The sequence below is a fragment of the Parasteatoda tepidariorum genome, chromosome 8 (genome assembly GCF_982258835.1).
Source record: "Parasteatoda tepidariorum strain Cologne lab strain chromosome 8, Ptep-v5.0, whole genome shotgun sequence".
Taxonomy (NCBI): Eukaryota; Metazoa; Arthropoda; class Arachnida; order Araneae; family Theridiidae; genus Parasteatoda; species Parasteatoda tepidariorum.
In genome coordinates this window covers 74,692,916-74,765,004 of record NC_141762.1, presented here as the reverse complement: position 1 = coordinate 74,765,004, position 72,089 = coordinate 74,692,916, and the positions used below count along the sequence as shown (strand labels likewise).

The window sequence follows — 72,089 nt, the reverse complement described above, 5'->3', positions numbered from 1 at the left end:
AAACGAAGAATTTATATTTTTATGAAAAAACTGTTAATCTTTCAATTTGCGTCTGGAGTGTAAAAAAAGTTTATAATTATGACTGTGATATAGTGGTATAGTTATTGAGTGATATAGTTATAAAAGACTTCTAAATTTCACTTATTGTAATCACAATTCACAAATTATCTGAAAAATTCCGAAAATGGTAGAAATTGAAAATATTAAAATTTAAAAATATGTTTTAGGGAGGCAACCACTTCGTTATACAGAATTATACTTTGAATGTTGTTTTATATTTCAATTAACAAATTACTTTAATAGTGGTAGTGAATTCTTAAAAAAGCAATATGAGTTGTTTATTGGAGCGAGCCTGATGACAGAGCGGCCAGCGTGGCTAATTACGAAGCCAATGGTAGAGGGTTCGAATCTCGCTCCGGGTATGAATGTTTCTCTCATTGTGCTGTTCTCAAATGCGTCAGGTAATGATTTTGGTCTACCCCATGAACGGGTATCTCTCACAATAGGGCATAGAAAAGATTGCTTTCCTCAGTGACTGAGGCTAACAGGTACCCACCCGGTAACGTGAAATGAGCAACAATTCAGGCATCTTCTGAGGTAAAGCATTAGTAGTTTAGTATCTGAGTTAAATGAAAGCGTTGAATGGAACTAAAAAGTGATATGGCATACAATTATGGTCATCGAACAGTGCCATTTTAAATCTTTATCAAGAGGAAAATTTTTTTATAAAGAGAAATATTCTCTGTAGAGAGATTTCGTAATTAGGAGGTTCTACTTAGCTTCAAAATGCTATCTTCTGCTACATTTAATAGCATTGTTTTTTATTTATTTTATGCCTTGCTCTTCATGCGTCTAAGACTGAACGAGAAGTTTACAAAGCATTAAGAAAACAATCGACAAACAGCAAAAATGCTAAGGGGATTCAAGTAATTGCTTTTGCCTTAAGTAATTACCAACTTGTCCCAAAGAATGCTACACCAAAGATCATAGTGAAACAGATAACTAGTACACACTTTTTAATTCTTAGTTTACTTCAAGCGTGCTGCTACTTAACAGACGATTGGATTGTTTCTTTATTTCTTTTTCTTGAAAGTGATTCCATGACATTACCTTAGCTTTTATTTTTTAGAGTGTTGTCCGGAAAACTATCCACTTTTCCAAAGTAATTAAATTTATTGGATAGAAGTGTTCGGCCAAATAGAATCGGAAGAAATAATTTAACTAAGTAAACACTTTTTGAATTAAAGTGATAGTTTGTTAAATTTTTTGGAGAAAATTTTGTATATATATATATATATATGTAGGATATGCTATTTAAAAAATATTTTAATGAAAGAATGGCATATTAAAAGAAATAATCTTTTAAAGATCGAGATTTAAGTTTTAAATCATCCCATAACTATGCACGCATTTTATCGCCAAAGATATGCTTTAGCTCACTATCTTAAGTTTTAGCTATCGGGATAACCTAAAACTACCGTAATATGGTAAAGTTTGCCATGTTTTGGGTTATATGGGAAGACTAAAAAAGCGCAGTGATTTTTACAGAAATCTTTTGGCAATGACTTTCACTAAAATTAGCGATAGAATTTTATTTTATAATATGTGTTAAAATTTGGTAAATGTAGCAAAACTTGGTAATTCTATTAGGATATTTTAGAGCATGGCATGAAAATCAGTTGATTGGTTAAGTTTATTTTTCAGTTTTGTACTTTTTTGTTGAAAATATTGTATTTTTGTATTGTATTTTTTTTTGCAACAACAACAAAAAATTCAAAAACCAGATTTTCTGGTGAATCGTTAAATAATAAGAGGAAAAATTACCAATTAAATATTTTGAATTACTTATATTTTTGTATTAAAACCGGAAAAATATTTGTTTTTTTTTAACATAAATATCTTTATGACAGATTACAGTAATTTTACCAGAACTTGTATTCTCTGTGAAGATTAAATTGCCTTTTTGCTGTCAACCATAATATATCTTATTTAGCATATATAGCATTATATTAAAAGAATGGGCTTCCAAAAGTGTCAATAATAAGTATATAAATAAAAAAAATCATAGTAGTGTATCATAATTCTTTTTACAAATTAAAAAGAAGGAGGAAAATTATTGTATTTTGCAAAAAAAATGTTTTACATTTGCAGTGAACTTAAATATTTGTAAGAAAAAATTTGCATTGTGCAAAGAAGATTGATATGAATCAACCTCTTGTTTTATGGCTCAGTGCTCAAAATTCATTGAAACCCGAAATGATATTATTGCGTAACATACATAAATATATTCATGCAAACATATATTTTATGAATTCGTAATAAAAATATTTATTGTTAACATCATATTCTTGTTTGTAATATTATAACGAAAAGTTTCACTTTTCATTTTCAAATTTTAAAGTATTGTTAAATTTCTTTTAATATTTGTCCCAGATATCTATTTTCTGTGGGCTGAAATAAATGTCTGTTCTAGAGACTAACGAGTTTTTTCAAACAGTTTGAAAATATTTCATGTTATATTATGGTCAAACTATCTCTGATTCCAACTTTTAGTAACGAATAAAAATTTAATAAAACAAATTTATTTCTATTTTGTGGGGATTGAGAATGGTGTTTTTTCTTTATTCATTTAATGCATCTCAGAAGAGTTTTTATTCTTATTTACAAGTGCACTGGCTTTTTATGTTATGCAAGTTGTTAAACTAAAAGGGAAAATCAATAACAAGACTCAATTTATTATGGTGGAAGATAAGAACAGGAAATACGTGTTACTGTGTAAAAAGATGACCTAACGTTTTATGCGTTCGTAAAAAAAAATAAAATAGAATAACCGAAAGTACGCAACAAGAATTTTTATAGTCCAAATAACGTAAGATCAATTCCTGATGCCACCAACTACTCATATACCATTTATCTTTCATCCGGTGCCATAAAAGATCGATCTGAAAAAATAGAGGCATCTCTTAAGCTTAGTTACTTAGCTAGATGGTTGGATAAATCACAAATGACACTTACTAAACTGAAAGGGTGTGCTTTCGATTGGGACTCTTAGTAAGGATCAAAACATAAATTCCCATCAAACGTTTCTAACAATTTATGGGACAAGCAATAACTTTGGTATAAGACGTGTATTTCTATTTGTTACTTGTTAAGGACATGGTGATATATTTAATAGCTAGTTTCAAAAAATGCTTAAATATTACTTTGCCATTACATTCTCTTTGAAATAAAATGTTTGAATAAAAATGTAGGTAAATAATAAATTAATAACGTTTTTTTTTCCAGTTACTTGCTTTACTGTAAATATTAATATAATATAAAACAATAAAATATTTTGTTTTATTATTATTGAAATTCAATACCACACAGTACACTCTCAGAAATGAAATTCTCACTTTTGACGATTCTGCAATCCGTGAGCTATATTTCGTTAATTTTGAGAATGTGATTCGTGACGAAACCATATAAGAAAAATATTTCCTCAACTCAAAATCTCCTCGTATTGGATAGTGGGACATCGTTAACTATAATGACGAACTAGAATGACTATCGAAAATAAAGTGACGAAACAAGCGAAATGGCTTGAATGTTAGTCAAGGAGTTGCCCTCGTAACAGGAAGATCATGGGTTCAAATCCCACTTCGGCATGGGTGTAATTTATCTCTATATCTTGTCTATCCTTCTTGCGTTATTTGGGCGACATTGTCTGATCTTTCATATGGTTCTCGCGATAAAATGATTATTAGAAAAGTTAGATTAGTGGATAAGAAGTTTTTTTCCCTTTGAAAAAATAAATAAATAATTAAAAAAGTAAACAAAACATAGCTTTAATTTTGACGAAATTTTTTTACTTGTAGAAGTGATGACATTTTTAGTGGTTTTCGATTGCACCATATTGTAGACAAAACCAAAGCAAATACTTATTTATTTAAATATTTATAAATATTTGTTATTAACGTTTCAAAAAAGTTTATTTTTTTTTAACAAAATCTATGAAACAATGGTCTTGATGGTTAGTGATATAATAAAATTTCTTATTTGGAACTCCTAGTAAAATCACAATAGTCTGTACTCATTATGAGACAAATATTTACTTTATTTTGAGTTGTGTATCTGTAGTTGTTTTATATTTAATCGTCAATATTTTTTAATTTAAAAAAAGTCTGGCAAAAAGATATTTGTACCAGAATTTTAGTCCTAGTTCTGTAAAAACAGTTGACAAGACAGAGCACTGTTATTACATTCAATGACTGATCTATTAATTCTTAACATTTTTGCTTATTTATAAACCCATTGAATATGATTTGACGTGAACTCTATTAGCACTAGTGTGCTGTTTTTGTTCTTGGATGGTGAAGATTAGAAAAATTCTTTTTTAAATAATTACTGGTGTTGTTCCAAATTATATCACTGGGGACTTCTGAGTGATTTAGTTCTCACTTTATCTCGTTTTTGTTCAGTATTTTTTTGTGTGATATGCATATGAAATATTTAACTCGAACAAAACTTTTAAAGACATTTAACAGAGGAATAAGGTTGGGGAATATTGGAATTGAAAAACATTCAGAAAAATGACTGACCTGTCAGTGATGGAAGTGCATTAAGCTAATTGGATGTCACTTCGAGTTATTTTTTATGCATATGTAATTCACATCATATATATTCTCAGAAGCTATTAGATTAGTTTTGATTAGATTAGTTTTAGCCCCATCTTTAAAACTCAAATTTGAGACAATATATACTCATATTGTGCAAAATGCATAGTCTTAAAAGTGTTAGGGAGGATAATATGCATGAGAGAGATGTTCGTTAGTTGCCCATAATATTTGAACCAAGAACCTCTGCTTTCGTACTAGGATACTCTTATCAGCGGACATGTAAACTCCTGCTCTGGAAGAGTTAAGAAGCTTTATATAATAGCCTCCGAAATGAGACATGGATATGAAAATTTCCAACTTCAATGATACTAGGTTGCAGCTTGGAAAATTTGGTCCTTATTTCTTAGTCAGGAGTTCGGTAGTTTAAATTTCACTTTTTACTTTTTTCGCTATAGCTTAAAAACCTATAAGCGAATGGAATCTTTGTCATAATGAGTCAGTGCGGCGGTTATAATGTAATTACTTTGTAATGGCTTTTCTCTCTTACCTGGAACGTACAACTATGGTTAGAGCATTCTACTGCAAATTCGTAAGACCTTGGTTTGAATTCTGCAAGCAACCAAAGAAAATCTGTCTCACATACGTTTCTATTTCCATATCACTTTTAGCACTATGCATTTTGCTCAAAAATGAGTTTCTGCTGTTTTAATTTTGAGTACATGGGGTTTTATAATTATTTGTTCTGCCAGCAACCAAAGAAAATCTCTCTCACACACATTTCTATATCCATATCACTTTTGGCACTATGCATTTTGCTCAAAAATGAGTTTCTGCTGTTTTGGTTTTGAATACATGGGGTTTTCTAATTATTTGTTTCTTAGCTTATTTGACGCATTTTTGCTGAATTTTGAAAACTCTTTTTTATACTGTAAGTATAAATGAAACTTCTTATCAAACAATTAACGGCAAAAAACAATAGTTTCAGCTTATTATTTGTTTTTCCTTTTTAATACATGAAAGTAAACTTAAACGAAAGATTAATTATTAAAGACGTCCATGAAGTACTAAAGTAAAAATTTTACAAGAAACTACTTCACTTTTCTGGTGGAACTTCACGTCTCGTACAAATGTATTTAATTGTGTTATGTGCATTAGAAAGCAATAAAAATTGCATACATAAAATTTTTTTTAAACTTTCTTAGACCACAAGAATTTAAATTTTCTATTTTATACATACTTTATCAAAATTATGTCTAAATAATACAATCTATTTATTGATTTACATGTTTTTTAAATATTTCATAATTATTTCATTTTGTACGAAGATACTCACTGATACTTAATTATTTTTTAACTTCATTCATTTATTATTAATTTTCAATTGCTTTATGACATTTTATTCCTTAACTGGAGGTGGTTTTCTTTGCTTTTGATCTAAATTTTTCCTTTGGTATCTATATTTAGTTTTAATGTAAAAAAAAGCAAATATCTTCAAACTAAGGAGATCTGTATTGGAAAAAAATTATAAATGATTCAAATAGAAAGTTCACATTGAAGCAAATATTTAAAAAAAACTAACTATATAAAACTATAACTTAACTATGTAGAGTTAGTATGACCAATTTAAAATTCTTGCAGCATGATATTTAGAAAAATCTCAGACTTTTTTTTAGATAACATATATAAAACTCTTGAAATTACCTTATTAAACATACTGATTAGTTCTAGAAAAGTTTTTTAGTGGAAACTTTTAAAACTAAAATCGAAAACCTATAACAATAGTGGGAGTGATGAGTGTGTTTCTCTTTCAAATATTCCTTCGGGTAAAATAATCTTATATTGCGGAATAAGTTTTATTTGTTTGTTTCAAAAAAGGAAAAAAAGCAATTAAAATATATTTTAATCAATTGCTGTATTATATTTTTAAAATGTGTCTTTATAATAAGTATAGTAAAAATTAAAAGAAAAAGATTTTAACAGAATGGTTATGATAATTATAAAGTTTAGTTTATATTAATATAATTAAGGGACAAATACTGAAATAAGATCGATAATAATGTTTTTATCTTTAATTTTTTAGAAGGTATTTCTTTCCAGGTTATGTTAAATTATTATTTCATTTTCTTTTAAATTAGATATTACTTGTTTGTATGCAAAATTATCAATATTAGTTTAAATCATAAGAACCAGATGTTATTTTGAAACATGGCAATTTTTTCAAAAAATTGGCAGAAATAATTCGCTTAAATTTTTTTTAATGTCATGCATCTGTAACTTGCCTTATGTATATCACTACATTTCAAAAATACGTGTAAGTTCGATGCCCTAAATGCCTTTTCTAGCTTTTGCCCCAGAAATTTTATCAATTTCATAATTATCAATTGCTGAAATCATAAGAGAGACTTGCACATGACCAACTATTTTTTTCTACAATTATAGATAACAAAATATTCTTATAGTTAATTATTATAACAATATACTAAATCAAAATAAGAATAATATTATTACAAAGCAATAATATAACAATAATACTATACCGAAAAACTAAATCCATATTATATAAAGCTTTTATTGCTTAGATCAATTTTGGTCTATGGCATGGGCATAAAATACATATGGAAATTAACCTGATTTGATGATGTCAATAATTAGGCCTATTTGGGTACATTTAATTCAGAGATTTTAATGATTATTTTAGAGGGAGTAAAAAAATGTTAATAGGAGAAATGATAGTAAATATCACTGTAAAAATTGCAGTAAAATATATAACAATAAAAAGAAATTTTACGGTAAAATATATTATATGCATGAAACATCCAAAATGTCGGAACTTTATATCTCATTTTGATCTAGATTTTATATTGCGCGGGCTGCTGATGTTTTTAAAATGAATGATTTAATTCTTGCAAAAAGACCGATTTAATAAAGTGTTATAGGCAAGAGCAGAACCCAAATTGCAATGGATTTTGGAATCTTAAATTTCATAATAGATGATCTATTTCCCCCCCCCCAGTAGGCTGTTTGAAAATATATATAGTATTATACATATTTTATAGAAGGATGTGCTGTAACATAGAAGGATGTGCTGTTTCTTTTTATAGAAGGATGTGCTGTTTTCTTTTATTAAAAGTTAATTCGTCTATAGAATTGGTGAGTACATGCTGATATGATTAACTTTATTGCATGCCAATTTTTTGCATGCCCTTATATTGGCATTTCTGCAAAGTTCAAACAAATGTGTTTTATTATGATTGCACATTTTTAAAAAGATGAAAAAATTAAATGGTAATTTTAAGGCCTGATAACTCCCGCATCTACTCCTTCAGTATTTGTGTACAGTGAGAAATAAACTATAGCCGAAACTACCAGAATATGGTAATTTTGGCTAAAAATGGTATAAGTTTAGCCAAAGTTGGCATAATTTTTGTATAATTTTCTATGTTTCTGGCTTTCGAATAATTGTTGTATATTTAAATTGTTTAACTAAATTTTTGAGTGTATATATTTCAAATGAATAACAACTGCTTTTTGGGCATCGTCATTAGAAGCTTCAAGACGATTAATTGTGCAGTTGACCAAGATTTGGGGTTTGTTTACATGGAGTGTGCAGGAGAAACATGAAACTTGAATTAAGAAACGGGTCATAGCCAATTTAAAACCAAGTAATGATTAATAAAGTAATTTCAATCCTGTCGGATTGATCTGACAAGTTATTCACATAAACTTTCATAAAACGCATGTGTGTTATTAGTTGTATAATAAAGATATTTATTTTCTCATATGATTTACATAAATCTGTCAATTATATGGAATAATTTTATAATACTTTTTTAAATTTTTATTATTCTGTCAGTTCTGTGTGTATGTTTAATTTACAAATAAATTATATTTTGTGAAATTATGTAGATCTGCATCCTAAATTTATGATTCTTACTTTATATTGTATCATAAAAGTAACTTTACTGACTCTTATGCGGATAATTTCTTTTTATAACTATAGATTTTATAGTTAATGAATAGCAAGCATGGTCACAGCTACTTTACACAAGAAGTATAAAACTATAAATTTTATCGTTTATGGATAGGAAGCATGGTCACAGCTACTTTACACAAGAAGTATAAAACTATAAATTTTATCGTTTATGGATAGGAGGCATGGTCACAGCTACTTTACACAAGAAGTATAAAACTATAAATTTAATCGTTTATGGATAGCAAGCATGGTCACAGCTACTTTACACAAGAAGTATGAAACTATAAATTTTATCGTTGATGAATAGCAAGCATGGTCACAGCTACTTTACACAAGAAGTATAAAGCTATAAATTTAATCGTTTATGGATAGCAAGCATGGTCACAGCTACTTTACACAAGAAGTATAAAACTATAAATTAATCGTCAACTTCATTCACAAAAGTGTTTAAAAAGTTTGGTTTTAAGCAATTGTCGATAATAAGATAAAAATAAGAATAAAAAACGGCCTGTAAAAATGTGACATGAACATGAATCTGCGTCGTTAGAAATTTGGACGCATGCAGTAATATTTGAAACTTAATTCATAGCGTTTAAAACATAATTCATTTTGCTGTAACCTTTAATTGGTGAGAAATCTTTAATATCGCGATACTGTGTCTGAGCTTGTGCTCAAACATAGTTTAATTCAATACCTTGTTAAGATGTCCGACTGAAGGAAAATCGGTAATTTCGACAAAAGTCTTAAATTTTTACCATATATATTAACTTTAGTTCATTAGTTTTCCAAACTTCGTACGTTGATAGACAAAGCCGTACTGGAAATAAACTTAAAAAAATAAAAATAAAAGTTACTTTCCTTTGAACATTTGAACACTTATTTATTTGAATAAATTATAAATTTAAGACAGATAAAATTCATTTTCTGAAATTATAAAATTTTTACTGTCATTGTTTCGGAATTTTCGTGCCTCTAAATTTCATTTTCTGAAGGGCGATTATTTTGAGAAAATTTCTATACCCTAACACACACTACAAGTAAAGTTAAATATATAATTCGTTGAAAGCTTGATTTTATATTTTGTAAAATGTTAACAATATGTGAACCAAAATAAGAATATTTAGAATTTTTCGTTATAAATTCGTGAATGACACTATGCAGCTTATAGTTTTATATTGTTAAATTTAAAGCACAGGTAATCACATTGCCGATTTAGAAAAAAAATATATTGAAATTTATGCTTTACAATTTGCTGTAGGGCATTGCATGCTGATATTATGCATTTCATGAACAATTTGTAGTATTTAAACACAAATTTGAGAACTAAACACTTACTGCGAAAGAAATATTTTATACATTTTTAAACTTTACTTTATATTTAGAATTTTAAGTGCCTTTTTCACAACAAAATTCTGATTCATTTAATAAAAAATTGCGTCGAAATCAGTCGAATACGTATGCCACGAATTCCTACTTTATTATGGTTTGAGGTACCAATATAATGATAGAATAGTATACTAATATTTCTGATAATGTAATAAACATACTAATAGCCCAAAAAATCGCGTTATAAACTAATTCTCCATTTTTCTGTTTCTTTCTTGTGAAGCATAAAAACTGATTGAGGTATAAAAATGATTTATTTTTATTTTTCGCGAACGTTAGGCAAATAAATAATTTGGAACTAATATTTGGATTCAATTTAAATTCATGAGGAGAGTTTGAAAAGAAAATCAATTTATGGCTCAGTTTTAAATAATCAATCATGTGGCATGGGATTTTATTAGTAAAAACATCATTTCGAAAGTCTGAAAAAATCTCTTAAAGCAAATCATAAAATAACAAAACCTTCATATTACATCGACAAAATTTAAACTATTACTGACTTATCTAGCATAAAATTATGTTTTAGTTATTCGATAAATACAGATAAAAATGCTAAAAGTTTCTTAGTGCTCCAGAAGAATCAGAGCTTAAAAATGTTAAAGACGCAAACTGTGCGTAAGCAGAACTAATGATGTAAGAAATGGATGAAAACGTTCAGTTAGAAAATCAATTTATCAATGATGTCCACCTCATAAAACTAATCAATCTGTCTGCAAATAAAAGTACAGGCATGAATATATATATATATATATATGGATAACTTTTTTAACAGAGATCACTTAAGTTATTCACTATTAAATTAAATAACATTCAACATCATGTAATCTAATAAGCAAGGAAATGAAAAATTACAAAGAAGGTACAAGACGGAACACATTTCAATAAATCATTAATGTCAAATATGAATGTTGGTAAAGTTATCAAAAAAATAAGAAAACATGAGATATAATAGCAACTTAATTTCAAAAATATTAAGGTGGTATGTGATAAATTCTTGGATGCGGAGTTCACAAAGCAGAAATTACTCACTTATTTCTCGAAGTAATTCTCATAAATAATAAAACTGCGAAACAGGAATCAAACATTATTTATCTATGCCAAGAATAAATGATTATGTTATTGGAAAGATTAATATTCCCTTAGCCATTCACTTTTATTTTATTTACATATTCTCTTTTTAAGTATAGTGAAGTATGTGTCTACAATCAATCATAATTATTCGTCCAACTGATTAATAAGAACATTCTAAGATTGAAGATTTCATTTAGAAAAGACATCTAAAACTTACTGTGGGGTAATTTTGGTTTTACGTAAGTGATGCATATTTTAGTCATTAGAGACTTATTTTATTTTTGTTACTTGATTGATTCTTAATATGAATACTTTATAAGTCTCAGTATGTATTCATTAAATTAATTATTCATTGACATACACTCATTGTAAGTCTTTAACTTAAATTTGCTTTTTTATGTCACTTATTCTTAAACTTTTAACAAAGTATTAAAATTATTTTGCTTTTAGCTGTGTTTTCATCGATTTTAAGTTAACAAGACAATCAACTTTTAGAATTTTATACTTATTTTTTAGGTATTGGGAAGCTTTTTATAGTTCATTACTTAACTAATAAGTACTCATATTAGGTGATTGGCCAAATAAGAAGAAAAATTTTTAAGATATTACGCTAAGCAAAAATACTTTTGCAACATACTTATCCATCGCTCATACAACAGTGTAACGTGGGCTTAGGCCAGTTCCACAATCCTACTGCATACAGTTTTTGTTGCATTAAGATAATATTCAGACACATTTGTTTTATTTTATTCCCTTATTTTTTGAAAGTTATTATGTTTTAATTGACCAATGTCGTGCTGCCATATTTTAAAATAAACGCCAAGCATTTTATTTTACACATCCAGTTTTCATTTTCTTAACCGATTTTATAACCTTCATTGAACAGCCAACACAATCTCGGGTTTACGACTACTAATGTTCAACTTCGTAGCCTTGTAATTTTGAACCCAATCCAGAAGACAAGGGAACTCCTGCATCAAGTATTTGGACAAACTTTGTATCTGTGAATGTCTTTTTGATTCGTGCATCCGCACTTACATTACACCGAGAGGAAGACAACGAGAACCTCTCACTGTTAGCCTGATGGCAAAGGGACCCATGAGCCGTCTAAAACTGAGGATATTTTACGTCAGCACTGTGGTTGTTCAGACATTAATTATTCAGCAGTCTGGCATCGTTTTATAAAGCCAATTTTTAATCTTAATTGCAAACTCGAAAATTTCTTTGAGAGAAAAGATCATTTGTAGAAAATATCTCTATAATCTCTTTGTAAGAATTGATAAACATGTATCATTCCACTTCGCCTCACTTCAAATTGACGAGAAAGGGAACACCTATTATTATTAATTCTAGAGTCAAAATCTTTTAAAATAAAAAAAATATGTTTCCCATTTTGCTTTCGTATTTCATCATTATGCTCGGCATTTATTCCTTCAGATACTCTAGTTCTCATTGTAAGATCTTGTCTTGTCAAAATGTATGTAAAATGAGTCGTTTGAATCTTATATCGCATTGAGTGTTTGAGAATCGTTTGTTGTGAACCAGTTGAATCCTAATTACAACTTTTATAAATTTCAGAATTTTTTTTCGCTTGTAAAAATTTAATCTTTTCTGTAAAAATACAGCTTGCATAATTTAGATATAATAAGGACTGTATGCAATAATTTTATATAATAGTAGCCTTGCTTCGTCTAATCCGGCGTTGAACTTCACCTTCATCCATCAGCATGACTGCCTAATACAGGTTTGAGCTGCCGTCTTAGTCGTCTCCATCTGGCCTGATCAAACACTAGGTTCCTCCATTTACAGATTCCCATGGTTTTTGAAATCATTTCCCACAGAATTAATCCATCTGGCGTTTGGTCTTCCTCTTTTTCGGTTGCTTGTAAACTTTCCAAAAGTCAGCTTATTAACTGGGTCCCCTTCTTCCCTTCTATAGATGTGATCTAGCAATCTTATTCTATAGAATTTTATAAATGAAATTATGTTTGTTTTCATAATTTTTCAAACTTTCTGTATAATTCATAATTGAACTGAGTCCGCCGAACACTGTTTTCTTTAACAGCTGCGACGAAGTCTCAGAGTATTTTTTTTTGAAATAGTCATAGCTTATTTTTCTCAGTTTTATTTAAAAGCCATCATTCACTTCTATTAAGCAATACAGTTTTAATTAGAGTATTATATAAATTAATTTTAGTTTTAATGGAAATGAGCTTTGATTTCAGTTAGTTTCGCAATTCAAAATAACACCTATTAGCCATCATTAGCTTGTTATTTAATTGTGTTTTGATATCATTATTAAGTGTAATAATTGTCCCTGTGTATTAGAGAAACTTTGGATCAAGAGAGATTAAAACTCAGAATTTAGATAACTAAATTTCATAAACTTGCTTTTATCCTGATTAATAGTTCAACCCAATTTTTTAGCTTAAGCCTCAAGCCTGGTAAAGGCTTCTAAGACAGCATCTTTTGTACATCCTATTAAATCAATATTATTTGCATAAGCTAATATTTTAATAGAGTTTTGAATAGTTGTACCCCTAGTATTTATATTGGTATCTCTAATTGCTTTTTCCAATGTTATTTTAAATAGCACGTTTTAAATAGCATACCTCCATGTCTTAAGCTTCTTTGCGTAGGATAGTTCAGACATAAATTTTGCTCTGCATTTGATATCAATAAGAGTCCTTTTTAAGAGGCTAATTAGTTTATATAAGATCGACGTTGAATAGCCCACAAAATTCTGAGTTTACAATTATCAATATTCAACTAAATAGCTTGTGTGAACCTAATCCAGAAAACAAGGGAACTCCTGGATCAAGTATTGGGAGAAATGCTACTTGGAGGAGGACTTTTTTATGGAACTAACCCGCAATTGCGTTAAATGGAGAGGACAATCCCAAAACCCTCCCACGGTTTTCTGATACATGTGTACCTCGAGGATTTTTTACGTCATCTCTTCGTATCGACCAGATAATCGATGGAATTCGAACCTGAATCACTTCATTGAGAGGCGGGTGCTCTAACCCCTAAGCCACTACAGCTTTTACTGATATTTAGCAAAATCTATATGATTCGATTTGTTTAATTGTACTTATTTTAGGAGCAATATATCCTTTGAGCTGCAAAATACATTGAAAGTTATTATTAAAAAGAAAGAACAGTTTATTTAATAGTTGAATTGCTATTTATACTTGTATACGCATGATTGTCATACGCAAAAATATATGACAAAAGAAAAGGGGTTTATAAATGTTTTCGATGTTTCAGAATTCTTTAAATGTTTCAACATATATATTCTGCAAGATGCAAGATTCATGGAACATTAATTTATTTTTAATGGTGTTATTAAAAAAGTGCTTCATATTTTTTTATTTTATTCGAAGGAAATTTTTGTCTTTATCAATGACTTTTTCATTGGCATTTCAACTTATTTAGTTTTTTTGTGAATCTTATTTCTTATCAGTCGCATTAATTGGTTTTCAATTTTCAATACTAATGGCATAAAATAATATTTTTTACAAAATTGATTTTCAATTGTTTTTCTCGTAAGGACAGTAACATAAAGTAATAATCGTAAATCTCAGTTTTAGCATCTTAGCAATACTGTTTATTGGATAACTATAAAAAAATAATAAAAGAAAAAAATTGCTTTTTTAAATGTATGTCATATTTCTTATAGATAGTTTAATATAGTGAAATGAATTATTTCAACTATTAAATTAATTATGTTTTATAGAGTAGAGATTGTAGTTCTGGTATTATTATTATTTTTTTACAAATCATATTTTTTTTTTGAAATCTTAAAAATTTTAATTTGTTGAGACTTTACATTTTAAGAAACTTGAAAAGTAATACTTCCTACCAAAAAAGTAAATTACAACTTCCAATACTTTACTTTAAAAAGTAACTTTGACATAGAACTGGTTATTCGAATTATAAAACACTGAGAAACTTTTTCTGAGTTGTTTCAATTCTACTTGAAAACTTTTATAAAAATGAAACAAGCATTGAAAAATGTTTTATTTACTTCAGTCAGCATTCCTGAAATGAAAGTAGCTTATACTGCTACTAAACAAATGCACAGTGAACAAAACATCAGGATAAAAGATCTTTGAAAAATTCTATCAAAGAGTTGTAAAGCTATTTGAAACATTTTTTAGCGTTGGCAACTCTTAAAAAAAGATCAGAAACACTATGTTATATGGATTTAAAACACAGAGAGATATGTGGCGAAAAGTATCCGAACACAAGTAGTACTTTAACATTGTTATTTGAAGTTGTAACAACAACAATTCTAAAGTTTCATATATTTGAAACGAAATATAAAAAATGCTCAATGCTATAAGGAAGAGGGCTTTTACAATTTTTTTTGAAAATTCATACTATTCACTTTTAAAAATTATTTATAAATTAAACAGTGCATTGAAAGAATTAAAAATTTTTCATAGAAAAAACTTAAAACTTGTGTGAACAAATAGTAAAATTTTTATAAAACTTCCAAATTACAGTTCAAAAGCATATTTTAAGTGTGCAGATGAATAAAGTTAGTGTCACTACTAAAAATTTATGGAATGAAATTACAGTAATGTAAAAAATATGGTCAAAACTGCCAGAATATGGCAATATGTAACGTGTCTTTGGCGCTATGGGAACACTTTAAAGCTTGGAAATTTTTAACGAAACGCTCTGATAATGATTTTAATAAAATTAACAATAGAGTATGATTTTTATAATAAATGATAAAGTTAAGTAAATGTTTCGAGATTTATTAATTTATCATGACATCTTTTACGGTATAAAAATTATTTATTCGGATAAATTTACTTTTCTGTTTTGTATTTTTTACGAAAGGTTTGATAGTAAGAACAATAATTTTGATAACCAGGATACCCGGTAAATAATTTTCTGTATTAACAGAAAAAGTTTCAAAGAAATACCGTATAATTTGATTTTATTAACACCAGCATTATGCCCTTCTTTTTTTTACCAGCAATCCTATCAACATACAGTTCAGTAATTCAGACAAATTTTTTTCCTCCATATATGTAGATAGTTGTATATAGAGAGGTTAATGAAAACATAAATTGTTAAGCTGTAAAATACATGCATGTTTAAATTTGCTTACAATACAGTTCAGCCCAGGGATGGGCAAACTTTTTTTGTCGAGGGTAAAAAATCGAGAGAAAAAAGTTTGGTGGGTCGAGTAAAAAACTATATAGAAGTTATGATTTAAATATTTAATGAGATGAACGAAATTGAGATTTCATTTTTAGAAGTTTGTCTCTTAGTCTACTTCTCAAATGATTTTTTCTAAAGTTCATAGTTGAAAACACTTGTTCACATATATAAGATGAAGCAAACATGGCGCTGATTTTCTGGGCATGAGATATTAAATTTTGGAAACTAGCCTTTGGTAATGATTTGCAAAACTCAAACTTTGACATGTTTAAAAACAACAATAGTGTGCAATCTTTCCATACTCAATAATAATCTTAGAACTCACACCGGCAGAAAAATCCACTCGTTGGAGCTTAAAATGTGCTGTTCGCCACAGGTGAAACACAATCCACATATGCCAGATTCCATATGTTTGCTCCTCCAGAAAGACAAGCGCTCGTTGGAGCCAATCCACGGTTCTATAAAGAACTTCTGGTTTCAACATTTTATTAATTGAAGCTATCTGTGCTAACTATTTCCATCAATTCCACCAATAGAGAAAGTAAAAAAGTCATCAGTATTTTGTTATAAAGAAGGAACAAAAATAGCTTTAAACAAAGTAGACAAAATAGTGGATGTATAATGTATCTTGTTTATATTCGACACGGATCGGCAAGTTAAAATTCTATCCGCGGGCCGGATAAAACCTTCCGGCGGTCCACAGTTGGCCCGCGAGCCGTAGTTTGCCCATCCCAGGTTTAACCGAACTTAAAATAATTTAAATTAGTCTCAAAGCACTTTAGTGCTGATGCTTTCTAGTATTGAAGCACCACAATACAGTTAGTTAAATCTAATTGGTCTAGTTTTCTTACAAAATCTTCAAATTTCGCCTCATTGAGAAAAGTAAAAATTGAATAAATATAAAATCAATGCTTTAATTTAAACCAACTTATGAAAAATCATGTTTTTCTTTTTCACTTTATTTTTCGTTAATTCATGGGTTTATCAATATCAGAGTTTAGGAAGAGATAATAATCGGAAATTTTTGATGCATTTCCTGCCTTTTGGTTCATTATAATTTCTCACTCTTTCTATGTACAGTCGGCAAAAAAAAAAAGATATCACCCTGAATAACTTTTGTTCTAATGATCGGATTTTCACGATTTAAGTGTCAATCTTAATGGTTCCTGGGGGTGACCTCAAATATGCTAATTAATTAGTGCTAACTATTAATTAAGTTACGAAATCAGACACAAAAACGTACTTTCTCTGAATAAACATGCATTTTTTTTTACATATTTGGAATTCTGACCCTTAAAATAGGGGGGGTAGACAAAGTTTCGAAAAAAATGGGTTGCAAATTAGGTCGCAATAAGGATTTATATATCTGGCGATGGTTTAAAAATATGCCAAATTACCTCGCCATAGAAGGGGAAATAATTTATAACAACCATAAAGAAACTGAATGAATGACAAGATGGGAAAAGATAGTGCTTCTCGTTGCTAAGCAACCAAAAGAATTTTTCGCGTTGCTTTCTGGGCTTTTTTTTTTTTTTTTAAATCTCCTTTAAAAAGGAAATTTAAATAAATTAATAAATTATTTTTGATTCTCCAAGATTATAGAATCTTTGACTTTTTCTCCGTCATTATTTATTTTTTTAAAGCTGTTTTAATGTAATTTGTAGGACAGTTTTGAATTAAAACCAATTTTCATAAGTTATCATAAATTTATGAAGAGTTGTATGGTTAAATGCTTTTGCCCCTCACTTCGAGTTTTTTAGGAAAGGAAAAAAAAGTGATCAAGCAAAGGTGGACCTGAAAAAAGATAGCTATTCTGATGCATAATCGCAAAACTTTATAGAAATCACGGTATTTATTTTCGATAAAATTGTAAAACTTAATAAAGTTTATATGGCATTTTAAAAGCATTTTGAGATATATATATATATATATATATATATATATATATATATATATATATATATATATATATATATATATATATATATATATATATATATATATATATATATATATATATATATATATATATATATATATATCAATATTATAATAAATAAAAACAAAAAAAACACGAAGAAAATTACGAGTTGATGTTATTTACACACTCCTTTCGTTAGTTCTTTAAAAAACATGATTAAAAGAAAATTAGGTTTATAATACCCTTAATTAAACAAGAGTAACAATTGTTACAGTTTTTACAATACTTTTTCAACTCTGACACTCTTTTCATGAGATAACTTCTTTTGCCAACGATTTTGTCCCTTTTTTTTTGTTAATTGAAACCAGCTTACGCATTCTTGTAATTTTTACATTTTATCTTTGAAATTTCAATCTCGAAAGACATGCATGAAGTGACGCCTAGTCCAAAGAATCTAAGTTAAATAGTTGTAAGGCCGATTATTACGAAAACAATTAACTACTCTGGTTCAATGAAACAATTACAGTAAAACTTGTGTAAGTTGATCACTTCATGTGCATTGTTTTAGTGGCCAACGTAGACAAGTGGTCAACTTATAGAAGGGGTGGGACATTGTTTACTTTTTCGTTTCCTACATGTTGCTATACATTTAAATTTTTTTTTACTTGACTTAAAAATTTGATTTAGCAAATGGCCAAATGAATATCTCAAGAAATGTGTTTAAACCTAAACGAACTTCAATTTGTTACACAGAAATAATTTTAATATTTAACTAACTTTTTAAAAAAAAATTATTTTGTTAGTTATGCATGCGAAGTGTTTAATAAAAATAATTTCTTAAAATATCAGAACACGAAAACATTGAAAACTTTAACAAAACAAAATTATTTTAACACTTCAAAATTTATTCTGTTATTACTACACATATAAGCCTATTTGCTCACTATTGCAACTGGAAGAGCAACTTTTCAACTAACACACCTGTTTTCAATGAATGGTCAAAAGCTGAGTCCCTACAGTTTCCCCAGATGGTCAACTCACAAAAGGGTTTAGATTAGCTTTTTACACTATTTCACCAAACAAGTGAAATATTAACATACATTGCAAAATGACAGAAACTTTTCTGAATTTTTTTTTTCTGGTCAACTTATGAGGGTTTTAGAATAGAATTTCATAATACTCCTAGACAAAATTAACTTATTTCAGTGGTCAACATACAAGATAGACAGGTGGTCAAGTTACAAAGGTTTTGCTTCTTTATTATGTAGGAAAATTTCCGTTCTTGATAATTGAGGTCAACTTATTCAGATGTAAAACTTACAAGTGTGGTCAACTTGGCAGGTTTCACTGTATAAATAAATCATTAATATTCTTGTTTTTTTATTACGAAATATTAGGAATTTGTTTACATAATTTCTTCAAAACGTGTGTTAAAACTATGATTATAAGTTATTTAAGAAGAAGAAAGTCAAATGGAGTAAAAGAACAATCTTTGAGATGATGATTCTAAAAATAGCACGTTTTTCTAATCTTTTTACAATTTTTTATTTTAGTAGTTGTTTAACAAAACAAGGCATATCAAACATTTTCCTGATATAGCAATATTTTTTTGAACTGTGCAAAAGTTGAGAAATCATACAAATAACTTTTAAAGCAAATATTTTCAACTTTTTAAGACAAAAGGGTTAGCGCACAAGATTTTCTTTGAATGTTGAATTAAAATTGCATGCCCATAGTTTTTTTGTTCATTTAAAAAACAAAACAATCTGTTAAATTTTTCCCCTGTGCGCACATACGCATTTACTTTTCATTACTCGAATAAATAAGAAGCAATAAAAAAAATAAAATTAATAATTTATCTTCATTTTTCGTAAACAATAGCATTTTTAGTAAATAGTCAGCTGTTCTGCTTCGAATGATATTGTGTGTGATCAGTAGAATATTTTTAATTTCTTAACAAGATTTAATTCTCAGATAGCTGGCAATAATTCTAAGTTTTCTTTCAATAAGAACTTAGCAATAATTTAAAAAGTAATTTTATTTTAAAGAAAAACATAAATTAAAGTACTTAAACGATTGATTAATATATTATTGGACAAAAATATACATAATAGAATTTTAAAAAAATTGCATTAAAATTCAATAAAAAAGTTAGAAAAATAATTCTGCGAAACACGCACAGACAGGTAATTTACAAATTTATTTTAAGATTAAGGCGATATATAAGATGTAAAGAAGTTTTAAAAAACTCTACTCTAAACTCAGCTGCACGACAGCCCATGGAGGGCCAAGGCCTACTGTGCCCATCTCAGTTTTCTGGACCTAGGGCTCTGGGGTGCAGGAGCAGATGTTCCGTTCAGGTGGTCAGCCGAACGCGGAACCCCCAGTGTTTAGTTCCCAATCATGCTTGGTACTTATTTATCGACCCACTGAAGGGATGAAAGGCTGAGTCAGCCTTGCCCGGCCCGAGGAACGACAGCGCGAAGCGCTACCGCTCAGCCACAGGGCGAAGTTTTAAGATGATTAAAAATGTTGACTACGCATTCGTATTAATAATTATAAAATATATATTCAAGAAATTGATAAATATATTATTCCAAATCTATGCATACGTATGTATATTATTGAAATTGTACCAGTTATTGAAAAAGAAAATCAAAAATTAAAAAATAATCACATTAAGTAAGCACAATCTGGTGCATAATCATATTCTATCAGAAGCACGCCTTTATAAAACTAGACATTCGTTGAATAAAGTGTTTTTTATTCAAAATGCTTTATTTATAATTTCTTTACTGAATTACAAATAAATTATTAAATGACTAAAAAGAAACATCGTATTTTATAGTTTGAAAGAAATAAAAATAAAAGGATTAGCAAACGATTATTAGCGAAAAAAATATGAATGAAATTTTACACTACGCGCGAGAAGTCAAGTTCCTCGCAAGTTTATCACATTTTAATATTAATCGCCCCATTTAATCATTTTTTTATTGTCGCCAAATTACTTTTTCAAAAATAATTAATTTTAATTTTTTTCAGCTTCTAATAAATGAAAACAGTTGAAACTTTAGATTTTTGTATTGAAAAATATGTAGATTATTATGGTATAAAAAAATTCATACCTTATAATTCAAAATTTTTTCATCCTCAATTTAATTAAATAATAAAAAATAATTAATAATTACTAAAAATTATTTTTTTCATGAAATTATCTTTGGGTAAATGAGTTTTATGAGTGGGCGCAATTTTCTTCAAATTGCTTCATTAGTTTTGAAAATATGACTAAAAACGTAAAAAGTGAAATTAACATTAACGGGTACGAACTTTGGATCGCTCTCCTGACCAAACTATGGGGACCATATTTCCCAGATTGCGGCTACCCCCTATATTTTGAAGCTTAGAAATCCAAATATGTAAAAAAAAATACATGTTTATTCAGAGAAAGTACGTTTTTGTGTCTGATTTCGTAACTTAATTAATAGTTAGCACTAATTAATTAGCATATTTGAGGTCACCCCCGGGAACCATTAAGATCGACGCTTAGATCGTGAAAATCCGATCATTAGAACAAAAGTTATTCAGGGTGATATCTTTTTTTTTTTGCGGACTGTACAGTCAGCAAAAAAAAAAAGATATCACCCTGAATAACTTTTGTTCTAATGATCGGATTTTCACGATCTAAGTGTCAATCTTAATGGTTCCCGGGGGTGACCTCAAATATGCTAATTAATTAGTGCTAACTATTAATTAAGTTACGAAATCAGACACAAAAACGTACTTTCTCTGAATAAACATGTATTTTTTTTTACATATTTGGATTCCTGACCTTCAAAATAGGGGGGGTAGACAAAATATCGAAAAAAATGGGTTGTAAATTAGGTGGCAATAAGGATTTATATATCTGGCGATGGTTTAAAAATATGCCAAATTACCTCGCCATAGAAGGGGAAATAATTTATAACAACCATAAAGAAACTGAATGAATGACAAGATGGGAAAAGATAGTGCTTCTCGTTGCTAAGCAACCAAAAGAATTTTTCGCGTTGCTTTCTGGGCTTTTTTTTTTTTTTTTTTTTTTTTTTTTTTTTTTTTTTTTTAAATCTCCTTTAAAAAGGAAATTTAAATAAATTAATAAATTATTTTTGATTCTCCAAGATTACAGAATCTTTGAATTTTTATCTGACATTATTTATTTTTTTAAAGCTGTTTTAATGTAATTTGTATGACAGTTTTGAATTAAAACCAAATTTTCATAAGTTATCATAAATTTATGAAGAGTTGTAGGGTTAAATGCTTTTGCCCCTCACTTCGAGTTTCTTAGGAAAGGAAAAAAAAAAAGCGATCAAGCAAAGGTGGACCTGAAAAAAGATAGCTATTCTGATGCATAATTGCAAAATTTTATAGAAATCACGGTATTTATTTTCGATAAAATTGTAAAACTTAATAAATGTTATATGGCCAGCGATTTTGTCCCTTTTTTTTTGTTAGTTGAAACCAGCTTACGCATTCTTGTAATTTTTACATTTTATCTTTGAAATTTCAATCTCGAAAGACATGCATGAAGTGACGCATAGTCCAAAGAATCTAAGTTAAATAGTTGTAAGGCCGATTATTACGAAAACAATTAACTACTCTGGTTCAATGAAACAATTACAGTAAAACTTGTGTAAGTTGACCACTTCATGTGCATTGTTTTAGTGGCCAACGTAGACAAGTGGTCAACTTATAGAAGGGGTGGGACATTGCTTACTTTTTCGCTTCCTACATGTTGCTATACATTTAAATTTTTTTTTTACTTGACTTAAAAATTTGATTTAGCAAATGGCCAAATGAATATCTCAAGAAATGTGTTTAAACCTAAACGAACTTCAATTTGTTACACAAAAATAATTTAATATTTAACTAACTTTAAAAAAAAAATTATTTTGTTAGTTATGCATGTGAAGTGTTTAATAAAAATAATTTCTTAAAATATCAGAACACGAAAACATTGAAAATTTTAACAAAACAAAATTATTTTAACACTTTAAAATTTATTCTGTTATTACTACACATACAAGCCTATTTGCTCACTATTGCAACTGGAAGAGCAACTTTTCAACCAACACACCTGTTTTCAATGAATGAATGAAAGAAATGGTCAAAAGCTGACTCCCTACAGTTTCCCCAGATGGTCAACTCACAAAAAGGTTTAGATTAGCTTTTTACACTATTTCACCAAACAAGTGAAATATTAACATACATTGCAAAATGACAGAAAATTTTCTGAATTTTTTTTTCTGGTCAACTTATGAGGGCTTTAGAATAGAATTTCATAATACTCCTAGACAAAATTAACTTATTTCAGTGGTCAACATACAAGATAGACAGGTAACAAAACAAGGCATATCGAACATTTTCCTGATATAGCAATATTTTTTTGAACTGTGCAAAAGTTGAGAAATCATACAAACAACTTTTAAAGAAAATATTTTCAACTTTTTAAGACAAAAGGGTAACTTAAAAGGGTTAGCGCACAAGATTAACTTTGAATGTTGAATTAAAATTGCATGCCCATAGTTTTTTGTTCATTTAAAAAACAAAACAATCTGTTAAATTTTTCCCCTGTGCGCACATATGCATTTACTTTTCATTACTCGAATAAATAAGAAGCAATAAAAAAAATAAAATTAATAATTTATCTTCATTTTTCGTAAACAATAGTATTTTTAGTAAATAGTCAGCTGTTCTGCTTCGAATGATATTGTGTGTGATCAGTAGAATATTTTTAATTTCTTAACAAGATTTAATTCTCAGATAGCTGGCAATAATTCTAAGTTTTCTTTCAATAAGAACTTAGCAATAATTTAAAAAGTAATTTTATTTTAAAGGAAAACATAAATTAAAGTACTTAAATGATTAATTAGTATATTATTGGAAAAATATATACGTAATAGAATTTAAAAAAAATTGCATTAAAATTCAATAAAAAAGTTAGAAAAATAATTCTGCGAAACACGCACAGACAGGTAATTTACAAATTTATTTTAAGATTAAGGCGATATATAAGATGTAAAGAAGTTTTAAAAAACTCTACTCTAAACTCAGCTGCACGACAGCCCATGGAGGGCCAAGGCCTACTGTGCCCACCTCAGTTTTCTAGACCTAGGGCTCTGGGGTGCAGGAGCAGATGTTCCGGTCAGGTGGTCAGCCGAACGCGGAACCCCCAGTGTTTAGTTCCCAATCATGCTTGGTATTTATTTATCGACCCACTGAAGGCATGAAAGGCTGAGTCAGCCTTGCCCGGCCCGAGGAACGACATCGCGAAGCGCTACCGCTCAGCCACCGGGCGAAGTTTTAAGATGATTAAAAATGTTGACTACGCTTTCGTATTAATAATTATAAAATATATATTCAAGAAATTGATAAATATATTATTCCAAATCTATGCATACGTATGTATATTATTGAAATTGTATCAGTTATTGAAAAAGAAAATCAAAAATTAAAAAATAATCACATTAAGTAAGCACAATCTGGTGCATAATCATATTCTATCAGATGCACGCCTTTATAAAACTAGACATTCGTTGAATAAAGTGTTTTTTATTCAAAATGTTTTATTCATAATTTCTTTACTGAATTACAAATAAATTATTAAATGACTAAAAAGAAACATCGTATTTTATAGTTTGAAAGAAATAAAAATAAAAAGATTAGCAAACGATTATTTGCGAAAAAAATATGAATGAAATTTTACACTACGCGCGCGAAGTCAAGTTCCTCGCAAGTTTATCACATTTTAATATTAATCGCCCCATTTAATCATTTTTTTATTGTCGCCAAATTATTTTTTTAAAAATAATTAATTTTAATTTTTTTCAGATTCTAATAAATAAAAACAGTTGAAACTTTAGATTTTTCTATTGAAAAATATGTAGATTATTATGGTATAAAAAAATTCATACCTTATAATTCAATATTTTTTCATCCTCACTTTAATTAAATAATAAAAAATAATAAATAAATATTAAAAATTATTTTTTTCATGAAATTATCTTTGGGTAAATGAGTTTTATGAGTGGGTGCAATTTTTTTTTGAATTGCTTCATTAGTTTTGAAAATATGACTGAAAACGCAAAAAGCGAAATTAACATTAAGGGGTACGAACTTTGGATCGCTCTCCTGACCAAACTATGGGGACCACATTTCCCAGATTGCGGCTACCCCCTATATTTTGAAGGTCAGGAATCCAAATATGTAAAAAAAAATACATGTTTATTCAGAGAAAGTACGTTTTTGTGTCTGATTTCGTAACTTAATTAATAGTTAGCACTAATTAATTAGCATATTTGAGGTCACCCCCGGGAACCATTAAGATTGACACTTAGATCGTGAAAATCCGATCATTAGAACAAAAGTTATTCAGGGTGATATCTTTTTTTTTTGCTGACTGTACAATAACATAAATTTGAAAATCATCATTACTTTCATAAGTGAAATTTAGGATTTTCTCAAACATGCATTTTTCTCTTTTTCATTTTACTAGATAAAAATTTAATGTTTTATGTAATTTTTTTAAAAGATGCCTTGAATATGTAATTAAATTAGTAAACAGTATTATTATGATTAAACTTAATAGAGCATGTTTTATATTCTTCTTAATAAAAAATTTCATATTGCAATCATTATCCAAAAAATTCCAGTATTTCTTTCAATTTTGGAAATTTAGCCTTTTTTCCTAGATTAATGATTCTTTGAAGTTGTTAAGGAAAAAACAACCACGTTTGTGTTAGAATCTTTAGTTAAGGACAGTCCATAAGCATGTGCAAATAGAAAACCTGCTTTGCGGAGATAGCTATTATTCCCAACTATTAGAAATCTTTTCTTTGCTAATAGAACTATACTTGCGTAGATTTCGAAAAAGATATATTAATTATATTTCAACCGACCGGTCTGTGTAGGGGGCAGGGAGCTGTCCTTGCATCAGAAAGGTCCTGGGTTCGAATCCCGGGCAAGGCATGGATGCTTCTTTCTCTCTCTGTGTGTTATATGTCCTTTCTCCTTTGTGTGTGAATGTGCGTGAATGTAACCCGCCCTATAAACGGGTTGTGGTTGTGTGAATAGTGTGGCAGAAGTTGAATTCCTAGTTATAGATGGTGCCACTGAAAAACAGGAACAATCGCACCCCCACTGCCTAAACAGGCATGCGACAAAAAAGAAAATTATATTTCAATTATTGTGTATAATGGGATTACTCTCCATTATGAACAGAATATTGCGTATATAGAGAAAACTGTACTTCAATGAGATAGTTTTGTTGCATAAAATTAGAAAATCAGTTGTTGAGAACAGAGCGATTATTGCGTATAGTTAGAAAACCACTCAATGATGACGTTGATATTACTACGTAAAATTAAAAAATCAATTAAAAACCTTTAATTGCGAAACCCTTAATTGAAGACAGTTAAAAACCTTTAACTGCGAAAAGGATTGTCACAATGCACTGTCAAGAAAATATTATTAGTAATGGATATATCTCTAAAGTTTCAAAAAATATTATATTTCCAATTATGAAATTGTATTTTACATTTGTCTTTCATCTTACTTATAAGAAACAACTTTACTGCGAAATATAGTTTTACATTAGCTAATAACAAAGAAACTAACAGAGCTCTTTTAACCATTAGTAGTAAAATCATTAAGACTGTTTTATTTCATATTGCATTAAGGGAATGGAAATTTTTTGTATTTTTCAGATGATAGGAGATTTTCTTTTTCTGTTCATTTTCGCTTTAGGCAATTAATTAACTTCCTTTCCAAGGAAATGACCGTTTCTTTTTCGATCTCGGAAAAAAGAAATCAGCTCTAACTAAATGAATTTGATGAAGAATTTGAAATGTTAGTAAAAGATTGACTGACATTTTTTGATAAGAAGTATTAAGCTTCAAATCATTTAAACGGATTTTAGTGTATATACGATTGATTGAATAAAGTATAAAGATAAAATGGGTAAGTTATTAGTATTTAAGAGAATATTTATACACTAAGAATGGTCAAAACTACCAGAATATGATAAAATGTGCATGTTTCTGGCTATGGAAATACCAAAAAGCTCGGAGATTTTTAATGAAGTACTTTGATAAATATAACTATGTTTACTAACTAGTTTTATAATATGAGATAAAATTTGATAAATGTGGTAAAATGTTGAAACTTTTTCATGATATCTTAGAACTTAGTATAAAAACAGTTGAGAAAAATTTACTTAGTATAAAATTTACTTTTTTGTTTTGTATTTCTTCCTCACTGTGGTAATAAGAACTATAATTTTGAACACTTGAACTTCCAGCTAACCGTTACCATAGCAAAGGAAAAATTACCATATGAATGGTTTAAATACTTTGGTTTTATTTATCAAATATATTGTTTATTTTATTAAAAATTTTATTACCATAGAGGATGTATAATTTTTTTGCTCGATAAATAATAAGCAATACAGTTTTTTGCTTTTAATATTCATTGCATTCCGTCTAGTATTGTTAGCAATTTTTGTTATTTAAAATAATAAGATAATTTTAATGAGATAAATTGTTCATTATTAGTTTTATCGACGTCTACAATATTATGATCATTTAAACATAAGTAGAAACACAAGTAACTAGAAAACAATTAATTTTTGATGTTAGGAAATGAAATCTAAATTTCAAAGCATGCATTACTTATAAATAGTAATATCTTTGATAACTAAAAATTAATACTCTGTGAAACTGCTATTTTAATTAATTCTGTAAACAATTTTTTTTTGCTTTAAATCTAAGAGTCTTTGCAATATTAGAAAATTTTTCAGTTAACTGTTACTAACTAAGAGAAATTTTTAAATAAATACTAAAAAGAAAACTTCAGAAGCTTGGACAACTCAACTTTAAATAATACAATTGAATCAGGACCTGACCTTGTTCCACTTGTTGGCAAACTTGTCTTCATGATACAAATAACCGATAATTGCTGATTTTTTCAATAAAGTTTCTGATATTTATAAATAAGATAATTATAAGGAAAGGTTTCAGAATTTAAAATTCGTTATAAAAAAAGATGAGAACAATTAATTATTATAATTAATAGTTGGCAATGAAAAGTCTTAGTAATATAACTTAATAAACTTAAAGTTCTTGAAACTAAAATGCCGTTTGGACGAATAAGAATATTAATGCTTAACATTATCGCTGACGGTGTACGAAAATACTTAAATTTTCGTTAATTTATGTTAGCCTTATTATTTGTTTCAGCATTCTTTACTTCTGTATTTTCAGTGGTTACGCCTGCTTCTGTTTTTTAAATATTGTTTGAAATTGCGGTACTTCACTCCCTGATAGCGCATGTTTTTATCTAAAACAATGGTGTTTATCAATGAAATTTCGTATTTTCGATACTGTGCCTAAAACACAAAAAGCTAGAAATATGTTATTGTTTAAAACCATCCCTTACAAATTCGTAAAGTGTAGAATTAGTTTAAAAACTGTAGAATAAAACTGTAGAATTAGTATAAGAATACGATTCAAATCGATGTCCCCGTTCTTGAGTCATAGGCATATGTAGTACATCCGGATGGACTTTCACTTTTACAGAGAGAGAAAAGGGAAGAGATGTAACTTTTTAGGCGTAGTCTTCTTATTCAGAACTCTAAATGTGACCACATTGTATAAACAACTGTTAAATTTTAAAGCATTTTTTCACGGAGGAAACAATCCTGTTTAAATTACCGTAATGAATGGTAATAAAATTTCTGGTAAAAAAAATCTTTGTCAATACAACAGAAATATAGTGTATTTCAACAATCATTTGGTAAGTTTAAAATTATAATTTTTATTACTACACATTTCGTAAAAATTGCAAAACTGGAATGTAAATGTAACCAAATAAATGGCTTTATGCTGTACTTGTAGGTATCATGGTAAAAATACTGAATTTTACCAATTTTACAAAATTTTATCACATATCATAAAATTATATTTTATTGTAAATTATTACAAAATCATTACCAAAGCACATGTCAAAAATTACCCTGCTTTTTGATGTTTCCGTAAAACCAGAAACATGAAAAATTTTACCACATTGAGGCAATTTTTATCATCTTTTTCTCTAAAAAATGGACTAATTTTTAAAATGTACCGAGTAATTTATTCAAAGGAACGCTATGACTTCATTATTTTATTTAAATTGATAATTTTTTAATAAAAAGAACAATGCTCATAAGGGGAGTGGGATAAACGGAATAAAATGCTATGCCCATTTTTATAGACACGCATTTTGAGCTGTGTCTATTTTTGCAAACATTCTTTTCTAGCTGTATCCAGATTTAAAAACTTACCGATGATTAATCTTCCTGCATAAACTTGAAAAAGTATATTTGTTCAAATTTATTAATAAAAATTAAAGTTAAAACTTAAATGTTGTTCTCCATAAAACCAATTTTTCATTTTAAGAGTAAATTAGAAAAATAAAGCATTTTTTAGTTACACATTAGATAAAATACTATACTTTGAAAAGAAGAAAAATATTTTTCGGTCAGGAGAGTGCAACATATACTCATTATCCGATAGATGGCCAACAAACACAAAATGTTCTTTGGCAGCCTTCCCAAACTTGGAAGAAGGTAAATCTTTCCGGTGAATGCATCAGAACAGGAAGAGCTTAGCTCTGCGATTCTAAATATATTTTCCACGTGACCTTTAAAAGGTATTTGTTTAAAAATTTTCCTTTTCCATTTAAGCAATATATATTATATCTAAATTTAGGATTTTTAAGCAGGTTTTGTCCAAGGTTTCCTAATATATATATATATATATATATATATATATATATATATATATATATATATATGATATATATATGTGTGTGTGTGTGTTTCTTTATTACAAATAATGTATAGGTGAATTTAAAAATTAAAATGACATATTAATATTAAATTCCTAACCAAATTCAAAATTATTTTTTAAATTATATTTAAAATCCAAATATCTTCGCACAACTTTCTTCAAACGATGTAAATTTAAGGAAAATATACTTTTAACACAAAGTGTTTTACTATATATATTGTTCGTTGATTTTAAAAACTTGTGTATCGGTTTAAATAATTGTTGAATGTTAGTCTTCCTATTTTATCAAAACTTTGTTCAATGTAATTTTAATTGCACATTGTTTACACAGTTAATATTTTTAAAACTATCATATTAGGAAAGAAAATTTATTATTTTTATTAGTGTAAAAAAATATTTTACACGCTATTCTCACAGTATTCATAATTTCAGATTGATTTTCATAGAAAAAATATACTCTTAAAATTTGTTTCACAAAAGTATTTGCCTTTTCCGATGTCTTTCACGAGCATTCTTTGGCAGTACACATTTCTCTTTTAATAGTACATTATATAGTTATAAGACTCTTATAACTTTTATAACTCTTTAAAAAATAATCACAAAATTATTAATTTATGTTTTGTGATAAGCTCGAATTTTGAAGCATTTAGTGAAAATTTAGAATTATGAATTTTCCAAATTTTTAATTTAAGAAAAAAACATTGAATTAAGAATTTTTCTTTACTACACAAAAATATTAAACTTATATTACTTTTTTCTTAAAATGAAGATAAAAGGAAAATAAAATTCAAACTCCTTTGATATTTTGAATTATTTTAAATCACTTTTGCATTTTAAAAATAATGGAAATTTGCTCTGAAAAATTTTTTAATATCCATTTAGAAAAAAAATTTAGCTTAGAGTACTTTAAGAAAACACGTAACATTGGACATATATATATATATATATATATATATATATATATATATATATATATATATATATATATATATATATATATATATATATATATATATATATATATATATATATATATATATATAGTAAAACACTTTATATATATATATATATATATATATATATATATATATATATATATATATATATATATATATATATATATATATATATATATATATATATATATATATATATATATATATAAATAATAAATAATTGAAAACATGTTTTATTAATTACTTACAGCATTTTGAGCCAAATAATAGGTTTAAAACGAAGATCCTTTTTATTGAAATAATAGTATAATTTTGATAAAGATAATAAGAATATAGTAATTATAACAAGGCTTCAACTTTTCCGTAATTTTTTCATAAAATAAAAATAATGATAATAGTAAGAATAATAATTTTAATAAAGAACTAAGCTGAAATACTTATAAATATAGTTTTGTTAAAAATAACTGATCTTTTCGAATGCTCCAGGTAAACTATGATCATAAGTTCGACGAAGCCAGGTCTGACCACAAATAAAAGGCTGAATTATTCCTTATCTTGACGCTTAAATAAAAATAAAATCTTAACTGTATGTGCATATCATAAAAAAAGTATTTAATAACGACCACGTATATACTTCTTACAAAATAAGGAGAAAAAATAATAAAAATAAGCATTATTACGTTATTCCAAAGATTTAACAAATTCAACCGGTAGTTCATGTGCACAAACTATAATTGAAGCACGTGTCAATTTTCTAACATATGCATTTCTAAAATTAATACATAAATATACAGTGCTGGGAAAAGTACAAAGCCGAGTAAAATTTCACCCCATATGAAATATGTATATAAATTTATTTTCTACTTGTGAATGCAGAGCCTAATTGCTTTGCTTGACAATTTTATTTTCATTCTGCATATTATTTAAATCATTACAACATTGTCATAGTTATTAAAATACAACTTGGAAAAAAAGTTTAAAGTTGATACTAATTATGCTACTGTCATTCATAAAACACACTAACTAAAAAGCAGTTTGCTCTCGTGCAAGAAGCAAACCCGAGTTGTATAAAAGCAGATTTTGGTAGTTTTCAAACACAGTAGCAGTATATGTGGGCAGTTTACAAATGCAGGTAGTTGCACGATACAATGAAAAGGGGAACTTAGACTTTAGGGAACGAAAGACGAACAAGGGAGAATTTTAATCTTTAAAGAAATGGAAATGGTTCTCAAATTGCAAGAAAAGTAGAAAGGTCCAAGGCGGCAGGTTAGTTACTTCAGGAAACCTGAAAGCCATTGCAATAAACTGCGCATTAGAGGGCAAAAAAATTCTGCTATCATTTCCATGAATTCCATATCTATTCCATGAAAAATTCCATGAATTCCATATCTATTCCATGAAAATTCCATGAATTCCATTATCTATCAGGATACATTAGGAGATAATTTATTACCTATCAATTTCCTCATAACATCCGAAAACTGGACCTTCCAACAGGACGATGCGGCAGTTCATACATCAATTTCAACTAAATTCTGGATAAAGCAAATAAGGTTAAATCCCTTAAATGGCCATTTTTGAGGAATATTATTAAGAGAAGCTTACACATCTGATCAACAATTCAGAATCAAGTCAAATTTGATTGATGCAATCAAGATGTCTTGGAACAATATTGATATCATCATTTTACAAACTCTATCTGAGTTCATGAATGCATGATTGAAAAAAGTAATGGGAAACAAAGGATATCAAATTTTTTACTGTTCTGGTGTAACAATTTCACCAACTTTATACTTTTTTTCCACCTTACTTTGTGTTGAAATCTTATCTTGTCACATAAAGTAATGTGCAATGTATTTTGCTTTTAATTTTATTTCGTTTTTGATTTTATTTTGCCGTAATCTATGGCTATATTATAAAATAAAACCTTATAAGTCCTTTCTTTTTACGTTTTATCGCTTTCGTTGGTGATTTTATACTTTTCAGCATTGTAAATATAAACACTGTAAGCATATGCATAGTTTGATATGGCAATAATGTAGATTTATACAGGAATATAGCATATATTCGATACAAAGAACAAATGCTATTATTAAAACCATGCATAAATATAAAAAAAATGCAGCATATTTAGGAGCCATCATTTGTTCAGAAACCTAACAGATGTTATGTTAAAATTTAGTAAACTATTTGTTAACCACATTATGAAAGTTTTTTTTCAGTACTCATAAAAATGTTTATAAACATTTGTATTACAGCTTATAAGGTAAATAATAAAAAAAAACAAGTAATTTAAAAATTTTAAATCACCTTTTTTCAAAAAAGCCGATATCAACGCACATTTGCCTTGTTAATAAGTTTTAATCTCGAATTTTTATTAGTCTATAGTGATTATGCTTTCATACTGAAGTGATAAAATTTAGAGACAGTTATGATTTTCTTTTGGATTGCTAGAATAAACTCAGAATTCACTCCAATAAAATAAATAAATAAATAGCCATAGCTCATTGTTTAAAAACTATGTACATGGAAGAATAAATTCTGGTAAAATTGCCGTAGCGCATGGTAATGACATTTCCGGTTAAAAAAAAAAAATTTTTGTTGATAATTTAAAAATATATGACATTTAAACTATTTATTTAGTAATTATTTCGTTCATATGGTAACGGTTTAATAGAAATTCTGATTTTCAAAATTGTGGTCCTTATACAATACAAAACTGGAAAGTAAATTTAACCAGAATAAATAGTTTTAATGTCTTGCTCTAAAGTATTATGTTAAAATTATCAAATTTTAATACATTTACCAAATTTTATTCTATTTTTATCATATATACTGTATTTAGTCGTTAATTTTTCCTATATCATTAACAAATTGATTCAGTGAAACTTATCGAGTTTTTGAAGTTTCCCATAGAGCTAGAAACACGGTCAATTATAATATATTTCGCTAGTTTTGACCATACGTTTTTTCTCTGAGTTATTAGATACCACGTTTAACAATGCTCATGTTTTAAAATTTAACTCTCACTTTAAAATTTAAAACGAAGTTGTAACTTCGATAACTTATGGTAAGAAAACTGCACTTCCATGACCAAAATAAAATTTTATGAGAATATGAATCAAATAAATTATTTAAGGATAAAAAATAAAAATAGGAAAAAAAAGTAAAGTGAAAAGATGAAACAAAGTAAGAAATATCGTGTTATATTGCAACAATATTCTAGTTGAAAATTTCTTTGTATTGTATCTAATCAATCGAATTAGATTTTTGATAATTAAGTAATTAAGGTTATACGATTCTTTTATATGCTTCATTTTTTGTTTAAATAAAGTGATTTACTCGCTATTTCTTCCAATTATTGTTTAATGCAAAATTAAATTATTTAGTATAGTTTTTAATAGTCATAGAAATGTTTCATCTAAATAAAAGTGAAAGAAACAATTAATGAAATATATAAATGTTTCTTCTAAGAATTTTTTAAATTTTTTATTTTCAAATGAAACACTAGAATAGTTTTTTTTAAAATTCATACTTCATTTGTTTTAACTCTTATTAACTTTGTTCATAAGTTTTTCCTCTTTGAGAGTAAAACAAAATAAGGAAACATACACTTATAAATATTAATAGAAAGCATTAATAAACTATTATTTAGAGAATTTATTTCTAACCAGTCGCTTTCAAAATTAAACAAACATTGAGAAAAAGCTTAACAGAAACTAATTTATGAGTCTTGCAAGATTGAAACAAGTTTGCCTTTCTTTCAGCATTCTCATAACTACTTTTGGAATTTCGAACGAGTTTAACATCTTTTTTCGTCTAACCGTCTTAAGAATAATTAGTTCTAGTTCGTCTTAATAACAATCTGTTATAGTTTAATACATCTTTTTATTTCGATCTACTATTAATTTGATTCTTAAAAGTTTAAAATTTGATGCTGGCAAGAGAGATAAATAAATCTCACCAAGTTTACAAATTCGGAAAAAAGATATTCAATAACTACTATCTAAAAAAATAATTACTATCTGCAGTATCGACGTCGTGTTGCATTTTGAAACCAAGTTCAGTTACACCTGAAAAGTTTAAATTTTATGATATTCAGCAAAACACAGTTTTACATTAACTATACCATTTGTAGTCAACCAATTTAACTAACTTAATAATTCGGAGAGAATATGTACATAAGCTGGTTTCCTGAGAAAACCACAACACAGCTTTTATTTTTATCTTCTTCTGTTTTACTTTAAGTTATTTTTAAGTAGGCTGATGTATTTTGGGACAAGCAATATTATTTCGTTGAAATTTTTATAAATAATCGCAATAACGCAGATTATTCTGCAAATCGTAAGTAAAAATGTAAACCACTAAAAATTCCATAAATTATTAATAAAGAACAAATATAAAATAATGTAATATTTAAATTTTCTAAATATTGAAGAACTCAAAATGACCTTTGCAATAAGAGTTGCTTGGATGTAAAAAGAATTGATTTATTAAGTCCAATAACCCTGATGACTTTTTAGTTGATGATTTTTTTAAAATTAAATGGTATAACAAAAGATTAAATTTGTGAAAAAAATTGGTTACACAATGGATATTAGTTCAATTAATTAACTATTTTTTAATTTAATAGATAGGATGTCGCAAAACGTTATGTTTCAGTTTATCTTCCTTTTATTTAATAAAATTTATTAACTCCCGAAATTTGAAGAAGTACCCACTTGGAAACAATATAAAGAAACATATTGCTGTAAAAAATGTAAATATTGATCCAAAATCAATTATTAAAAGTTGTTTTCTTAGAATTAGCAATACAAACTTGACGAAATGAAAGGAACGATAGAAAATAAATTTGGTTGGAAAACAAACTCTTTGGAGGGGCAAGAAATTTTAATTCAAAAATTTATTCAAGAAAAGTCATAAGAATTGTGGTTATAATATGCACGTCAATAATGGACAACTTCCTTTTCCGCCACTTTTTCCAAATTAAAAATTGGTTGATTAGGCCATTTTCTTTTAGAGACAATTACGTATTACTGATTAGTGGTTCATATTATTGTCAAAAAAAGTGTAAGCGTTTTTATCTCACAGTCCTTGAAAGGGTTAAAAGGAAAATTTTAAATGACAGACTTGTTTAAATAAAATTAATTTATTATGTTGTAACTTCGCGTTATCGTTATAGTCACTAAAAATATAAGTGTAAATTATTGATTAATGTGCAAAAATTATACTCACATTTTAGCTGCTTTATGAACTTAACTAATAAGTTGATAAGTTAGCTCCAATTTCGATTAAAAAAAGGTTTACAAATTTTAATAGGAAATTCTTTTAAAACCAATTTAGCACTATGGGGAACTCACATTTTGCAATCGAAAGTAAAATCACATTAAACAATTATGCAAAATTTACGTAATATCTGTAGTTGAAATAAAGTTTTACCAATGTTTTATATTTTTACATAGAACTGTTGGAATCACAATAATTTGAATATGTACAGAATTGCAATTTTACTTAACGATTCCATAAAGTTTATAACTATCTAAGAGTAATACATCTTTCCATTAGATGCAGAATTCAATTTAATTTTCTTTTTCTGCACATTTACGAAAATAATGCATATTTATTATTTATGGATAGCTTTAAATCCATTGAAATTACAATAAAATTTAAACATTATAAAATATATTTAAAATAATTAAAAAATAAAATGGGATTAAATAACTTTATTTTGGATATAATTTTAGTTAAATTCAAAGCAAAGTCATAAAATCAATTTCTATTTAAATAAATTTGTTCTAACTGTACTAATTAGAATTAGAGGAGCATTTTTTAAATTTTGTTTTTGATAACATATTAGTGAATCTAACACTTGATTATTGTTCCTGGGAAAAATTAGAATCCACAAATAAAAAATAAAAAAACTTTTTCCTGGAAATTAAAGCAGAGGTGTGGCAAACAGAAATAATGAGTAAACGATGGAGAATTGGAGAACCCTGAAATTAGTTTCGATTTTTCTTAAAACTTCTTTTTAGTGATACGAATGCGTATGAAAGTTAAGATAGGCATCCTATTAAATATGTTAAAATATTATAGAAGATAATTATTTCTAAAGGTGCATCTATCAATTTATTTTCCGGAATATTATTGAATAATATTATGACATCCGATATATATATATATATATATATATATATATTAAATTATTTCATCATTTCTAACTATAATTAATTCCATGTAGCCATTCACTCGACCTTAATTATTATTTTTCCGACACTATATTAATGTTCTAAATGAACATGGTTCGTTTTGTACGATTATAATTAGCATATCTATATATCTATATAAATTAGTATATTACTATACTATTATACTATACTAATATAAATTAACTATGCTATAAATAAATTTAATATATTATTATATCTATATAAATTAGCACAGTGCGAAAATAAATATCAGTTTGGTGTATTTTATTGGGCAGATAATTAACATGGTCTAGATTTTCAATACAGAAAAAAAAATTAATTAATTAAATCTTTAGCAATTTTAAAACATTTCAAGAATCCAGAGGCTATACTCTATACATAAAAAGTTAGGAACTAATTTTTTTGATACTATTCACTGGCATTGTGTTTTATATTTTGTTTGTCCCTGGATGAAAGGGTTCATGTTTTGAAAATATGTATCTGTATATCCTTAAATCTTTTGAAAATGATGTTTTGTGAATTCTATTCAAAAGATAAACTAATGGCCTTCCATGTAATTTATGAAGTGTTCCTCAATTAAGGAAGAGCGTTTCAAAATAATTAATAAGTTAAAAACATGACAATTGTTATGACATTTTTTTGAAATTAATAATGAGTTAATTCATTAAACAATCGATAAATATAAACTTTGCCTAGCTAAAAAAAGGAACTGGGAACACAGAAGCCAAACTCAACACATCTAAGCAATTCTTCATTAATTCTTTTCTCTTAATTAATTATGTTTTTTCTTACTCTAGATTATTCCTTGATGTCGAAAGTACAGATTTCTTGTAGCGAAAGTATTGTGAATGTATGCCTTCTTCAAAATCAGATGAAAGTAAACAACCAGAATATGCATATTGCTGGAAAAAGAATTTAAATGAAATTGTTTTTCAATAAACAAAGAAGATACATATATTTTAGGTTGAGATTGGTATGAAATTTATAAAACTTATTAATAATAATTAGGGTATCAAGCTTCCAGTTTGTGGTTAAAGTTGCAATTGTAACTGATTGAAATGATTGTGTTCAAACATTTTCTTAAAAGAGTCAAGAATTAAATCTGTAGTACCCAATTAACATAAATAAAATGAAAAAAATGTTTGGATCCTTTAATTGAAGTATTTTTAATTTTGATGTAATAGGCAGTTTATGATTTAACCCTTTATATCTCAGTATCTCTGATTTTAATAAAAATTACTCATACATTAGAATGCATCATTCTAAGCATGTAAAAAATAATAAAAAAATTTACAACATAAAGTAAAAAAAATTATTTGAAAAAAATTGATTGCTGCATTTTTGCAACCTTATGCAAAATGACAAAAAAGTGCTTGCTGCATTCCTGCAACATTGTGAAAAATGGCACTAAGATTGAAAGATTCAAAAATTTTAATTCATATGAAAATTTTTAAAACAGTTGTTACTTTTGTTGTAACAAAGTCCTACACCACATTTCTCACAAATAGTTTGTGTAAATCCTTTGCATTTTGGGTATTTGCATCTGATTCTTTTGTTAGCCTAATTAAGCCAGTGCCCAATTTTATCTTGGCGCACTGGTTTTGACCGACAATTGCCGAAATCGTTCTTCGAAATTTGTTGGGGCGAAGACATAGGTTTTTTGCGTATGTTGCAGATATGCAACAAGGTGATATAAAGGGTTGAAACAAAAACAAAAAATGAATGATATTCGTGAATTTTAGGGAGCAACAAAGCAAGCAGGTACTGAATTTTCTACAGCGTGAAAAATTCTGAAACAAATTATTGTAAAATGTACTGTAATTTGATCTAGATTACGGTTAAAGTACCGATGACCACATTGCCGGTTCTTTTTACAGTGAAATCCATTTTTACAGCGAAAATGTCCGCAAAAAAATCTAATATGCCATTTTTTTTACAGTTATATTTATTGTAAAATCATCTAATCACTGTACTTAAATAAATATTACTGTAAAATATATGGTTTAAAATTTTAGAATAAAATGGTTTTTACTGTAAAAGTTAGTGCCGGTACTTTTACCATAATTAGATCCGATTTCTTTACAGATTAGGCCTACTTAAAATCAAATTCGGGAAATTTTGAACGACATGACTTTGCCAAGTAATAAGTAATTCGTAAAAAGTGGTAAATAAGCGCAAATTACTTCCAAACAATCTCCTAAATAAACACAGGAAAAAAAGCTCAAATTCATTGCTAATTTTATTTAACGATTAATATTCAAGCCAAAGCCTAATCCAATAGAGATTTATTTTAGGAAATGTCAATTTTTGTAAATGTAGTACCAAGAAAAAAAAAGAAAGATATTTTTAGATTAAATTAGGAAAATGCATTAACATATTTGAAAAAAAAAACAATAACTTCAGTTCGTAAAAAAATTCGTCGAATATATGAAAAAGAGTTATTTGAAACAGTAATTGAATTCTTTAAAAGCTGTTCTCACAAAAGACCTTCAGTGGTGAATAAAAATTAAATAAATGCTAGGCAAGGCTTTTCATCTTTTTTAAAAGTATTTAATTTTCTTTTCTACAACATTTGTTTCTTATGAAAGGAAGTAATGAATAGAAGCTAGGAAGATAAAGAATAAGAAAATATTTCCTCTTAATATGAATAACTTTAACACTGAGAAAAGAAATTCTAAATTTGGGTATTTTAGTAAAAGACGTTCTTGAATATCAGCATTTTATTAAATTTCTATCAATTGCAATACAGTTAAGCAAGAAAAAAAGGGCATGTTACCGAAATAAATTTAATTTTCATAAAATAATATGATGCCCACATGTAAAAGGAGCTTGTTTTGTAGAATACTAATTTCTTACTATCGGGAACGATTTGGATTATTTTCAAAAAAGCTTTTATCTCCTGGCTTTAAATATTTTTAATTACTGAAATGTAATTCGAAATAAAATTTTTAAGTACTCATATTGATTTATTATTTTATTTTATCAGTGAATGTAGTGGTAAAATTAATAATTTAAAAATAATCCATTGAAGTATTAATTTAATACGTCTAAATTGCTATATATATCACGGCTTTAAATATGTTTGATTACTGAAATATAATTCAAAATAAAATTTTTAAATATTCATATTAATTTGTTATTTTATTTTAGCAGTTAATATAGTGGTAAAATTAATAGTTTAGAAGCAATGTCAATGTAGTACTAATTTAATATGCCTAAATTGCTGTTCTAGCCCTATATACCTCTTATTCAACTGCAATTAAACTGGCTATGAACTGAAACTAGTTTTAATTTATCTAGTTTTAAAAATTGCGTTTACATATAATGTATAGCACAGTTTATCTAATATATAGCTATAAAATTACTTTTTAGTAAATATCAAACAAACAAGAATTTTGTTCTCTATGTTACCATAATTAGTGCATTAAATTATTTTTATTAAATCAAAAAATATTAGTAGAATTACACGCTGGATGTATAATTTCCAGATAAAGCAGCCATTTCAAAAACTCTCAATATATTTGCTGCATTCTTAGAAGAAGAAGGATTAACAAGGTGAGTGCTTTCCCCTTTGTTACTGGAATAATTGCTTCAAATTAATTGTTTTAATGTTCAGTTGATTTTTTAATGGTAAGATCAAATTTTTCTTTTTTCAGTTTTGTATAAACTTTTTTTTTAATTGAAACTGCCCAAGTAAATTAGCTTGAAGTTACTTTTTTTCCCTTCTGTTACTCTTACCATGTTCATCGTAACAGAGTAGGACAAGGAATAGTAAAGGGCAAGAGACAGATGTTAATTTGTTTCAAAATTGCTTATTGTTCTTATTATTGTGTACTAATTCAACAGATATAATAAGTAACAATCCGTTTATTGATATTAGCTAAAAAGTTTTGAAACAATCTATACTGTGTCATTCTTGAGATACTTGTATTTGCAACAGACTAGAAATTTTTTTTGTATTATGGAATATATTACTTGTGGGATTTCTACATTGAAACCATTTAGTTCCTCTGTTGGTTCCTCTCTGTTATTTTTTAAAAATCTATTACTTACGTTTTATTAAAGTTTATTTCACTATTTAATTAAACAAAAAGCTAAATTAGTAATTTATAGAAACATTTATTAAAAGAAGATTTTTATTTGAAGCTTATATTTTCCTCTTTAAATAGTAACAGAGGGTAATCGTTTTATATATTGTAGTACAAATTATAATGCAAAAAATAATTAATATTAAACTGTAAAAGCTGTGGTATAATATCTCTACGAATATGATGTTTACAACGCACAAAAATTCTTAAAATATCTATCTTACTATAATGCTGACACACCTGAATTATGTAGACTTGTCAAATCATGTGGAAAATTCTAAATTCTGCTAAACTTTCTTTAGTTAATACATATGATTTAATATTTTAAAATTACAAGTAATTTTATTTTCTTGGTTACAGTGTCTGCTTAATGATTCATTATTTTAAGGTTTTGGAGATGAGAGATATATATCATGCTTACCATTAATTATAATGTCAATCAGAAAGCTGGGACATTTAATGTATAATTGATTTATTATTCCCCAGCAACTTATAACTGTAGTTTAAAACATTTTAAGGAAACAGATAATTCATTATTTAAGACACATGCACTACTTGCTCGACTTTTTAATTAAAAACATTACACACGTTACAACGTCTTTGGATATGAAAAGTAAATAAACTCTTCAGATGTTTTACCAGTTAAGGGATGCTATATGAGATGCAGATTGCTTAGTAACATGTAACTATATCTGATATGACAGCTGGGAAATGTGTTAGCTTTTCTTTTAGCAAATATTGCGTTGAAATTGATATAAAATAGAATGTAATATTGATATAATCCTGATTACCCATACATTCTATTATTCTTTGCTATTGCCACCTTTGCTATTACCCCTCACATTCCTTACTTATATTATTCTTTCTTACTACTCAAGAAGACGGATGAAACATGCATCATTGTGTCAATATACATCCTTTTTGGTATTGTAATTAAAAATTATAATATTTAAACAATTTTAGGGGGTCATGTTTAAGATATATTACGTACGTTATTAAAATAATACAACATCGAAATAATGTAATACATATAGTACGTCGAAAGTATGTTTTATAACATGTCAAATACAGTCAACTCGATAAAAAACAGCATTTCTTTTTCTTAAATCAGAAAAAAGTTATTTTTTTTCCAAGATAATAATTAAAGATTGAAAAAAAACAATCATGTAATCATTAATGTAAGTAATACAGTCATTTATACAAATAAGTCTAGGTTTCTAAAAGATTTTTCTTTCAACCCAATTTGAATGCCAGTCAAGACTGCAAAAGTAAAATAATAATTGCAATTAATGCAGCGCAAGTGTTCAATAAGATTTGCAAAAAAACTTATTAAAATTTTACCACCTTACACAGCTACTTATTTCTTTTTAAACTTGGTTTCATAAAACTATTTTTCATATTGACTGAAAATATGACCGAATATTGCGCTTTTTTAATGTTCCGATAAGTTTTCATAATATTATGGTGCAAAATGCATGCAGAGCTGTTATTATCTTTTATTATCGAACCAACTTTTCTGGCAGTGTTTTCTCTGGTATTTGATGCGCATTACGTAGAAAAAGTGAATGAATAAGATAAAGAATATGATTTATTGAGTAGACTAAATAAAAGCAGGAAATTCTTAAAGATTCTTATGGGACAGAAGAGACATTCTTATAGATTCAGATTTCTTCATATCTTCATAACCTCATAATTACAGACAACAACACTGTACAGAATCTCAAGTGTAATTGTAAAAATAATGTGCTTCGCAAATGGGAACGATTATATGAATTCTGACGGATTATATAGACATTCTGAGCTTTTGTTGAGCCATAGGTTGAACATTCTATCGAGTTTCAATCTATCGAGTTAATTTAAATCGAACAACTCGCGTTAAGAAAAATTGGCTTGCAGAAGTTAAATGCATTGGAATAATTTAAAAACCATTAGTTTCACGCAAGATCAATCAAATTTTAAACAAAATGCATGTTTTAAGCCATTTATTCAAAAAAGAGCCAAATTTGATTTTCTTACTTATCGTAACTGCTAAAAATGTTAAATTTATGAAAAATACCTCATTTTTAAAAACTTTCTGACAAACTTCTTAAATGACGTCATTTCTTTATTAATAATAATGTTGAAAACTATAGAGGTCTGCTGCAGTGAATATTTAAAGATACTCTAATGTGATGAAGTCATGCTTTGATAAATTAATGTAAGAATGGTTCTAGTAGATTGGAATAGCGGAACCTTCGATGATTACTTAAATAGAGGGAATTTAATTAAGAGAAATTGCTTAACTTTTTTTTTCCAGACACTAAAATACCAATTATTCAAAACAGTATTTTTACAAATTTTAATTTGTTTCATTTTATGCTAGGGGAATCAATTTCACATTACATGAAAGGAAAATACAATATTCTGTTATCTTTATGACATTTTATCAATAAGGAAATATATCCAAAGCATTTTTAATTAAATTCTTCATTTTAAACATAGCAAATATATTTTAAATTTCTATATACATTTCTCATGAGAACTAAGCAGAAATTACGGGCATTTATATATTTTTTTCGGTGCATCTTAGAAAAATTTTGGAATCCAAAAATATCTTTACATTACATTGAATATTGCAATACTACTTTAATTTTTGTCAAGTTTGGTGTACATTAAATTCTCTTATTTTCCCTAACTGTTTCATGAAATTGCGAGTTGCGTATCAGAGATTGCCAATTATTCTCGTATAGAACGCGTTCAGTATGCAGGAAACTGAACATTCTAAATAACTTTTGTTCTAATGATTGAATTTCTACGTACTAAAATTCAATATCAATTGTTCGAGAATTCCTTAACTATGAATATGCTTATTAATTAGAGATGAGAATATTTTTCAGTTACAAAATCAGTCACGGTCTCTGAATAAGCATACTTGTTTTAGCGGATTTAAAATTTTCATTCTTGAAATATTAGTCGCAATCTGGAAAATGTGGTTTTAATAGCTTAGGTAGGTGTTTGATAACTAAGGAATTTGATTCTATATTTGAACGAACATAGTATGTACCAAAAATTGAAATTATAGACAAAAGCATTTATATTTGTTTATCAATAAATAAATTAAAAGAAAAAATTACTTTTTTGATTAGCACTAACAAATTTTTTCGCAATTTTTTTGCCGTTAATTTCACTCTTCAAAATAATTAATTTTCTAGCATGCTTTGTTTTTCTCAAAAAAATGGATTTGCTTACTAAGTTACTAAATAAACATGGAAAGAATGTGTTAAGTTTATTTCCTTAAATACAAAGTATATTTCATTTAGCTTTATTTAAATATTTGCTGTTAGCATGGATGAAAAGTGTTATAATACTGTAAGCATGGAAGAATGAAAAATAAAGAAAAATTTTTATTTTTATTTTTGTCTACCGCTAACAGGAAGGAAGTTGCCGAGAAACTGGATTATCATTTCATCTCATGACATGATAATTAAACATCATTAATTACGTTATTGCTGTGAAGCTCACTACTTATATTTTATGAGCTACTTAAATTTTTAGTTTTCAATGCAATTTAACTATTGGTGTTGCCAAAGGTAAGAAACAAATTCAGTCCTTTTTCAGGGATTATATATAAAATATTTTACATTACAATATATTTACTATAGATGCATGTAAATGATTAATGGGATAAAACACAATCTCAGCAATTCTTATTGTTACTAGTGACAATTTAAGTTCAAAATTCTTTTGTATAGCTGCTTTGAAACACCAAAGGGGTTGGATAAATCAACCACGATTCAGTTCAATGAGGACAAAAAGAGTGATTGATGTTTCCTTTTACTTCTTTCTTCTACATTATTTCGAGCATAATGGCTTGTCGCCAACACATTTTACAAGACGAACCCAACTGAAAATACCCGGTTACTTTCTGGGTACAAAGGTGTGAATGGAAGACTATCATAGTTGTTCTCCTTTTTTATGTCGTCAAAGGAAGAAAAAATGGTGAGGCCATAAATCTGTGTACTTAGACATTTTTTCTTGAGCTTGCAAGAAAGCAACTTACTTGAATGTCGATGAAATGTAAGAATAGAAGAATATATATTTCAAAAATTCCCATAATGAAGTTTTTGCAAAATTAAATCACATTTAATTATTACATGTTGTATATTTTTAACTTTATATTAATTTACATGTTCTGTATGTACGTTTATACGAGTAAAAGTTGTAAGAGTGTATCTAAATATATAAGAATTAGAGGAAAATAAATCCTTTGTCAAATTTCGTGTTTTAAATTATTGTACAGCTAGTTATGTAGAAAAAAAATAGAATATCTATTCTCTTTCAAAAGTGAACTGTGCTTAACAATGCAGAGCTCTTTATTTCAAAATTTACAGGTAGTAAAACTATTATTTTGTTCACTAATTTCTAAAAGTTTAAAAGAAAATTAAATGAAAATTGAAAAAAATGAGCACGTGTGATAGTTGCGACAAATACACTATAATTAGAGTGTACATGAGCTTTAAATTCAAATAAAAGCCAATCGCAAATTGTGCATAACAGATCAACAAGTTCCAATGAGAACTTTTGAAATGAATACAAAGCTTCTCTATGATAGAATCATCCAAAATAATTCGAGACAATAAATTGTTTTTTACTTATTTATTTATTTATTTTTTACTGTACAAGGACAAAGATCATAAACAAACTACATTAATGTTTACTAAAGCGTACATCTTTATAACATTCCCCAATTCACAGGACAAGCAAGCATTATGATCTCTAAGAAATCCCTTGGTGCTGTTGGTGAAGTGAAAACTGGTAAGCTAGAAGTTACGATTCTGCGAGCATAACTCATACATATATCCTTTTAGTAAACAAATGGTAAATACTGCTGTCTGAAAGTTGGATGTTAAATCTTGGTGAATTATTAAGAGTCGGTGTGTATTACAGCAAGGTGCACTTAAAATTTGTTCTGGAAGAGAATTTCAAGTGTGGCGTATCAATTTGGGCACTGGTCCCGTCGTCTGATCAGAGATAAAAAAATATGAGGCGTTTCTGCCATGGCTTAAAAAAGATGGAAGATAAAAACCTAAGAAAAAAAACAAGATACATTTATGTTATAGAATTTGATAAAAAAAAATGGTGTTCTTTGTGTTTTTAAATTACTTTCAAGACGGAGGAAATAAATAGATTTTGATTAATTCTATCCATTATATTAGTTATTATTGATAAATAAATTTTGTTTTATTGTAAGTAACATAAAACATTTCACTATTTCTATGTGTTAAAGTTTCTCATTGAAAAGAGCCAACATACAGATAGAAACATTTACATAACGTATTAAATTTTTTAAATGCTTAAATATGCATTTTCTTTCATTTAGGAAATAACAAAATAAATATATTTTCCTGAACAATGTGGATAAATTATTCCATTGATTAAAAATTATTCCCTATGTGCAGCATTTAAAATTGTGAAAATATAAGGCGAATAAATAAAAAATGGAAAATAGAAGGAACTAAAAAAGGCTTAAACTTGAATAAATTTACCTGCTCAGAATCCCTACAGAATTTATTTATATGAATAATGAATAAAGCATTTCGCGTGATCTTGGGAACAAATTAACTATATATTAAAAGATCCAGCGTGAATGCTTATTCTTTGAATAATATTAAAATATATTAATTTATTTTAATAATAAACTTGTGTCTCTCGACTTTAAACTATAAGACCAGATAATATTACTTGAAATTGATCCAACTAATTGATTTAATTTGCGACACTACATTTTGAAATTCACAAAAAAGTTCCTCACATTCCGACAAAAAAGTAATTTTTTTTTCCGGAAATATTGTTTTTTTCTTTTTTTGTTACTCAATGAAATAAAAAAGTGTTAAAATATACATGGAAATGCTTTTATTCACTGCTTATCTGCTTATAATATCTTATAATATCGTCCGGCAACTGCGCTTAATGTCATTTAATATCCAGTGATTAAAAAAATACAGATATAAAAAATATCTGGCATATTTACAAAAACATCTTAGAAGAATGCATTTTTATCTTGTACATTTTCCGGAAGAGGTATTTTGATGTTCTCAAAACAAATATTTGGCTCTATTTTATTTTTAGACAATATAACCTTGGGTGCAACAATCGAAATTTGTAAATGAATGAATTTATAACTGATTGATTGAATTTATAACTGATGAGAAGTAGTGTTTTTTATAAATATCATCTATATAAATATTTCTCTTACTCGGCGACAAAAAAAGCCTCATTACAACTCCCCGAATGGCAACGCTAGAAAAATCGACCAATGATTGCTGCTAAAAATGTCACATGTCAAATCTAGTTGAGGTGGCTCAACATATAGCGCTTTCAAAGTCAGAAACTGAAATAACCAGAGAGAGCATTCTCACTCAATGTGATCTCTTCCGAAATTCACCCTATCAGCTGCGGCAGTCTCATACTATTAAGCTAGGCAGAAGTGAGTAGTCTTTGTCGAGAGATCTCTATTTTAGTATTTTGTCGAAATTTCTTTTTTCACGAATTTATATATTACGAATTTATTTGATTTATATTGCGAATTTATTTGTTTTATTATTGTTATTCAATCTAATTGGCTTAACGAATTAAATGTCATTTATTTGAATTCAAATTTATTTTAATGACTTAGTATTTACTAAAAAGATGCAATTTTTTTTGAAAAAAAGTTGTTATATGGATTTGAATAATTGCTTTGAATTCTTCGAATTTTGTGCATTTGCAATGCACCTAAGTTAGTAGCGAGCGAGGAGTGAGCTGGGTTTGCGAAGCAAACCATATAAGATTGCGCAGCAATTTTCGAGGGTTGGCGAGCAGGGGGAGCATCCCACTAGTTAATTAATATTTTTTCACATAGCACGAAGAAAAGTTTATTATTATTTTTGAGTTTATTTCTTTTCTTACCACTTGATCAACCTGCTATGAGTTCTTCACGTAAAAAGTCGTATTTTAACCTACAGATTTTTCAGTGAAACTTTTTGCTATTAGATAGGGAAACAGTGTGTGCGTGAGAAACAGGCTCCCAATTTTTCAAATTTGCTAAAACTCCAGTCAATAAGACTACTAGTTTTTATTTTATTTTATGTTATAGAACCATCATTGAGTGATAGTCGACCCAGTTTAGAAGTTAAAACTACCAATGTTCAACTCAATAGCCTTATAAATTTTAACCCATTCCAGCAGACAAAGGAATTTTTAGATCAAGTATTGGGAGAAATTTGCGTTCGTGGTGGATTTTTTTTGATTGAACTACCCCTATTTGCGTTACACGGAGAGAAAATAACGAAAACACCCCACGATTAGCCTGATGGAATGAGGACTCTAACCCATGATCCGTCTTCCACTGGTAATGTCTTTCGTCAGCACTGCGGTCGGTGCGAGACCAGTGCTGAATCAGTATCGACCAACAATCGATGGGATTCGAACCTTGGCCAACTCATTAAGAGGCAAGCGCTCTATCCCTAGAGCCATTACGGCCATGACTTATAGTTTAGATGTTATTAAATTTTTAAGTATAAAGGTTACACTCTTGTATCCATTTCTGTACCTATTTAATTCAATTTATAGCTTAAAAGTATTTATACGCTAGACATTACCATCTTCACATATGAGACATTTGTTTTTAATTTATTTCTTTAGTATGAAGTCCAAAAAAATTAAAATTAAGTGAAGTGAACTAATAGATTATTATAAAAAGAGCTTTAATTATAAATAATGTAGCTCTTCACTTATACCACTTTATGTCTGAAGCCCTTATAGATTAGAAACTATGAGTTCTGTTGATTTATCTCTTTAGTTGATTGAATATAGTACAGAAAATGCACCTGAGAAACAATGCGTCACTAGTCTGTACTGTAAAATTAAAAATTTAGTATACATTTTTTATAGGAACTGTTATTACTATACAATACAGTATTTTTACTAGAAGTTCTTCGTGTGCTTAGAAAGAAAAGTCAGTCAAGCGAAATGATATAAATGCAAAACCGTGATTTTCATACATAAAGGTTTAATAACTTTTAAACTCAGCCTTATTTACTTGAATTTGACTTCAATAAATTCCTTATAAATTTATTCAACAGAAACAATTTCTCACTTGCTATATATCGTTAGTTACTTTCTTTCTTAATCTTTATATGTCTCTCCTCTATATGTAAAATAGGCATTTTATTCATTTATTTCAGCTATTTTTGTAAAAAAATTTGCATGTGTCTGGAAAAATGGATACCTGATTGGAAATTAGCCCATCCAACGATGTAAAAAATTGACATTGAAAACCTTTTTTTAATAACTCAAATATAACTGTGTCTAGTCTAAAATAATTGCATAGATATGAATAAATGACACATTCAAAAAACTTCTTAGGCACTTTTCAACTATGAAGATTATTCTGCTTTCTGAAATATATGCACTATATCTTAGAAATGCATACATTTTAGTTACTCTAAATAATTCTGAAACATAGTTTCATTTGTTCAAATGAGAGTAGTCTTCACAAACTTTTGTGCCCGGGGACTGCTGTAATAAATTAGGAAATCGTGCAGGCAACGCATACGTTAGATAATGTAGGCAAAGGGATTTAGCAGTAGAAGGAAAATAGCGGTTAACTTTAATACAAATTACAAGGTTTTTTTCTTTAGGAATTTTGATAAATATTGTTACACATTCTATGCAGATTGTACATACACATACTATGAATTTATCCATTTCCTAAAGGGTTCACAATTTGAAAATTATTACGCTGGTAAATTTTTTGGTAAATAATGAAAAATTCTATTAGATGAGTATTTCGTTTTTTCCCCAAGATATTAGTAATATTGCTTTGTTTAGACAATTTTCTGCGTGATTGTTTGTTTCTGTAATTTGTTGATATAACATAGTGCTAAATTTTAACTTGCAGATGGGCCAAGATATTAGTCAAATAAAAACATAAATCTGAAATAAGGGTTGAATTTTAAAATGCAAAAACACTAGCCAATTATTATATTATAATGATTTTTATTCAAAAAGGAAATTTCTCTTTCGTTTGTTGATTTATTCACAAGTCACCGCTTCACCTTTTCAATGAAAGAGAAGTCTGACTCGTTGTCATTCACGCTATCACGAGACTGAGATGTCACGTGGTTATAAGAGAAATCATCAATCCAGTGCATTTCGGGCCAGTGCATTGGCAATTCGGGCAATCCAGTGCATTGACGTTGTGGACCCAGACGATGTATTTGTCAATCATGGAAAACGTGGAACAAGACGATACTGTGTAGTGCTGGCAGGAGTTAAATTGTGCTAGAATAATGATGCATTTTATTTTACATTCGTTCATACCTTTACAAGATAGAAACATGTATGCTTTTACACTTGCACGAAAGATAAATTGATTAATTCAAAAACTCAATTTTTCCGAAAAATACTTGTACTCTTTCAGCGTATTTCCTTCATAACTATCACGACTAGCCATAACATAAATATTTTAAAAACAAAGCTCTTTTAAGATCAGTATTTTAATAAAAATTAGTGTTAGATCACTTTTTTCCCCAGATCGATCAGAAATCATCTTTGCAAAGTCGCTGTTTTACTTACATCTATTTTCTTCAAAAGAGCTTGTGTAAAAGCGCATCTTTAAGAAAGCTCCTTGAATTTACAATTTGTATAGGTTGAGATGAAAACGTCGAGATGAGTTAGACAAAAACAAAATTGCAATAACTACTATTTTTATTTCTGTAACCGCCGTTAAACATTCGTCCCAATTTTGAGTTTACGACTACCAATGTTCATCTCCGTAGTCTTGTAATTTTGAGCGTAATCTAAAATTCTAGGGTACTCCTGGATCAAGTAGTGTGAGAAAGTCACCTTCAGGGTGGATATTATGATGGTACTAACCCGCATTTATGTTACATTGTTTAGAAAAACAGGAAAGCCTCCCACTTTTATTTTGACGCCAAGGGGACTCTAGCCCATTTTCCGTCGTCTCACGTTGAGGGTATTTTCACGTCAACACTGTGGATGGTGCGAGCCAAGTGCTGAATTTGTATTGATCAGTCATCGCTAAAATTCACAATCGGGTTATCTCATTGGGAGGCAAGCTCTCTATTCCCTAAACAACCACGGCTCTTGCAATACTTATTGGTTAAAATCTCATTACATTATTTCTTAATGAGTAAATCAACGAATATCAACTTAAATTTTACAAGGATAATAACAAAACCAATTGTGGGGAAAAGACCATTCGACAATGCCAACCTTCATCTGCGAAAAGGTACCCCGTCACAGAATCGAGTTAACAAGTCTTATATACTAGTGAATTGTAATATTGTAGTGGTATATTCCCTACAGTACTCTCCCACCAGAATTATATCTGTGAGAGAATTCGATGAACGGATACCACTAGTTGATTCGTTGCTGTTTTGTGAGAAGCCGGGAGAGCTGTTTTAAGATCACCGTACTTTTTGAGTGCTGACTGTGAGAGGTGTATTAACTTCACGGTCGTAGTCGCTCCTGTGTTGCCTTTAGCAGTCAAATGTATGCAAGCCGACGTTGTGTGTGATCGAGACGAGACTGAGTCGCAACAATGCGAGGAGGTGGATAATTTCGCAGTCACAAGTAGCAAGTCAACTGTTCAATTTGGACCATCCATCGAAGTGGGCGTTACTGTCAAGATAGGCGTGTTCAGATCGTTGGTAGGTAGGTGCGTTCACATCGCTTCCGACGGTCACCAATGTGGGGAGAATTGCTACAGACCATGCCAACCATCATCTGCGAAAAGGTACCCCTTTACAGAATCGAGTTAACACGTCTTATATACTAGTGAATTGTAATTTTGTAGAGGTAGATTCCCTACACCAATCAAGATTTCTTTTGCCCAAAAATTCATTTTTTTCCCATTAAACTGCATGAAGCTTTAGTTTATCTTTTACTTTAAATGAATAAATAAAAATGCAATCTCGAAGAGCTTGACATAAACCATTTTGATTATGATTTACTGTTTCATTGACTTCCAAATACACACTTATAAATTTTATTTAAGCTGCATTGAAGCAAAAGCAATGCAGGAAGCAAGTAATCAGAACTGCATCACTAGAGTTATGAATACAGCACCACTTCTAATTTTTCAATTAATATGCATTCACTTTCGAAATCATACCGGCTAAATAGAAAGGCAAAATTAAGTGCCAAGTTCGTAAAAGGGCTGTTGAGAAACTGCATACCTGCTGTAAGATTCATAAATAATTCAAGCAAAGTGGAAATAAAAAAGATTAAATAAAGTGTAAGGATATATAATTAAACAGAGAGGGAAGCGTCACTAAATAAGTGCAATCCCATTGAGAGAGTCTTTATTATTCAAGAAATGAATGCGGCGTTGTAGACAAAGTCATCACGCCATAAGGGAATTGTCGAGAGATGTTTATTTTCGGTGTAGAGAATGGTAAGTTTGAGTGAAGAGCAATTTCCCAATTAACGGGAACGATTAATACACTTTATCCTTTGTTTCCTAGGAGAAAAACAACCAAGTGTTCTCTTGAATTACACGGTTTCTGTAAATATTGTGCAAACTTTGCCGCTATTCTTCGCTAATGAAATAAACATGCGAAATCTGAATCCACTATCCTTAGAATGAATCCATTGCTGTGTTTCCGTGAATAAACATTTGCAGATTTAAAATTATCCTTGCTTTGCTTTTATATAATGTAACTATGAACAGTTAAATATATTGCTGAAAAGTAATTGAGATAAACTGTGAAGCAGAAAGCTTGAGCAGAAACATTAGAGAGACCATTTGATGAGAATATCTTAGTAAATAAATTAAATAATTTAATCTGAAGCATAGTTTCTGCTGTTCTTTGAAACAGAAAAAAAAGATTAAATTAAAAAATGCAAATAATTTGAGAAATCCTTTTAAGTTTACTTTAAAACCATATATCACTAATATTTTCAGTACTATATGATATTTAATAGTTTAGCAAAATTTTGAAAACCTCATTAGAGATTTTACTTAACAAAGCACTTGGGTTTGTAATATGTTTATTTTTAAAGCAAAACGTAATAACCATCTAAAGTGGCCAACCAATCCACTTGCAGGTATGCCCAATTAGAGTTATAGCCTTTTTTCTTACAAATAACTGTAGAATATATTTTCTCACACTATTGTAAAAAAGAAAACTCTAAAATGAACAATTACACCATGCATACCTTAATGAATTCAAAAAACATTTTATTACTTCTCTGAAAGTGCTACTTAAGTAGTTGTTACTTAAAAAACGCTTATTTTCATTTTCATTTGAAATGGAAAACCACATGACAATTCACGAACTGACTTAAGCCGATCTGCCGTTTGTTTACAATCGCGACGCATTGAGAGCCATAACGTTATAACTTTTGTTTGAAATTTAAATAAAAAGAAACCACTAGTACATTTTGAAATAATAAAATAAGACTTACTTTACCATAGTGCTGATGACTCAGCAACCTGATTTGCTTTTTCAAAAGATAGTTATGCTCAAATTCGGAACATCCTCGGTGGCTCTTGTCTCCAATACCCTGTCAAACTAAAACAAACTTCCTTGTTTGACTTGCTAATAGAATTATATGATTGTTTTTTACAATCAAAAAACTAATCACGAAATTCTACAACAATAAGTTTATCTCAATTTCTGTGTGTTATCAAGATGAAGTTCTTTATCGCTGACGCTTCTAGTCCCTTATTTGAGACCCTTTATGCATTTAGATATATATCAAAAAATATCAGATAGTAGCCAATTTTTCCCCTCATACATTACCTGTTTATATTATTCGAGTTCACCAAGCTGTTTAAATAAGTTTCCTTGCGATAGACAAGGCGAGGCTCAAAATTTTTATTATTTCATTTATTATAATTCATTCCACAGCTGAACATTGAAGGGAACGATTCTACCAATATGGTTCCATGACACAAATGAAATATTTTCAGTTTTATCTAAAGTTAAAATCATTATTTCTCTAAAAGTTTGAGTAATTTAAGAAGTATTTCGAATATCTGATGGAAATTTTAAGAACCCATTTATTTTACTCGTAAAAATTAAAACAGTACAGGTTCTAATATTTTACTAACACATACAAATAAAACTAACATTTTTAAAAGCGTTTCTGAAAAAAGTTCCGGAATTAATGTAATTTAAATTTTATTGGATGAAACAATAATTTATTTTAGACCCCATTTTTTGTATATTAAAATTGCTTTACATCTTAAATTAATAATTTCGTTTAAGTTTAAATAATCATTACCCTTTTTGTTACATTTTAATTTAAGCCATCATCAATAATATTTCAAGCATTTCCCTCGTAGTTAATATTGCTTCTAAAATTTTTATCCGCTTCACGTGATAAAGTAAGACCTGCATTAAAATATATTTTATTAAAATCTTTTTACTTCTTAAAGCAAATAAAAGTGGATGTTTAGAAAGAACATAATAAGTCTTTGGAACAACCGAATAAAGTCCATTGAACAACATTTCCTTTACATTGATTGTCTAGCACTGTTTGCTAAGAACTGGAAGGTATTTACTCAGTGAAGCGAAAATAAGGAATTACAACTTGAACACTAAAGTAAGTAAAACTTAGACAAAAGTATTAAAAGCTTAATTGGTACCGAAAAATCGAAAGTACTGAATGATGTTTAAAAAAAAGAAGAAAAAAAAATAAGATTTACAAAATATTAAATAAGATGTTGCCAGATGATAAAAGAATGATTTTCTGAACTGAGATACTTTACGGAATTATCTATCATTATGTAAAACTCAAATTCAATAAATGATTTTATATGCTTCAACGCATTTTTATTAATAAAATTGTCAATGAAATTTATAAAGAGTATTTTAGATCTATATTTAATTGAGTAACATTAAAAATTTAAATGTTTAATTCAATTAAGATGTTTATATTGTAACGAATCAAGCTACATTAAAGAAGCAGTTATTTTTATAAAAACACATTTATTTGGCAACCATAAACTAAGCAAATTAAATTACAATACCGCGGTACTAATAAACTTACAAAATAAATGGAAAACCCGTAATGGATAGGTATGAACTTTAAATTCAAAGCAAAAACTATTCTCATAAAAAATCAACAATTCTCTAATGTTCCATAAATTGTCTCATGCTTTCATTTTTAATTTATCTCGTTATATGTTTTTTTCCATTGATGTCTTAGTTAGCCAGGATTTTGTTCAATATTTTCAGACTTTATAATACGAAAACATTTTTATTTCATGCAGTCAATTCCATTCGAAATTGATAATCCGTACGCGATGGTTAGAAATTAAGTATATTTTAGTGTGTTATTTTTTCATTCCTGACAAAGAATGGGCATCTTCGACTTTAACCATCCTAAATCTTTGAGATTACACCACAGTACTTAAAAACATGTAATAAAATGAAAAAATATTTTTCCCCTTTATCTTTCTAAAAAAGCTTATTGCATAAGAAAACTTTATTTTGAAAGAAATTTAGTCAATTAACCTGCTCTTTCTTTATTTAAAGCACTTAAAATTCTCCACCTTTGTTTTAAATTTATACTTGAGGTAAACTTTAAAAATGAACTAAAAAAGTTAAACCTGAAAGCAAAAAAAAAATTCTAATTACTAGTCAGAGCAAAATCTTTTAACCTTAACTATGAATTTCTGCATTGTTCTACAATGCAGAAATTCAATACGAATATGTATGTATGTGTATTGTATTAAAATATTTAGAATATTTTTCAATAAAAAGCATATTGTTCGTAAGAAATAATATAGTTTTTGAATTGTAAATATTTACTAAACAAGTTAATAAATTTAATAAAATTGAAATCAATAATTTTAATAAACACAAAATCATTATATTTGTTTTGAAAATAATTGATATTTTATTTAATTCAAAAAGTATTTACTTTTATAATAATTCAAATAATGCAAATAATAAATTTTTTAGCTTTTCATAAATCGATACATACATTATACACTAATACAGTCAATGAGTAATTTAGTGAAGATAAAAACGTACCATTAATTTAATCCTTTCATATATTTAATTGAGAAAGGTTATAACATTAACTTTTAAAGTAGGAGATTAGATATTGTATACAACCTCAAAAAAAAACCTTATGTTTTGTAAGAGACTTCCGCTCAAACTCGAAAATCGTCAAAATAAGTTCAGAAAAAGTACGTTGTTGCGTATGTTTTTGTAACTTGAAATATTTTTCGCTCTAAGTAATTAGCATATATAACGTCAGGCAATCGAAAGCAAATTGAGTCCTAGAACGAGAATATCCGATCATTCCATCAAAAGTTATTCAGGGTGGTCTGTTTCTTTTCTTTTTATTACTACACACGTACCAGCAGAGTAAAGTTTTTTTCTTATTTATATTTTTTCGAATGGGATACTATCTTTTGTTTCAATGTGCAAGAAAGACTGCTTGCAAGTTCAAATGTTTTGTCTTAAATGAACTTCAGCAGAGAAAAATACATATACAATGAAACATGCCAATTCTGTATGTGAGAACCATTTTGATTCCTTATAATGGAATTAAGCAAAACCTTTGCAACCTGGCCTTCTACCTACCTTGTACGTTCTAAGAAAAAATAAATGAAATTTTTTGTTTATAAATGTTATTGAATGCTGTCTGATAACCTTCATACCCTGACAAAAAACAATTAGAAATTTACTGTGCTATTACATTATGTATTTGAATTTCATATTAGAGAAATTTTTTTTAAAATCAAAGCTAGACGTCTTATCAGTTGAACATATGGAGAAACGGTTAAGGGTTGTTGTAATAAAATTTGTTTGTAAGTACACATAATAAATTTCAGAAATGTCGAAATGAATATAATGTTAAGTTTTATAGTTGCAAGTTGCTTGCGTACTGATATTTTGAGAAATTATTAATCGCAAGAACCTACTACATTTCATACATCATTAAGAAAATACTCATATTTGTCCTTTCATTAATTATTTTGACATCAAATTTGTAGCATTAGTTTTATTCTAGTATAATGTAAGAAACTCCGGACCAACTGTAAAAAACTCTGGATCGAATGTAAAAAATCTTCAGATACAAATACTTTTTACGGTAAAATCCATTTTTACAGATACTTGTTATGGATATTAAAAATCTAATTTGCTGCAATTTTTGTATCAATAATTAACATAAAATCACTGAATCACTCAACTTAAATAGATATTACTGTAAAATGTACGGGTTACTATTTTATGGTAAAAATGGAGTTAACTGTAAAATGGATTGTACAGATGTAATGTAAAATGGATTTTACAGACACCCGGTACTGGATACAAAAATATTTACGGGGTAGGTTGCTCGTATAAAACTATTAGATATACTCAGCATAAAACAATACATACCTGTCTATACAATTAAATCAGACACATACATAGGAATAAATATAAATCTGTACTTTTTTTAACATTAATAACGCTTTTCGTAAATACGTTAACAACGCTTTGATCTGGAATTTTTAACAGTGTAATTAATTTCATTCCTTAATGTGCATAACATTTCTTAAGATTCATACTTCTTAAGATCTCATTTCTCTCCACTTCTTAAGATATGCACATTTTATAAATAAAGCTTAAAAGTCATTAAAAAATAATGTTCATTTTTATTGGTAACTTGTAAGAAATCTATAAATAACAAGAACTACGTATGACAGTTTAAAATGTAAGCAGGATATAGGAAATGAGAGAAAAAATATTGACTCACACATGTAAACAATACTCAAAAGAATTTCACCACAAAAGCATTGCGCGTAAAGTGGTAAATTTAGATACTTTCTAATGTAAGTGTATATAAATTTATTGATAACACTATTTTATTTCATTTTATAACTGTCGTTGAACAGTTTACCCAATTTAGGGTGTAAGACTACCATTTTAGTATGTTAAACTACGAAGCCTTGCAGTTTTGAATCCAATTCAGAAGACAAGGGAACGCCTGGATCAAGTATTGGGAAAAAATCTGCCTTTGTGGAGGACTTTTTGATGGAACTAACCTGCATTTGCTTTACGTATAGAGAGGAAAACCACGGAAATCTGCCACGGTTAGCCGTACTGTAAGAGAACTCTCATCCATGATCCATCTATAACTGAGGATATTTTGTTAGCACCGTCGTCGGTGCCAGCCGGGTGCTGATTCGTATCAATTAGCCATTGTTGGGATTTGAACCCGGTTCACAACATCAGGAGGCTGTATCCTCTAAGCCCTCTAATAAATCTAATTCAAATATGCAAAATTAAATTTGTCACATTGCTTGCAGATTGTTAGTAATTTTATCGTTAATTCTTTAACAGTAATCTTAGTGTCAATTCTATTATAGTGAAATCGAAATTGTAAAAATTTGAATAACTTTCAAAAATGAGTTCCAAGTCCAATCACAATGGCATTGTTTAAACATTAGCTCATTTAAGGCATTGAGTGAAACATCGAAATCGAACTATCATATCGCGTTTATATTGGAATTGCACAACGTTACTCGGAGTTTAAGATACTTACCTGTCAATGTAAACAACTAGGGTTCGATCCGAGGTGACGATTTAAAGCGCTTCCAGTTTACGATCGATGGTTGCCAATTTGTCTGTGCGCAGTGCGGGTTATTTTGCTAGAATCACCATTGGTCCCGAAATTGTGGTGTATGGGAGAGCCATAATAACTTATTAAAGAGTATAGAGAGCTATATGGGAGATCCAAAAAGCTTGTTAATTTTTACCGAAGCTCTATGCTTAAAATTAACAATAAAATATATGATTTTATGATGTGTGTTTAAACCATTTTTTTTATTTCTGAAAAAATATTCATATTATTGCTCAAACTTTAGAAATAATATAAATACATCAGCTTTAATAATTTTAGTTATTTAGGTGATACTAAAGAAATTTATTTCGAAATTTAAAATATTGTTTATATTTAAATACAGAGATTAACTTTTCAAAAATGTTAGATCGTGATAAATAATAATATTTCTTTCGATATCGTTAAACAGCAAATGCATTGCACACACTGCTATTGCTACTGGAAACACTTTGTCAGGAGTTAGCAAGAGCAACAGATAACCTGATAAATTGTCTAATCAGGTTTATATTTTTCGAATTTATATACAAATTGCTTAGAGTTAGGTAATGCAAAAAAAAGTTTTGCCGAGCAGTATACTCCATTGAATAGTCTCTACACTGAGAAAAAAATATGGTCAAAAATACCAGAATATGGTAAAATTTATCGTGTTTCTGGCTCTATGGGATCACCAAAATGATCGGTATTTCTTACCGAAGCAATTTAGCTATGATTTTGGTAAAATTAACTATATAGTTTTAGAATATTCTTTCAAATCTGGTAATTGTCATACAATTTGGTAAATTTAATACGATATCTTAGAACAAGGCGTTATTTTTATTGAATGTATAAATACAACTTGAGTGTAAAAATTTAGTTAAATTTAATTATAATCACGTTATGCACAGCAATACAGCAGCTTTTATAGATTTGTCAATTCAACTTAGTTTTCGAATTCCTATGGTATTACATTTATTCCCTCAACAAATTGTTCTTTCAACCAAGCGTAATCAACAATTCCCAAATGTTTACTTGTTAGAAGAACGTATTTTCTCCTCGTCTGGGTAATTGCGTTGGATGGAAACTAATTCCTAGGAACTGAGTTTAAACTCTTTCCAAGCCGATAGTTTTCTAAAAGTCCTGATGTGATTATGGTCGCTTCGAATTGATATTTAATTGCTGTCGTAGCTGGAAACTTTATTACGTCGAACTAGATTTAAATCTGAGATAAGAAGAAAATTTTAATAAACTTGAATTATTCTGTGATATAACATTATATAATGTGATTTATAGAAATATTCTTGGAAAAAAATCACTTGGTAATGATTGGTATTTTCTTTATGCATCATTAAATGCTTTTTTTTTTAATCATATTAAACATAAAAATAAATATGCAAATCTCTTTTTTTTTTTTAGATTTTAAAAAGCTATTCTCTAATTCAGTAATTTTTTACTCATTTACATCTTAATATTTATCACATTAGTCATTTATTATCACAAATCCCTATTGTTGTATATTCTTTCATGAAATCTTCTTCGTTATGTTTAATAAGTCTACGAATGGTACTAAACTTATATATGAGTGCAAAGTAAGGTTGTTTTCTTCCTTTTTTTCTAAAAAACCCTCGCTAGTTATATCTCATCGTGGATCAGCATTTATTTAAAAGAAATCGTAATAAATGTAGTGTTAAATATTTTGTTTAGACAACTTTTTAATAAAGGGGAAGCAGAAAAATTTGAAAAAAAATTTCTACTATTATTTTACTTACTTTTGAATTATCCATGGACAATCAAATACATGGTATACTCTCTTACCAAACACTTTCAATAACTTATAAGTTCCAAGTTTCAAGGAAGCATCAACAATCCTATTTGAACCTTTATTTGGCACCAGTATTAACCTCATAACTTATTTTTTGAAAATGCCCAGCGGAAAACCACACGTTGATAAACCTTGTTTTAGTAAGGAATATAAGAATGTTAATTTTAATAAATTTCGATTAAGGCTATATTTTATCTTTTAATGAACCAATGTTATGCAAATGATAAATATCAATAAAACGTATCTTTTTAGCTTCATTATTTTTTATTTACTTATTAATCAATTATTTATTATATTCGAGTGTGAAGTTGCAGCTGCTTAAAATACAACCTTACTCGAATTTTCTCGAGGGTGCACAGTTTGGCCTGTTAAATGAGCTAGAACTAGTTCAAGCGCACACGTTTAGGGGTTAAAAAACAAAGGAAAATGAAAACTACAATTATTCTTAAACTTAAGCTGCATTTATCAACACCGTAAAGTGTTACAGATATATGCAAAAAAATAATAATTCCATTAAATTAAGATGAAGAAAGGCACACTTACTACCTCCGTTGTGAACCATATAATGCTCTCAAAGTTCAGAATTTCGTGACCTTTAAAGATAGTTAAATTGGACCAGAAGTCAAACTTAAACCAAAACATTTTGGACCTTAAACAGTAATCACAAAAAAAAATTGCGAACTCTTACGATGTTGTAAAATAATTCTTTTATATGGATCGATTAAAAATTAGCATTAGTGAAAAATGTCTCAAAAAATATTCTCGTTCCATTATTGAAACTTTTTCGGCTATACTTTTCTAAGAAACTCTTAGAGATAGATAAATTTATTTTTCTCAAACTTTTTTACTTTAATTTGCTACTTAAAGTGTTTAATTAGCAATTCAATGTCACTTTTGGGAAGCGATGAGAAAATGTTATAAACGTTAAATTGCTATGCATCTTTTGAGATAATAATATAATAATAATATATAAATTTTGTTCATATTTTCTTACTGACACGTTTGAAGGCTGGTGTTATCTCTAATTGTCAATATTAGATCCCATCTCTGTACACTACAGTTGCGCGACTAATGCCATTATTGCATACACTCATCATACACGGAGAAAAATAATCAGGTAAGAATACCGTACTCTATGGTAATCAAATTTCAGGTAAAAAAAAATCATAATTCTGGTTATTAAAACCGAAATATACTGTAATTGAACCATTAACATGGTAGTTTTTTCGTTCACGTTGTCACGGATCATTGAAAATTCTGGATTTCAAAATTATAGTTCTTATTGCAGCACATATAGTTTAAATTTAAGAATCACAAAAGTTAATTTAACCGAATAAATTATGATTTTTATGCCATGTTCTGAGGTATCATGATAAAATTGCCATACAGGGGTGGTTCTCACGAAACATGACAATTCGGACCAAAAACTTTCTTCAAATTTGAAGTCTTCAAAATAATCAAAATTTTTTTTGTATACTTCTTTAGTTACATTTATTAATATCTTACAGGCAGCAGTGTAGTTTATTGACATTTGTCCGAGAAAAAAAATAAAATAGAAATTCACCAAATCTTGAATGCCAGGAAAATGACATATTGCCTTAGAAGTTTAAAAAACAGTCATTTTAAGTTAATAGTAAGTAACTCAACTTAAGCCTTTATGTTAGATGGACCATAAATTGCTTTAATTAATTATTTTTATCCTCTGTAGAAAGAAGTAAAAAAGTTTTTGTTGCTGATATGTGCTGAATAAAATTGTGTATAATAATCAATCATTGAATAAATAAATAACTTTGATTACATCCAAGCATATTACAATACATAAACTTGGTATTAGGTTAATATTTGCTTTCCCTCTTTACTGTATTAGCAGTTAAAAAAAGAATTTCTGGTAGCACTTTAATGTCCTGGCATTCGTAAGCCAGGAAAATGACAGCCAGGATAATGAGAAATTCACCATTTTATAGCATCTAACTTTATTTTAATTGAATATTTTGGCCGAAGACGTTTATATTCTGCAGAAAACAACAGCATTTCTAAAAATAACTCGGATAAATCTATGTAGTTTTTGTTATTAATCATTTCAAGAAGCCAGGAAAATGACAGCAAAAAAACCTACTCACCTTGAAAAACTTTTTGAAATAGATTTTGAGCCAGAAAATTGGTTCTTTATTCATGCAACAAGACATGTTCAGATAGTAGGGTATCTAATCAATCTGTTAATATAAGATATTGATTCCTGGCGCAATCTATTTTGGTTATAAATCGCTAAATAAAAGTAGCCAGATTTTCATGGGACAAACAAATTATTGACAGAAAAAATTATTTTAAACGAAGTTTTAGTAAACAATACCCTCTGCGTATATTCTAGAAATGCTAACATAAAAAAAGATTAAAAAAATAAAAGATAAAAAAAATTTTTTTTTTGAAAAATGTATGGGAAGTTTTGAAGCTAGTTATTATTGTAAATATTGTTTGGGACATGCGAGGAAAATGACATTTTGATATCCAATTAAATTTTTTAAGTATACAAACCAATCAATGCTAGTGCAAAGTCATTTTAAAATGCTAACAGCAATGCTATTTATTATTTTTTTTTAAAAAAAAGAAGTTTTTTTAGTATTATAGTATTAGATCTTTGAGCAAGGGACAGTGAATATCATGTTTCGTGAGAATCATCCATATACTAAATTTTAGCTCATAATATAGGGCATAATATAAATTTTAGCACATAATATAATTTGCAGACAGTGTGTCCCCTGACGAAGTACTGTTTTGCAAACGCACATTTATATTGTCATTTTTATTTTAATTGTTAAGATTTTATATATGTCTTATTTCTATTTTATACCATATTTCAATGTCCATTTTACCAAACTCGTTCCCAAAGCTCGTTGGTAAAAGATACCGAGTTTTTTAGCGTTACCTCAGAGCAAGATATATGGTGAATTTAACTGTATTTTCGTAGTTTGGACCACGAATTTTTCCTAATTGCAGTCCTGCATTAGTAATCGGGTAGAAGATGTATATAAAATTTTGTTTCTATTTTTCTCATTATTTTCTCATCAAACTTGTGTAGTTAATTTTCAGTGGCCTTTTAATCAGTTAGTTAGTGTCTGTGATGTTATATTAAGTGGAAACTGAGCAAAATACCCTAAAGTAGGTAATTTGCTCAGTACCTGAAATACCCTGAGCAAAATACCCTGATCTGAAAACTGAGCAAAAATGTGTCAAAATAGCACTAAAACAAATATATTCGAATCTGAAAATTCCATGTTCTCATTATTAAATACATGGTGTAAAAGTTTTCCAAACAGCATATATTCAGTTTTAAGCAAAATGCAGTCTAAAAATCACTAATTATGTCATGTCATTTTGAAAAATTTAATGTTGAAACGAGAGTGGGCATAGTCGCACAAATTAATATATGCTGTTTTGAAAATGTCAATACTCAATAATGAGTACATGAGGTTTTTAAATTTGTATATATTTTTTTGAGTATTTTGAAAAAATTTTGGTCAATTTTGTGAAATTCTTTTTTTGCAGTGCATCTTCATTTAATGGGTAAAAATATAAAACCAAGTTAATAATGAATTATGTCAGATGAGTCTTTTTTTTAGTTCCGCATAAATTAGTTATGTATCTTAAGATTAATCCATGGCAATTAGGAAATTATCTGCCTTATAATTTATCAATATAAATAAAAATGAATGTCTGTCCATGGGAGTGTGTCCTTTATAGACTCATAAAGCATCATGCAGAAAATGATGAAATTCGTTTTATAGATAAATCGAAGAACAAGGAAGTTCATTGTCAACAATAGAACATTCTGTGAAATACCGTTCGAGAGTGATGAGCAGAAAACAAAATGGAATTTTCTAATTGCTTAAGCTTTAGTCAATGTTTTAAATTCTATTTTTTCAAATATTTTAAAGACATTGATTATAGCTATATTTGATCAAGAAAAGAGTTTATTGCTGGTACTTTATTAAATTATTTTTATTCACTGTGTCAAATAAATTCATATGTCAGAAAATTAAGGGAAGGATGAGACTAATTCACTTAGAAGACACGGAAAAAGTCGACTTACTGTTATTGACGCCAGTGATAGTTAAATCTGGTTATAATTACTGATTGAAATAAAGGAAATGAACGATGTACTAAGCAGCAAAATTAAAAGAGTAAAGAATTCATTTGGAAGAACCATTAAAAATCATCATACTATTATTGATGACAACGATGCTTCATTAATGTTGATAATATGTATTAAATAAAATAAAAAATTATCTACTAAAAAAAGTCAATGGAGAAACGATATTTTTTCGTTTTGGGGATATTGTTATCCGCTGTATTATTATTGATACTAATTATAAATTAATATTGGCAATATGTATTAATTTAAATGAAAAAAATAAGCAGTATGCTAAAATGCGAAGTTAATGGAGAAAAGGTTTAATGAGAAATTCGTCTAGGAGAATAGTAGAAAATTGCCCCACTTGGTATATCACGTTAATTATTTTCGGTAATAAATATGCACTACTGGTATAATGGTAATTAGTGCAGTTTTAATAAGAAATTCTATATATTTTTAAAATTTCAGCAATATTTTGTTGCCAATAATAAATATATTTCGTACAAAATTCAAATAGTGAAGGGTTATGTACCAAATATACAAATATAACTATAATGCATTATGTTGATATATTTAGTGATTACTAAAACTACACAGCAGTGTAATTTCAATAATCAAAAAATATAAATTAATAGTGTTAAGACTATTAGCAGTTTTAATATCGTCACTGCGGAAATAAGTGTCTTACTAACACTTGAAAGGGATATGTGCCGGAGAAAATTACTTGACAGTGGTAAATTTGGACTATCATGAATTGGCCGCGAGCTATATCATCATGGCAAATAATGTCAAATACAGTTAATCTCTATTTTATTGGGATCAACCACAAAAAACGCTTATTGTAATAAGGAAATGAATGATTTTGCTTATCATAATAATGAAAAGTCATCGGGAAGGTCAACAAGAGATAACAAATAAGTTAATTAATTAAATTACTAGGAGGTTTCGCCCCCTGCTCGCAGGCGCTCGTCAACCCCCAGAACTGCTTTCACAGATCATTTCGGATTGCTTCGCAATCCGATGCTTGCTTTGCTCACTCATTGGATACGTTCTTAACGTCTAGCTTTTGTATACTTTTTTGAACACTGAAGTATCGAAAACTTTTCACTGTAGAAAATTCTAAACCGGTGCATTTCAATATTAATTTGAAATTGAAAACAGTTCGCATATTTTTCTTAATTACACTATTCTAAATTTCAGTTGTTGAGAAAAGTAGCTGTTGTAAGTTTTGTTTTAAAGTCTTTCCCACCAGAGGGCTAAAACCATATGTTGTAAAACAATATGAAATAGTACTGAACCCCGGATGTATAAAGCATCGGCTTCGATGAAGATAATTTTGTGAGAATGTTTTTGAAAATTCGGTGAGAATTCATCCGATTAGACATATGATACTCACTACGTGCTCTTGCGAGCCGAAGCCTATCAATTAAAGCGTATTAGCGTTTTATATAATATAGATTAGCCATATGATGCTCACTACGTGCTCTTGAGCGCCGAATCCTATCAATTAAAAATGAAAACTGTTGCCAACGCGAGAAAAGAAATATCATCGGTTTTATTGATACATACGTATTAGCGTTTTATATAATATAGATTATAGCTTTATTAATTGAGCTCAGAGGAAAAACAGGGTAAGTTAAATTTTCTGGGAGACTATAATCAGCATAATAGGAAGAAAAAAGAGAGGTCCAAACTATTTTATTATCAACCAATTAGAAGAAAGGGAAAATAATTCTATGTCTTATATTATTTTGAAAATAAAAATAATTCAAGCATACTAGAAACTAATGGGAATTATATATTGTAAGATTAAAGTGAAAGCAAAAACAAGTCTGCTACATTTTGCACACCCATATTAAAGCAACCATTTTGTTATTTTTCACTGATTTATAAATCACCCTTAAAATATGGATCCTACTAAGCTTTTCAATAGTGTTGGTGTACACGTTTCAGATTTGTGCATGTTTTCGAGTGTCATTCAGTACTAATTGATTGATTTTTTTTATCCTTCCCGTACGAAGATGGGTATTTCGCTGGTATCTAAAATATTTCTGGAAATATTGTTCTGAATTTTATTCAGACGAGATCACAAAGTTCTGAAAATTGTTTTCAGAAAAGATAATTAACTAGCTAAGTCATGTTTTAAATGGCAAGTTGGATATCTAAACTATATAATTAAATTATATAGTTAAATATGAAATTAATCGAGTGAATAAAATTTTAACTGAATATTGTACTCTGCTCAAAATAATGAAAGGGTATTGTGATTCTGGGTTGATCTTGCACTTGGCGAATTGTTTGAATGATTGGTACATTATTGACAGGCATAATAGGATGAGATAAAATTCACATAGGAGTAAAAAATGAATTTTATTGAGCATTTAGTTACAAAAGAAAAAAAAATCGTAATTTGTGCTAATGAGAAAAGCAAGTAAAAAAAGGTGTTTCGTTAAAAAAAATCGATCAACGTTGAAAACCTTTGATACATCGAGTCAATGAGGTTAATGAGGGGCTGGAGCATTCTGTCCCTATCCTCCAGAAGAGCTCTTGGAGGGTTTGTGGGGGTGGCATCAAGCAATTTGTCTGCCTTGAATGTCCCAAACATGCTCGAACGGGTTCAAGAACACTCCGACTAATCCATTCGAATGATTCCTTTTTTTTCCAAAATGAAATCATTCACCAAGTTTGCACGATGTAGCCTGCAATTGTCGTCCCTTAACTGGAATTCATATTCAATTGCTGCAGCGTAAAGGACTAGAATATATCTCAGCATCTCATCCTTATATCGGCGAGCAGTCAGAGCTCCCTTTCGAAAGATATGGAGATCAGTGGCTCATCAATGGCGATGCCATCATAGATCATTTATCCCCCACCGCCAAATCTTACACTTTCGTGTACGAACGCAGGATTGTTTCGAGTGCCACGTACTCCCCAGATAAAAATACGCATATTTTTAGGATGAACCGAGGATGATCAGATGAACAGAATTTTTGGAAGAGCCTTAGGATAAACAGAACCTGACTCCTCAGCGAAAAGAACATTGCGTCATTCTTTGCTCCTCCAGTTCTGTTGCCCAGTTCCGAGGGCGAGATGAGGCTTTGCAGGATCATCAGTGTGAAGGCGGTTTTGGACTGTTTATGTTAAAGCTATGGTGCCAGTAGCCGAGCGAAGGTGCTGTTGAAGAAGAATGACATTCCTATTTTGGTGTTTCCACGCCGTTAGCGTTAAATAATGGTCTTTATTGGGTGTTCTTGTACGTCTACGCCTTGCCCTTATCTTCAGCTTGCATATCCGGTCTCCAAAAAGTGGTTCCAGGTCCCGGAAATCACAATTTGTGAAACTCTAATGGCTTCTGCTACTTCGGCTTGTGTTTGGTCTTCCTCTAACTGACCAACAACTCTCCAAGTTTCCGATTCGGTCCAATGACTTAGTTGAGATATTGCATTCATCGAGAAATCACAATTTGTGAAACTCTAAAGGCTTCTGCTACTTCGGCTTGTGTTTGGCCTTCCTCTAACTGACCAACAACTCTCCAAGTTTCCGATTCGGTTCAATGACTCAGTTGAGATAGTGCATTCATCGGAATAACAGGCCTTTTGAATGTTGATCGTCCTTTTCTGCTTTGACTTACATTAAACTAAAGGTCAAATCAAAAATTTTCTCTCTCTAAAGTGTTTTCTCGACGTCAAACTCAAAATTTGCATACTACGAAGTTTAAAAATTAGAAAAATTTGCATTTGTGACTCTCTTCTACCATTTTATGCAAGAAAAAAAATTTTTTTATCCTGTTATTTTATATAATATTTACAATATCCTTTAGTTTTTTTGAGCTGTGTATTCTTTTTTTGCTGTTTCAAATGCATATTATAGCTTTATGAGAATTAAGGAATGAGAAATAGCTTCCCGCCATTTTTTCATATATTTCAGTATTTTGTTTTAACGCATTAAAGTCATGAATTGTAAGCAGATGATCTTTTTGATGTTAACTGTAAATGAATTAGATTTTTGAAGTAAAAAATGTGTTCGATAATTAGGCATTGCTATTTCATTTCATGGGTTTATCTACGGTGTAAGGGAATCTACGGGAATTCGTGAAGCAATTTCTTTGGTCGTAGTTCTATTACATGGTATTAAAATAAGTAGATTTAGGAAGAAAAATGGAGAAGAAAAAATTCCAAAAGTTTTTTTACTTTTCCAAACTTCAAAATAATAATAGTTCTTGAAAATATATTTATAGCATTTTGATTAATAAATTTTGTCAAGAAATATTAGTTTTACTTAGGAGATTTCATTAATAATATTAATAGTATTTTACGGATGTTACAATAATATTTGTATAATAATATAATATACGGATGTTATAATGTGTTATCATTATCACTATGTCATGACGATATTATTATGGTTTTATTCTAATATATTGCTAAACTATTTATGAAATTTTTTTCCCCAAATATTCTGTTAAAAAGGCCAGACTGAAGAAAGATAACATAAATACAGTTCAATCACATATTAATTAACAATTAGATAATTTTTGCTTTATAAATTTTATTTCTTAACTATTCTATCAATACATGGATCTATTTTTTTTCAATAATAAATAACAGTTTAAAATAATATTATTAATTATTATTCTGAGTGGCATGGTTGCTAATTATCCAAATGTAAATAAAGAGCTCAACCATTTTAAATTATTTGTTTTAAAAAAATATATATATTAAGTTTCATTTTTTGAAAAAAAATGCATGATTTAAATGTTTTAAACTGTATTATTATTTACCATAAATTAATTTAAATCACTTTCAAACTGATTTAAAACACTCGTATAAGAATTATAGAACGAAAAAAATCTTAAAATAACAGTTTCACAAACGTATCTCCTCTAAATTAAATCAATGACAAACCTACCCTAAATACTTTTTTTCACAACTTTATCAAAAGAAGTATGGATTTCTTTTTGAACTTTACTCTATTTTATTTTTTCATAAATCATCGAAGAAAATAACAATGCTTGATGCAATATATCATTTCTATTTATTAAACTTCGCCAAAGCAATAAATCACTGATGTGTGGAAAAGACCAGAGTAGACAAAGCAGTTTTTTAAAAGAAAAATTGCATTAATAACTGTTGATATCAAATATTTTTAAAATAAATAACGAAAAAAATACAAAGCGCTTTTTTTTAAAAACGATGATAAATATGAAGCCATATTATGCATGTTTGAAATTTCTAAGACCTAGTTAATTTTTTTTATAAAACTTTTTTCCACAGCAGTGTTTACAACGTCGGATACAAGTTAGCGAAATTTTGTTTTATGTAACTGTTGAGTATATTGATTATTGTATATATGGAAAATTGCTTATACGTTTAATGTATGAGCTATATGATTTATTTGCTTTGCTAATTGCATTTTTATTTCTGTTTTATATGATCAATATATTTCAAATAATAGGTAGTTAATGCAAAAGTTACTTGAAAATTGACTCTTGTAATGGAATTATAAATTTTTATTCCCTTTTAATAACAAAAGTATGTAATGACTATGAAACTGATTATGTGCATGGTTCATAAAAATTAGTGTTATCAAACCAAATATATTATTAAGAAATTTTGCACTTTAGGAATAGTTCAAAATATTTCGTTAATTTTGCAAAGTATTTTTACACGAAATGGACGTGATTTGTGACGAAACTGAAATTCTTAAATACACTCTATAACAAAAAAATCTACGTACCAAGAAGGAGTTGCCGATTGAAACGAAAATTGGTGGATAGGAAGACAAGGTACAGAATAGTAAATGATTAAAATTTCAGAACAATTGAATAATTTATTGCGAAGTTACAATAACAAGTTCAATAAAGTGTTGACCCTCCTCTAGCGTGGATACGAGCTGCCACACGGTGTGGCATAGACCAATAAAACTCCCGGAGGGTCTCTTGCGGTTTTTCTTGCCAAATTCGATCCAATTGTCGAACGAGGTCATCAACATTTCGTGCCAGATGCAATCGCCTTCCCATCATATCCCAGACATGCTCGATGGAGGAGAGATCTGGTGATCTGGCAGGCCAAGGAAGAGTTTGTCAAGCTTGCAGACAGTTCATAGCAACACGTGCCGTATGTGGTCTGGCATTGTCCTGCTGAAAAACCAGCCCAGGGCGCTGCAGAAGGAACGGTAGCAAAACAGGTCTTAAGATGCCGTCGACGTACCGCTGTGCAGTAAGTGTACCTCTAATGTCCGGCTGTCAAGGGAAATGGCACTCCAGACCATAATGATTTGTTGAGGGCCGGTGTGGATTGCAATAGTGAAGGCAGGATCCCCCCTCTGCCCTGTGCGTCTCCAAACACGTCTTCGATGATCGTCAGGACACAGTTGGGAGCGGGATTCGTCGCTAAAGACTATTCGTCCCCAGTCGGCATCATTCCAGCCTGATCGAGTCATGCACCACTGTAATCTGGCACCAAGAAGCAATCGGATGATTGCTTCTTGGTGAGTCGATTTTTTTGCTTTAGAGTTCATATGACGAAAATGTTTCCTTTACTTGAAACCTCATCATAGTGCATTGTGGGAGATAGTTAACTAGAATGAAGGAACAAGAATGAAGTCTGGCCGATTGAAAATAAAGTGAATGGTAATCAAGAAGTTGGCCCCGTACTGGGCAGATCTCGGATTTGAATCCCGTTTCGAGCGTAGGTGTAATTTATGTCTCTGTTATATATCTCTTTTATATGCTATTAATGTGAAATTGATCCAGCTATATGGTGCTCACAATAGAATAGTCAGATACATTATACATTATACAGATAATGATCATTAGAATAGTCAGATACATTATACATTATACAGATAATGATCATTAGAATAGTCAGATACATTATTCATTATACAGATAATGACCATTAGAATAGTCAGATACATTATACAGATAATGATCATTAGAATAGTCAGATACATTAGGCAGCACGAAGTTTTCCTGTTTTTATTTATTTATTTAAAAGGAGAAATAGAATGACGAAATATTTCGTTACTTTGAAAATAAATAAGTAACAAAAAATAATAAGTACCAGGGTATAAATAACATGTTAATAATAAATAGATAATTAATGCATAAATAATAAATATAAGCATATTTAAATAGCTTCTTTTACATACATATTGGGTTTAACATTGTTTTGATTCAAATATTTTTTTTTTAGAATTGAAAGTAGGAGATAAAATTTTAAGTAAGCATGTTGACTGATTTTGTTTCTGTAACTCTCTTTCTGACATAGATTAAATATTACATAGTTCATTTAGACTGATTTT

At 28.5% G+C, this 72,089-nt stretch overlaps 1 long non-coding RNA gene across 1 annotated transcript; it reads left to right on the top strand.

Moving 5' to 3' along the window:
• The first annotated feature begins 29,770 nt into the window (after positions 1-29,770).
• On the top strand, positions 29,771-45,497 carry LOC107457016 (uncharacterized). Its single transcript, XR_006225500.3, has 4 exons — positions 29,771-29,851; positions 37,951-38,126; positions 40,642-40,708; positions 44,973-45,497. It is a non-coding gene; the product is annotated as an uncharacterized LOC107457016 (long non-coding RNA).
• Positions 45,498-72,089: the final 26,592 nt, after the last annotated feature.